This window comes from Podarcis erhardii, assembly GCF_964252035.2.
Source record: "Podarcis erhardii genome assembly, chromosome: 6".
NCBI classification, from domain to species: domain Eukaryota; kingdom Metazoa; phylum Chordata; class Lepidosauria; order Squamata; family Lacertidae; genus Podarcis; species Podarcis erhardii.
In genome coordinates this window covers 92128719-92200807 of record NC_138510.1, presented here as the reverse complement: position 1 = coordinate 92200807, position 72089 = coordinate 92128719, and positions in this window count along the sequence as shown.

Genomic DNA, 72089 nt, shown 5'->3' with positions numbered 1-72089 from the left:
TCGATGTCTGAACAACTTTTTTTAAAAAAAATCCCTAAGCCGCGCGGTCACAATTTCAGCAAAAATCTGACGTTTTGCAATTCACTCAAAAATGGTGCCAAACCTTTGCAAACGATCCCCTGAAATGTTTTTTGATGGAAACAAGTGGGTTTTTATCATCGGAAACAGAATTAGCCCTCGATGTCTGAACAACTTTTTTTTGAAAAATCCCTAAGCCGCGCGGTCACAATTTCTTTAAAATTTCTGACGCTTTGCAATTCACTCAAAAATGGTGCCAAGCTGTTACAAACGATTCCCTGAAAGGTTTTTCGGTGGCAACAGATGCGTTTTTATCATCGGAAACAAAATTAGCCCTCGATGTCTGAACAACTTTTTTTAAAAAAAATCCCTAAGCCGCGCGGTCACAATTTCAGCAAAAATCTGACGTTCTGCAATTCACTCAAAAATGGTGCCAAACTGTTGCAAATCGATCCCCAGAAAGGTTTTTCGGTTGAAACAGATGCGTTTTTATCATCGGAAACAAAATTAGCCCTTGATGTCTGAACAACTTTTTTTTGAAAAATCCCTAAGCCGCGCGGTCACAATTTCTTTAAAATTTCTGACGTTTTGCAATTCACTCAAAAATGGTGCCAAGCTGTTGCAAACGATCCCCTGAAAGGTTTTTCGGTGGAAACAGGTGGGTTTTTATCATCGGAAACAGAATTAGCCCTCGATGTCTGAACAACTTTTTTCTGAAAAATCCCTAAGCCGCGCGGTCACAATTTCAGGAAAAATCTGACGTTCTGCAATTCACTCAAAAATGGTGCCAAACCTTTGCAAACGATCCCCTGAAAGGTTTTTCGGTGGAAACATGTGGGTTTTATCATCGGAAACAGAATTAGCTCTCGACGTCTGAACAACTTTTTTTTGAAAAATCCCTAAGCCGCGCGGTCACAATTTCTTCAAAATTTCTGACGTTCTGCAATTCACTCAAAAATGGTGCCAAACTGTTGCAAACGATCCCTGAAAGGTTTTTCAGTGGAAACAGGTGGGTTTTTATCATCAGAAACTGAATTAGCACTTGACGTCTGAACAAATTTTTTTTGAAAAATCCCTAAGCCGCGCGGTCACAATTTCAGGAAAAATCTGACGTTCTGCAATTCACTCAAAAATGGTGCCAAACCTTTGCAAACGATCCCCTGAAAGGTTTTTTGATGGAAACAAGTGGGTTTTTATCATAGGAAACAGAATTAGCCCTCGATGTCTGAACAACTTTTTTTTGAAAAATCCCTAAGCCGCGCGGTCACAATTTCTTTAAAATTTCTGACGTTTTGCAATTCACTCAAAAATGGTACCAAGCTGTTGCAAACGATCCCCTGAAAGGTTTTTCGGTGGAAACAGATGCGTTTTTATCATCGGAAACAAAATTAGCCCTTGATGTCTGAACAACTTTTTTTTGAAAAATCCCTAAGCCGCGCGGTCACAATTTTTTAAAATTTCTGACGCTTTGCAATTCACTCAAAAATGGTGCCAAGCTGTTACAAACGATCCCCTGAAAGGTTTTTCGGTGGCAACAGATGCGTTTTTATCATCGGAAACAAAATTAGCCCTCGATGTCTGAACAACTTTTTTTAAAAAAAATCCCTAAGCCGCGCGGTCACAATTTCAGCAAAAATCTGACGTTCAGCAATTCACTCAAAAATGGTGCCAAACCTTTGCAAACGATCCCCTGAAATGTTTTTTGATGGAAACAAGTGGGTTTTTATCATCGGAAACAGAATTAGCCCTCGATGTCTGAACAACTTTTTTTTGAAAAATCCCTAAGCCGCGCGGTCACAATTTCTTTAAAATTTCTGACGCTTTGCAATTCACTCAATAATGGTGCCAAGCTGTTACAAACGATTCCCTGAAAGGTTTTTCGGTGGCAACAGATGCGTTTTTATCATCGGAAACAAAATTAGCCCTCGATGTCTGAACAACTTTTTAAAAAAAAAATCCCTAAGCCGCGCGGTCACAATTTCAGCAAAAATCTGACGTTCTGCAATTCACTCAAAAATGGTGCCAAACTGTTGCAAATCGATCCCCAGAAAGGTTTTTCGGTTGAAACAGATGCGTTTTTATCATCGGAAACAAAATTAGCCCTTGATGTCTGAACAACTTTTTTTTGAAAAATCCCTAAGCCGCGCGGTCACAATTTCTTTAAAATTTCTGACGTTTTGCAATTCACTCAAAAATGGTGCCAAGCTGTTGCAAACGATCCCCTGAAAGGTTTTTCGGTGGAAACAGGTGGGTTTTTATCATCGGAAACAGAATTAGCCCTTGACGTCTGAACAACTTTTTTTTGAAAAATCCCTAAGCCGCGCGGTCACAATTTCAGGAAAAATCTGATGTTCTGCAATTCACTCAAAAATGGTGCCAAACCTTTGCAAACGATCCCCTGAAAGGTTTTTCGGTGGAAACAGGTGGGTTTTATCATCGGAAACAGAATTAGCTCTCGACGTCTGAACAACTTTTTTTTGAAAAATCCCTAAGCCGCGTGGTCACAATTTCTTCAAGAGTTCTGACGTTCTGCAATTAACTCAAAAATGGTGCCAAACTGTTGCAAACGATCCTCTGAACGGTTTCTTGGTGGAAACAGATGCGTTTTTATCATTGGAAACAGAATTAGCCCTCGATGTCTGAACAACTTTTTTTTGAAAAATCCCTAAGCCGCGCGGTCGCAATTTCAGCAAAAATCTGACGTTCTGCAATTCACTCAAAAATGGTGCCAAGCTGTTACAAACGATTCCCTGAAAGGTTTTTCGGTGGCAACAGATGCGTTTTTATCATCGGAAACAAAATTAGCCCTCGATGTCTGAACAACTTTTTTTAAAAAAAATCCCTAAGCCGCGCGGTCACAATTTCAGCACAAATCTGACGTTCTGCAATTCACTCAAAAATGGTGCCAAACTGTTGCAAATCGATCCCCAGAAAGGTTTTTTGGTTGAAACAGATGCGTTTTTATCATCGGAAACAGAATTAGCCCTCGACGTCTGAACAACTTTTTTCTGAAAAATCCCTAAGCCGCGCGGTCACAATTTCAGGAAAAATCTGACGTTCTGCAATTCACTCAAAAATGGTGCCAAACCTTTGCAAACGATCCCCTGAAAGGTTTTTCGGTGGAAACAGGTGGGTTTTATCATCGGAAACAGAATTAGCTCTCGACGTCTGAACAACTTTTTTTTGAAAAATCCCTAAGCCGCGCGGTCACAATTTCTTCAAAATTTCTGACGTTCTGCAATTCACTCAAAAATGGTGCCAAACTGTTGCAAACGATCCCTGAAAGGTTTTTCAGTGGAAACAGGTGGGTTTTTATCATCAGAAACTGAATTAGCACTTGACGTCTGAACAAATTTTTTTTGAAAAATCCCTAAGCCGCGCGGTCACAATTTCAGGAAAAATCTGACGTTCTGCAATTCACTCAAAAATGGTGCCAAACCTTTGCAAACGATCCCCTGAAAGGTTTTTCGGTGGAAACAGGTGGGTTTTATCATCGGAAACAGAATTAGCTCTCGACGTCTGAACAACTTTTTTTTGAAAAATCCCTAAGCCGCGCGGTCACAATTTCTTCAAAATTTCTGACGTTCTGCAATTCACTCAAAAATGGTGCCAAACTGTTGCAAACGATCCCTGAAAGGTTTTTCAGTGGAAACAGGTGGGTTTTTATCATCAGAAACTGAATTAGCACTTGACGTCTGAACAAATTTTTTTTGAAAAATCCCTAAGCCGCGCGGTCACAATTTCAGGAAAAATCTGACGTTCTGCAATTCACTCAAAAATGGTGCCAAACCTTTGCAAACGATCCCCTGAAAGGTTTTTTGATGGAAACAAGTGGGTTTTTATCATAGGAAACAGAATTAGCCCACGATGTCTGAACAACTTTTTTTTGAAAAATCCTTAAGCCGCGCGGTCACAATTTCTTTAAAATTTCTGACGTTTTGCAATTCACTCAAAAATGGTGCCAAGCTGTTGCAAACGATCCCCTGAAAGGTTTTTCGGTGGAAACAGATGCGTTTTTATCATCGGAAACAAAATTAGCCCTTGATGTCTGAACAACTTTTTTTTGAAAAATCCCTAAGCCGCGCGGTCACAATTTTTTAAAATTTCTGACGCTTTGCAATTCACTCAAAAATGGTGCCAAGCTGTTACAAACGATCCCCTGAAAGGTTTTTCGGTGGCAACAGATGCGTTTTTATCATCGGAAACAAAATTAGCCCTCGATGTCTGAACAACTTTTTTTAAAAAAAATCCCTAAGCCGCGCGGTCACAATTTCAGCAAAAATCTGACGTTCTGCAATTCACTCAAAAATGGTGCCAAACTGTTGCAAATCGATCCCCAGAAAGGTTTTTCGGTGGAAATAGATGCGTTTTTATCATCGGAAACAAAATTAGCCCTCGACGTCTGAAAAACTTTTTTTTTGAAAAATCCCTAAGCCGCGCGGTCACAATTTCTTCAAAATTTCTGACGTTTTGCAATTCACTCAAAAATGGTGCCAAGCTGTTGCAAATGATCCCCTGAAAGGTTTTTCGGTGGAAACAGGTGGGTTTTTATCATCGGAAATGAAATTAGCCCTCGATGTCTGAACAACTTTTTTTTGAAAAATCCCTAAGCCGCGCGGTCACAATTTCAGCAAAAATCTGACGTTCTGCAATTCACTCAAAAATGGTGCCAAACTGTTGCAAACGATCCCCTGAAAGGTTTTTCGGTGGAAACAGATGCGTTTTTATCATCGGAAACAGAACTAGCACTCGACGTCTGAACAACTTTTTTTTTGAAAAATCCCTAAGCCGTGCGGTCACAATTTCTTCAAAATTTCTGACGTTTTGCAATTCACTCAAAAATGGTGCCAAGCTGTTGCAAACGATCCCCTGAAAGGTTTTTCGGTGGCAACAGATGCGTTTTTATCATCGGAAACAAAATTAGCCCTCGATGTCTGAACAACTTTTTTTTAAAAAAATCCCTAAGCCGCGCGGTCACAATTTCAGCAAAAATCTGACGTTCTGCAATTCACTCAAAAATGGTGCCAAACTGTTGCAAATCGATCCCCAGAAAGGTTTTTCGGTGGAAACAGATGCGTTTTTATCATCGGAAACAAAATTAGCCCTCGACGTCTGAACAACTTTTTTTTTGAAAAATCCCTAAGCCGCGCGGTCACAATTTCTTTAAAATTTCTGACGTTTTGCAATTCACTCAAAAATGGTGCCAAGCTGTTGCAAACGATCCCCTGAAAGGTTTTTCGGTGGAAAGAGATGCGTTTTTATCATCGGAAACAAAATTAGCCCTCGACGTCTGAACAACTTTTTTTTGAAAAAATCCCTAAGCCGCGCGGTCACAATTTCTTTAAAATTTCTGACGTTTTGCAATTCACTCAAAAATGGTGCCAAGCTGTTGCAAACGATCCCCTGAAAGGTTTTTCGGTGGAAACACATGCGTTTTTATCATCGGAAACAAAATTAGCCCTCGATGTCTGAACAACTTTTTTTTGAAAAATCCCTAAGCCGCGCGGTCACAATTTCAGCAAAAATCTGACGTTCTGCAATTCACTCAAAAATGGTGCCAAACTGTTGCAAATCGATCCCCAGAAAGGTTTTTCGGTGGAAACAGATGCGTTTTTATCATCGGAAACAAAATTAGCCCTCGACGTCTGAAAAACTTTTTTTTTGAAAAATCCCTAAGCCGCGCGGTCACAATTTCTTCAAAATTTCTGACGTTTTGCAATTCACTCAAAAATGGTGCAAAGCTGTTGCAAATGATCCCCTGAAAGGTTTTTCGGTGGAAACAGGTGGGTTTTTATCATCGGAAACGAAATTAGCCCTCGATGTCTGAACAACTTTTTTTTGAAAAATCCCTAAGCCGCGCGGTCACAATTTCAGCAAAAATCTGACGTTCTGCAATTCACTCAAAAATGGTGCCAAACTGTTGCAAACGATCCCCTGAAAGGTTTTTCGGTGGAAACAGGTGGGTTTTTATCATCGGAAACAGAATTAGCACTCGACGTCTGAACAACTTTTTTTTTGAAAAATCCCTAAGCCGTTCGGTCACAATTTCTTCAAAATTTCTGACGTTTTGCAATTCACTCAAAAATGGTGCCAAGCTGTTGCAAACGATCCCCTGAAAGGTTTTTCGGTGGCAACAGATGCGTTTTTATCATCGGAAACAAAATTTGCCCTCGATGTCTGAACAACTTTTTTTTGAAAAATCCCTAAGCCGCGCGGTCACAATTTCTTCAAGATTTCTGACGTTCTGCAATAAACTCAAATATGGTGCCAAACTGTTGCAAACGATCCTCTGAAAGGTTTTTGGGTGGAAACAGATGCGTTTTTATCATCAGAAACAAAATTAGCCATCGACGTCTGAACAACTTTTTTTTGAAAAATTACCTAAGCCGCGTCGTCACAATTTCAGCAAAAATCTGACGTTCTGCAATTCACTCAAAAATGGTGCCAAACTGTTGCAAACGATCCCCTGAAAGGTTTTTCGGTGGAAACACGTGGGTTTTATCATCGGAAACAGAATTAGCCCTCGACGTCTGAACAACTTTTTTTTGAAAAATCCCTAAGCCGCGCGGTCATAATTTCAGGAAAAATCTGACGTTCTGCAATTCACTCAAAAATGGTGCCAAACCTTTGCAAACGATCCCCTGAAATGTTTTTTGATGGAAACAAGTGGGTTTTTATCATCGGAAACAGAATTAGCCCTCGATGTCTGAACAACTTTTTTTTGAAAAATCCCTAAGCCGCGCGGTCGCAATTTCAGCAAAAATCTGACGTTCTGCAATTCACTCAAAAATGGTGACAAGCTGTTGCAAACGATCCCCTGAAAGGTTTTTCGGTGGCAACAGATGCGTTTTTATCATCGGAAACAGAATTAGCCCTCGATGTCTGAACAACTTTTTTAAAAAAAAAATCCCTAAGCCGCGCGGTCACAATTTCAGCAAAAATCTGACGTTCTGCAATTCACTCAAAAATGGTGCCAAACTGTTGCAAACGATCCCCTGAAAGGTTTTTCGGTGGAAACAGGTGGGTTTTAATCATCGGAAACAAAATTAGCCCTCGATGTCTGAACAAATTTTTTTTTCAAAAATCCCTAAGCCGCGCGGTCACAATTTCTTCAAGATTTCTGACGTTCTGCAATTCACTCAAAAATGGTGCCAAACTGTTGCAAACGATCCTCTGAAAGGTTTTTTGGTGGAAACAGATGCGTTTTTATCATCAGAAACAAAATTAGCCATCGACGTCTGAACAACTTTTTTTAAAAAAATTACCTAAGCCGCGTCGTCACAATTTCAGCAAAAATCTGACGTTCTGCAATTCACTCAAAAATGGTGCCAAACTGTTGCAAACGATCCCCTGAAAGGTTTTTCGGTAGAAACACGTGGGTTTTATCATCGGAAACAGAATTAGCCCTCGACGTCTGAACAACTTTTTTTTGAAAAATCCCTAAGCCGCGCGGTCACAATTTCTTCAAGAGTTCTGACGTTCTGCAATTAACTCAAAAATGGTGCCAAACTGTTGCAAACGATCCTCTGAACGGTTTCTTGGTGGAAACAGATGCGTTTTTATCATCGGAAACAGAATTAGCCCTCGATGTCTGAACAACTTTTTTTTGAAAAATCCCTAAGCCGCGCGGTCACAATTTCAGCAAAAATCTGACGTTCTGCAATTCACTCAAAAATGGTGCCAAGCTGTTGCAAACGATCCTCTGAAAGGTTTTTTGGTGGAAACAGATGCATTTTTATCATCAGAAACAAAATTAGCCATCGACGTCTGAACAACTTTTTTTTGAAAAATCCCTAAGCCGCGCGGTCACAATTTCAGCAAAAATCTGACGTTCTGCAATTCACTCAAAAATGGTGCCAAGCTGTTGCAAACGATCCTCTGAAAGGTTTTTCGGTGGAAACACGTGGGTTTTATCATCGGAAACAGAATTAGCCCTCGACGTCTGAAAAACTTTTTTTTGAAAAATCCCTAAGCCGCGCGGTCACAATTTCTTCAAGATTTCTGACGTTCTGCAGTTCACTTAAAAATGGTGCCAAACTGTTGCAAACGATCCCTGAAACGTTTTTCGGTGGAAACTGGTGGGTTTTTATTATCAGAAACTGAATTAGCACTTGACGTCTGAACAACTTTTTTTTGAAAAATCCCTAAGCCGCGCGGTCACAATTTCTTTAAAATTTCTGACGTTTTGCAATTCACTCAAAAATGGTGCCAAGCTGTTGCAAACGATCCCCTGAAAGGTTTTTCGGTGGAAACAGGTGGGTTTTTATCATCGGAAACAGAATTAGCACTCGACGTCTGAAAAACTTTTTTTTGAAAAATCCCAAAGCCGCGCGGTCACAATTTCTTCAAAATTTCTGACGTTTTGCAATTCACTCAAAAATGGTGCCAAGCTGTTGCAAACGATCCCCTGAAAGGTTTTTCGGTGGCAACAGATGCGTTTTTATCATTGGAAACGAAATTAGCCCTCGATTTCTGAACAACTTTTTTTTAAAAAAATCCCTAAGCCGCGCGGTCACAATTTCAGCAAAAATCTGACGTTCTGCAATTCACTCAAAAATGGTGCCAAACCTTTGCAAACGATCCCCTGAAAGGTTTTTCGGTGGAAACAGGTGGGTTTTTATCATCGGAAACAGAATTAGCACTCGACGTCTGAACAACTTTTTTTTTGAAAAATCCCTAAGCCGTGCGGTCACAATTTCTTCAAAATTTCGGACGTTTTGCAATTCACTCAAAAATGGTGCCAAGCTGTTGCAAACGATCCCCTGAAAGGTTTTTCGGTGGCAACAGATGCGTTTTTATCATCAGAAACAAAATTAGCCCTCGATTTCTGAACAACTTTTTTTAAAAAAAATCCCTAAGCCGCGCGGTCACAATTTCTTCAAAATTTCTGACGTTTTGCAATTCACTCAAAAATGGTGCCAAGCTGTTGCAAACGATCCCCTGAAAGGTTTTTCGGTGGAAACAGATGCGTTTTTATCATCGGAAACAGAATTAGCACTCGACGTCTGAAAAACTTTTTTTTGAAAAATCCCTAAGCCGCGCGGTCACAATTTCTTCAAAATTTCTGACGTTTTGCAATTCACTCAAAAATGGTGCCAAGCTGTTGCAAACGCTCCCCTGAAAGGTTATTCGGTGGAAACAGATGCGTTTTTATCATTGGAAACAAAATTAGCCCTCGACGTCTGAACAACTTTTTTTTGAAAAATCCCTAAGCCGCGCGGTCACAATTTCTTCAAGATTTATGACGTTCTGCAATTCACTCAAAAATGGTGCCAAACTGTTGCAAATGATCCTCTGAAAGGTTTTTTGGTGGAAACAGATGCGTTTTTATCATTAGAAACAAAATTAGCCATCGACGTCTGAACAACTTTTTTTTTGAAAAATTACCTAAGCCGCTTCGTCACAATTTCTTCAAAATTTCTGACGTTCTGCAATTCACTCAAAAATGGTGCCAAACTGTTGCAAACGATCCCCTGAAAGGTTTTTTGGTGGAAACAGATGCGTTTTTATCATCGGAAACAAAATTAGCCCTCGATGTCTGAACAACTTTTTTGAAAAAAAATCCCTAAGCCGCGCGGTCACAATTTCTTCAAAATTTCTGACGTTTTGCAATTCACTCAAAAATGGTGCCAAGCTGTTGCAAACGATCCCCTGAAAGGTTTTTCGGTGGCAACAGATTCGTTTTTATCATCAGAAACAGAATTTGCACTCGACGTCTGAACAACTTTTTTCTGAAAAATCCCTAAGCCGCGCGGTCAGAATTTCAGGAAAAATCTGACGTTCTGCAATTCACTCAAAAATGGTGCCAAACCTTTGCAAACGATCCCCTGAAAGGTTCTTCGGTGGAAACAGGTGGGTTTTATCATCGGAAACAGAATTAGCCCTCGATGTCTGAACAACTTTTTTTTGAAAAATCCCTAAGCCGCGCGGTCACAATTTCTTCAAGAGTTCTGACATTCTGCAATTAACTCAAAAATGGTGCCAAACTGTTGCAAACGATCCTCTGAAAGGTTTCTTGGTGGAAACAGATGCGTTTTTATCATCGGAAACAAAATTAGCCCTCGATGTCTGAACAACTTTTTTTTGAAAAATCCCTAAGCCGCGCGGTCACAATTTCTTCAAGAGTTCTGACATTCTGCAATTCACTCAAAAATGGTGCCAAGCTGTTGCAAACGATCCCCTGAATGGTTTTTCGGTGGCAACAGATGCGTTTTTATCATCGGAAACAGAATTAGCCCTCGATGTCTGAACAACTTTTTTTTAAAAAAATCCCTAAGCCGCGCGGTCACAATTTCAGCAAAAATCTGACGTTCTGCAATTCACTCAAAAATGGTGCCAAACTGTTGCAAACGATCCCTGAAAGGTTTTTCGGTGGAAACAGGTGGGTTTTTATCATCGGAAACAAAATTAGCCCTCGATGTCTGAACAACTTTTTTTTAAAAAAATCCCTAAGCCGCACGGTCACAATTTCTTCAAGAGTTCTGACGTTGTGCAATTCACTCAAAAATAGTGCCAAGCTGTTACAAACGATCCCCTGAAAGGTTTTTCGGTGGAAACAGGTGGGTTTTAATCATCGGAAACAAAATTAGCCCTCGATGTCTGAACAACTTTTTTTTGAAAAATCCCTAAGCCGCGCGGTCACAATTTCTTAAAAATTTCTGACGTTTTGCAATTCACTCAAAAATGGTGCCAAGCTGTTACAAACGATCCCCTGAAAGGTTTTTCGGTGGCAACAAATGCGTTTTTATCATCGGAAACAGAATTAGCACTCGACGTCTGAAAAACTTTTTTTTGAAAAATCCCTAAGCCGCGCGGTCACAATTTCAGGAAAAATCTGACGTTCTGCAATTCACTCAAAAATGGTGCCAAACTGTTGAAACGATCCTCTGAAAGGTTTTTTGGTGGAAACAGATGCGTTTTTATCATCAGAAACAGAATTAGCCATCGACGTCTGAACAACTTTTTTTTGAAAAAATACCTAAGCCGCGTCGTCACAATTTCTTCAAAATTTCTGACGTTCTGCAATTCACTCAAAAATGGTGCCAAACTGTTGCAAACGATCCCCTGAAAGGTTTTTCGGTGGAAACAGATGCGTTTTTATCATCAGAAACAAAATTAGCCCTCGATGTCTGAACAACTTTTTTTTGAAAAATCCCTAAGGTCACAATTTCAGCAAAATTCTGACGTTCTGCAATTCACTCAAAAATGGTGCCAAACTGTTGCAAACGATCCCCTGTAAGGTTTTTCGGTGGAAACAGGTGGGTTTTTATCATCGGAAACAGAATTAGCCCTCGATGTCTGAACAACATTTTTTTGAAAAATCCCTAAGCCGCGCGGTCACAATTTCAGCAAAATTCTGACGTTCTGCAATTCACTCAAAAATGGTGCCAAGCTGTTGCAAACGATCCCCTGAAAGGATTTTTGACGGAAACAGGTGGGTTTTTATCATCGGAAACAGAATTAGCCCTCGATGTCTGAACAACTTTTTTTTGAAAAATCCCTAAGCCGCGCGGTCACAATTTCAGCAAAATTCTGACGTTCTGCAATTCACTCAAAAATGGTGCCAAACTGTTGCAAACGATCCCCTGAAAGGTTTTTTGATGGAAACAAGTGGGTTTTTATCATCGGAAACAGAATTAGCCCTCGATGTCTGAACAACATTTTTTTGAAAAATCCCTAAGCCGCGCGGTCACAATTTCAGCAAAATTCTGACGTTCTGCAATTCACTCAAAAATGGTGCCAAACTGTTGCAAACGATCCCCTGTAAGGTTTTTCGGTGGAAACAGGTGGGTTTTAATCATCGGAAACAAAATTAGCCCTCGATGTCTAAACAACTTTTTTTTGAAAAATCCCTAAGCCGCGCGGTCACAATTTCAGCAAAAATCTGACGTTCTGCAATTCACTCAAAAATGGTGCCAAGCTGTTGCAAACGATCCCCTGAAAGGATTTTTGACGGAAACAGGTGGGTTTTTATCATCGGAAACAGAATTAGCTCTCGACGTCTGAACAACTTTTTTTTGAAAAATCCCTAAGCCGCGCGGTCACAATTTCTTAAAAATTTCTGACGTTTTGCAATTCACTCAAAAATGGTGCCAAGCTGTTACAAACGATCCCCTGAAAGGTTTTTCGGTGGCAACAGATGCGTTTTTATCATCGGAAACAGAATTAGCACTCGACGTCTGAAAAACTTTTTTTTGAAAAATCCCTAAGCCGCGCGGTCACAATTTCTTCAAGATTTCTGACGTTCTGCAATTCACTCAAAAATGGTGCCAAACTGTTGCAAACGATCCCCTGTAAGGTTTTTCGGTGGAAACAGGTGGGTTTTTATCATCGGAAACAGAATTAGCCCTCGATGTCTGAACAACATTTTTTTGAAAAATCCCTAAGCCGCGCGGTCACAATTTCAGCAAAATTCTGACGTTCTGCAATTCACTCAAAAATGGTGCCAAGCTGTTGCAAACGATCCCCTGAAAGGATTTTTGACGGAAACAGGTGGGTTTTTATCATCGGAAACAGAATTAGCCCTCGATGTCTGAACAACTTTTTTTTGAAAAATCCCTAAGCCGCGCGGTCACAATTTCAGCAAAATTCTGACGTTCTGCAATTCACTCAAAAATGGTGCCAAACTGTTGCAAACGATCCCCTGAAAGGTTTTTTGATGGAAACAAGTGGGTTTTTATCATCGGAAACAGAATTAGCCCTCGATGTCTGAACAACATTTTTTTGAAAAATCCCTAAGCCGCGCGGTCACAATTTCAGCAAAATTCTGACGTTCTGCAATTCACTCAAAAATGGTGCCAAACTGTTGCAAACGATCCCCTGTAAGGTTTTTCGGTGGAAACAGGTGGGTTTTAATCATCGGAAACAAAATTAGCCCTCGATGTCTGAACAACTTTTTTTTGAAAAATCCCTAAGCCGCGCGGTCACAATTTCAGCAAAAATCTGACGTTCTGCAATTCACTCAAAAATGGTGCCAAGCTGTTGCAAACGATCCCCTGAAAGGATTTTTGACGGAAACAGGTGGGTTTTTATCATCGGAAACAGAATTAGCTCTCGACGTCTGAACAACTTTTTTTTGAAAAATCCCTAAGCCGCGCGGTCACAATTTCTTAAAAATTTCTGACGTTTTGCAATTCACTCAAAAATGGTGCCAAGCTGTTACAAACGATCCCCTGAAAGGTTTTTCGGTGGCAACAGATGCGTTTTTATCATCGGAAACAGAATTAGCACTCGACGTCTGAAAAACTTTTTTTTGAAAAATCCCTAAGCCGCGCGGTCACAATTTCTTCAAGATTTCTGACGTTCTGCAATTCACTCAAAAATGGTGCCAAACTGTTGCAAACGATCCCCTGTAAGGTTTTTCGGTGGAAACAGGTGGGTTTTAATCATCGGAAACAAAATTAGACCTCGATGTCTGAACAACTTTTTTTTGAAAAATCCCTAAGCCACGCGGTCACAATTTCAGCAAAAATCTGACGTTCTGCAATTCACTCAAAAATGGTGCCAAGCTGTTGCAAACGATCCCCTGAAAGGATTTTTGACGGAAACAGGTGGGTTTTTATCATCGGAAACAGAATTAGCTCTCGACGTCTGAACAACTTTTTTTTGAAAAATCCCTAAGCCGCGCGGTCACAATTTCTTAAAAATTTCTGACGTTTTGCAATTCACTCAAAAATGGTGCCAAGCTGTTACAAACGATCCCCTGAAAGGTTTTTCGGTGGCAACAGATGCGTTTTTATCATCGGAAACAAAATTAGCACTCGACGTCTGAAAAACTTTTTTTTGAAAAATCCCTAAGCCGCGCGGTCACAATTTCTTCAAGATTTCTGACGTTCTGCAATTCACTCAAAAATGGTGCCAAACTGTTGCAAACGATCCCCTGAAAGGTTTTTCGGTGGAAATAGATGCGTTTTTATCATCGGAAACAAAATTAGCCCTCGATGTCTGAACAACTTTTTTTTGAAAAATCCCTAAGCCGCGCGGTCACAATTTCTTTAAAATTTCTGACGTTTTGCAATTCACTCAAAAATGGTGCCAAGCTGTTGCAAACGATCCCCTGAAAGGTTTTTCGGTGGCAACAGATGCGTTTTTATCATCGGAAACAGAATTAGCACTCGACGTCTGAAAAACTTTTTTTTTGAAAAATCCCTAAGCCGCGCGGTCACAATTTCTTCAAAATTTCTGACGTTTTGCAATTCACTCAAAAATGGTGCCAAGCTGTTGCAAACGCTCCCCTGAAAGGTTATTCGGTGGAAACAGATGCGTTTTTATCATTGGAAACAAAATTAGCCCTCGACGTCTGAACAACTTTTTTTTGAAAAATCCCTAAGCCGCGCGGTCACAATTTCTTCAAGATTTATGACGTTCTGCAATTCACTCAAAAATGGTGCCAAACTGTTGCAAATGATCCTCTGAAAGGTTTTTTTGGTGGAAACAGATGCGTTTTTATCATCAGAAACAAAATTAGCCATCGACGTCTGAACAACTTTTTTTTTGAAAAATTACCTAAGCCGCTTCGTCACAATTTCTTCAAAATTTCTGACGTTCTGCAATTCACTCAAAAATGGTGCCAAACTGTTGCAAACGATCCCCTGAAAGGTTTTTCGGTGGAAACAGATGCGTTTTTATCATCGGAAACAGAATTAGCACTCGACGTCTGAACAACTTTTTTCTGAAAAATCCCTAAGCCGCGCGGTCAGAATTTCAGGAAAAATCTGATGTTCTGCAATTCACTCAAAAATGGTGCCAAACCTTTGCAAACGGCCCCTGAAAGGTTTTTCGGTGGAAACAGGTGGGTTTTATCATCGGAAACAGAATTAGCCCTCGACGTCTGAACAACTTTTTTTTGAAAAATCCCTAAGCCGCGCGGTCACAATTTCTTCAAGAGTTCTGACGTTCTGCAATTAACTCAAAAATGGTGCCAAACTGTTGCAAACGATCCTCTGAACGGTTTCTTGGTGGAAAAAGATGCGTTTTTATCATCGGAAACAGAATTAGCCCTCGATGTCTGAACAACTTTTTTTTGAAAAATCCCTAAGCCGCGCGGTCACAATTTCAGCAAAAATCTGACGTTCTGCAATTCACTCAAAAATGGTGCCAAGCTGTTGCAAACGATCCCCTGAAAGGTTTTTCGGTGGAAACAGGTGGGTTTTATCATCGGAAACAGAATTAGCCCTCGACGTCTGAACAATTTTTTTTGAAAAATCCCTAAGCCGCGCGGTCACAATTTCTTCAAAATTTCTGACGTTCTGCAATTCACTCAAAAATGGTGCCAACCTGTTGCAAACGATCCCCTGAAAGGTTTTTCGGTGGAAACAGGTGGGTTTTAATCATCGGAAACAAAATTAGCCCTCGATGTCTGAACAACTTTTTTTTTGAAAAATCCCTAAGCCGCGCGGTCACAATTTCAGCAAAAATCTGACGTTCTGCAATTCACTCAAAAATGGTGCCAAGCTGTTGCAAACGATCCCCTGAAAGGATTTTTGATGGAAACAGGTGGGTTTTAATCATCGGAAACATAATTAGCCCTCGATGTCTGAACAACTTTTTTTTGAAAAATCCCTAAGCCGCGCGGTCACAATTTCAGCAAAAATCTGACGTTCTGCAATTCACTCAAAAATGGTGCCAAGGTGTTGCAAACGATCCCCTGAAAGGATTTTTGATGGAAACAGGTGGGTTTTTATCATCGGAAACAGAATTAGCTCTCGACGTCTGAACAACTTTTTTCTGAAAAATCACTAAGCCGCCCGGTCACAATTTCAGGAAAAATCTGACGTTCTGCAATTCACTCAAAAATGGTGCCAAACCTTTGCAAACGATCCCCTGAAAGGTTTTTCGGTGGAAACAGGTGGGTTTTATCATCGGAAACAGAATTAGCCCTCGACGTCTGAACAATTTTTTTTGAAAAATCCCTAAGCCGCGCGGTCACAATTTCTTCAAAATTTCTGACGTTCTGCAATTCACTCAAAAATGGTGCCAAGCTGTTGCAAACGATCCCCTGAAAGGATTTTTGATGGAAACAGGTGGGTTTTTATCATCGGAAACAGAATTAGCCCTCGATGTCTGGAGAACTTTTTTTTGAAAAATCCCTAAGCCATGCGGTCACAATTTCAGCAAAAATCTGAGGTTCTGCAATTCACTCAAAAATGGTGCCAAACTGCTGCAAACGATCCCCTGAAAGGTTTTTCGGTGGAAACAGGTGGGTTTTTATCATCAGAAACAGAATTAGCCCTCGACGTCTGAACAACTTTTTTTTGAAAAATCCCTAAGCCGCGCGGTCACAATTTCAGGAAAAATCTGACGTTCTGCAATTCACTCAAAAATGGTGCCAAACCTTTGCAAACGATCCCCTGAAAGGTTTTTTGATGGAAACAAGTGGGTTTTTATCATCGGAAACAAAATTAGCCCTCGACGTCTGAACAACTTTTTTTTAAAAAAATCCCTAAGCTGCGCGGTCACAATTTCTTTAAAATTTCTGACGTTTTGCAATTCACTCAAAAATGGTGCCAAACTGTTGCAAACGATCCCCTGAAAGGTTTTTCGGTGGAAACAGATGCGTTTTTATCATCGGAAACAAAATTAGCCCTCGATGTCTGAACAACTTTTTTTTGAAAAATCCCTAAGCCGCTCGGTCACAATTTCTTCAAGATTTCTGACGTTCTGCTATTCACTCAAAAATGGTGCCAAACTGTTGCAAACGATCCTCTGAAAGGTTTTTTGGTGGAAACAGATGCGTTTTTATCATCAGAAACAAAATTAGCCATCGACGTCTGAACAACTTTTTTTTAAAAAAATCCCTAAGCCGCGCGGTCACAATTTCTTCAAGAGTTCTGATGTTCTGCAATTCACTCAAAAATGGTGCCAAACTGTTGCAAACGATCCCCTGAAAGGTTTTTCGGTGGAAACAGGTGGGTTTTAATGATCGGAAACAAAATTAGCCCTCGATATCTGAACAACTTTTTTATGAAAAATCCCTAAGCTGCGCGGTCACAATTTCAGCAAAAATCTGACGTTCTGCAATTCACTCAAAAATGGTGCCAAGCTGTTGCAAACGATCCCCTGAAAGGAATTTTGATGGAAACAGGTGGGTTTTTATCATCGGAAACAGAATTAGCACTCGACGTCTGAAAAACTTTTTTTTGAAAAATCCCTAAGCCGCGTCGTCACAATTTCAGCAAAATTCTGACGTTCTGCAATTCACTCAAAAATGGTGCCAAGCTGTTGCAAACGATCCCCTGAAAGGATTTTTGACGGAAACAGGTGGGTTTTTATCATCGGAAACAGAATTAGCCCTCGATGTCTGAACAACTTTTTTTTGAAAAATCCCTAAGCCGCGCGGTCACAATTTCAGCAAAATTCTGACGTTCTGCAATTCACTCAAAAATGGTGCCAAACTGTTGCAAACGATCCCCTGAAAGGTTTTTTGATGGAAACAAGTGGGTTTTTATCATCGGAAACAGAATTAGCCCTCGATGTCTGAACAACATTTTTTTGAAAAATCCCTAAGCCGCGCGGTCACAATTTCAGCAAAATTCTGACGTTCTGCAATTCACTCAAAAATGGTGCCAAACTGTTGCAAACGATCCCCTGTAAGGTTTTTCGGTGGAAACAGGTGGGTTTTAATCATCGGAAACAAAATTAGCCCTCGATGTCTGAACAACTTTTTTTTGAAAAATCCCTAAGCCGCGCGGTCACAATTTCAGCAAAAATCTGACGTTCTGCAATTCACTCAAAAATGGTGCCAAGCTGTTGCAAACGATCCCCTGAAAGGATTTTTGACGGAAACAGGTGGGTTTTTATCATCGGAAACAGAATTAGCTCTCGACGTCTGAACAACTTTTTTTTGAAAAATCCCTAAGCCGCGCGGTCACAATTTCTTAAAAATTTCTGACGTTTTGCAATTCACTCAAAAATGGTGCCAAGCTGTTACAAACGATCCCCTGAAAGGTTTTTCGGTGGCAACAGATGCGTTTTTATCATCGGAAACAGAATTAGCACTCGACGTCTGAAAAACTTTTTTTTGAAAAATCCCTAAGCCGCGCGGTCACAATTTCTTCAAGATTTCTGACGTTCTGCAATTCACTCAAAAATGGTGCCAAACTGTTGCAAACGATCCCCTGTAAGGTTTTTCGGTGGAAACAGGTGGGTTTTAATCATCGGAAACAAAATTAGACCTCGATGTCTGAACAACTTTTTTTTGAAAAATCCCTAAGCCACGCGGTCACAATTTCAGCAAAAATCTGACGTTCTGCAATTCACTCAAAAATGGTGCCAAGCTGTTGCAAACGATCCCCTGAAAGGATTTTTGACGGAAACAGGTGGGTTTTTATCATCGGAAACAGAATTAGCTCTCGACGTCTGAACAACTTTTTTTTGAAAAATCCCTAAGCCGCGCGGTCACAATTTCTTAAAAATTTCTGACGTTTTGCAATTCACTCAAAAATGGTGCCAAGCTGTTACAAACGATCCCCTGAAAGGTTTTTCGGTGGCAACAGATGCGTTTTTATCATCGGAAACAAAATTAGCACTCGACGTCTGAAAAACTTTTTTTTGAAAAATCCCTAAGCCGCGCGGTCACAATTTCTTCAAGATTTCTGACGTTCTGCAATTCACTCAAAAATGGTGCCAAACTGTTGCAAACGATCCCCTGAAAGGTTTTTCGGTGGAAATAGATGCGTTTTTATCATCGGAAACAAAATTAGCCCTCGATGTCTGAACAACTTTTTTTTGAAAAATCCCTAAGCCGCGCGGTCACAATTTCTTTAAAATTTCTGACGTTTTGCAATTCACTCAAAAATGGTGCCAAGCTGTTGCAAACGATCCCCTGAAAGGTTTTTCGGTGGCAACAGATGCGTTTTTATCATCGGAAACAGAATTAGCACTCGACGTCTGAAAAACTTTTTTTTTGAAAAATCCCTAAGCCGCGCGGTCACAATTTCTTCAAAATTTCTGACGTTTTGCAATTCACTCAAAAATGGTGCCAAGCTGTTGCAAACGCTCCCCTGAAAGGTTATTCGGTGGAAACAGATGCGTTTTTATCATTGGAAACAAAATTAGCCCTCGACGTCTGAACAACTTTTTTTTGAAAAATCCCTAAGCCGCGCGGTCACAATTTCTTCAAGATTTATGACGTTCTGCAATTCACTCAAAAATGGTGCCAAACTGTTGCAAATGATCCTCTGAAAGGTTTTTTTGGTGGAAACAGATGCGTTTTTATCATCAGAAACAAAATTAGCCATCGACGTCTGAACAACTTTTTTTTTGAAAAATTACCTAAGCCGCTTCGTCACAATTTCTTCAAAATTTCTGACGTTCTGCAATTCACTCAAAAATGGTGCCAAACTGTTGCAAACGATCCCCTGAAAGGTTTTTCGGTGGAAACAGATGCGTTTTTATCATCGGAAACAGAATTAGCACTCGACGTCTGAACAACTTTTTTCTGAAAAATCCCTAAGCCGCGCGGTCAGAATTTCAGGAAAAATCTGATGTTCTGCAATTCACTCAAAAATGGTGCCAAACCTTTGCAAACGGCCCCTGAAAGGTTTTTCGGTGGAAACAGGTGGGTTTTATCATCGGAAACAGAATTAGCCCTCGACGTCTGAACAACTTTTTTTTGAAAAATCCCTAAGCCGCGCGGTCACAATTTCTTCAAGAGTTCTGACGTTCTGCAATTAACTCAAAAATGGTGCCAAACTGTTGCAAACGATCCTCTGAACGGTTTCTTGGTGGAAAAAGATGCGTTTTTATCATCGGAAACAGAATTAGCCCTCGATGTCTGAACAACTTTTTTTTGAAAAATCCCTAAGCCGCGCGGTCACAATTTCAGCAAAAATCTGACGTTCTGCAATTCACTCAAAAATGGTGCCAAGCTGTTGCAAACGATCCCCTGAAAGGTTTTTCGGTGGAAACAGGTGGGTTTTATCATCGGAAACAGAATTAGCCCTCGACGTCTGAACAATTTTTTTTGAAAAATCCCTAAGCCGCGCGGTCACAATTTCTTCAAAATTTCTGACGTTCTGCAATTCACTCAAAAATGGTGCCAACCTGTTGCAAACGATCCCCTGAAAGGTTTTTCGGTGGAAACAGGTGGGTTTTAATCATCGGAAACAAAATTAGCCCTCGATGTCTGAACAACTTTTTTTTTGAAAAATCCCTAAGCCGCGCGGTCACAATTTCAGCAAAAATCTGACGTTCTGCAATTCACTCAAAAATGGTGCCAAGCTGTTGCAAACGATCCCCTGAAAGGATTTTTGATGGAAACAGGTGGGTTTTAATCATCGGAAACATAATTAGCCCTCGATGTCTGAACAACTTTTTTTTGAAAAATCCCTAAGCCGCGCGGTCACAATTTCAGCAAAAATCTGACGTTCTGCAATTCACTCAAAAATGGTGCCAAGGTGTTGCAAACGATCCCCTGAAAGGATTTTTGATGGAAACAGGTGGGTTTTTATCATCGGAAACAGAATTAGCTCTCGACGTCTGAACAACTTTTTTCTGAAAAATCACTAAGCCGCCCGGTCACAATTTCAGGAAAAATCTGACGTTCTGCAATTCACTCAAAAATGGTGCCAAACCTTTGCAAACGATCCCCTGAAAGGTTTTTCGGTGGAAACAGGTGGGTTTTATCATCGGAAACAGAATTAGCCCTCGACGTCTGAACAATTTTTTTTGAAAAATCCCTAAGCCGCGCGGTCACAATTTCTTCAAAATTTCTGACGTTCTGCAATTCACTCAAAAATGGTGCCAAGCTGTTGCAAACGATCCCCTGAAAGGATTTTTGATGGAAACAGGTGGGTTTTTATCATCGGAAACAGAATTAGCCCTCGATGTCTGGAGAACTTTTTTTTGAAAAATCCCTAAGCCATGCGGTCACAATTTCAGCAAAAATCTGACGTTCTGCAATTCACTCAAAAATGGTGCCAAACTGCTGCAAACGATCCCCTGAAAGGTTTTTCGGTGGAAACAGGTGGGTTTTTATCATCAGAAACAGAATTAGCCCTCGACGTCTGAACAACTTTTTTTTGAAAAATCCCTAAGCCGCGCGGTCACAATTTCAGGAAAAATCTGACGTTCTGCAATTCACTCAAAAATGGTGCCAAACCTTTGCAAACGATCCCCTGAAAGGTTTTTTGATGGAAACAAGTGGGTTTTTATCATCGGAAACAAAATTAGCCCTCGACGTCTGAACAACTTTTTTTAAAAAAAATCCCTAAGCTGCGCGGTCACAATTTCTTTAAAATTTCTGACGTTTTGCAATTCACTCAAAAATGGTGCCAAACTGTTGCAAACGATCCCCTGAAAGGTTTTTCGGTGGAAACAGATGCGTTTTTATCATCGGAAACAAAATTAGCCCTCGATGTCTGAACAACTTTTTTTTGAAAAATCCCTAAGCCGCTCGGTCACAATTTCTTCAAGATTTCTGACGTTCTGCTATTCACTCAAAAATGGTGCCAAACTGTTGCAAACGATCCTCTGAAAGGTTTTTTGGTGGAAACAGATGCGTTTTTATCATCAGAAACAAAATTAGCCATCGACGTCTGAACAACTTTTTTTTAAAAAAATCCCTAAGCCGCGCGGTCACAATTTCTTCAAGAGTTCTGATGTTCTGCAATTCACTCAAAAATGGTGCCAAACTGTTGCAAACGATCCCCTGAAAGGTTTTTCGGTGGAAACAGGTGGGTTTTAATGATCGGAAACAAAATTAGCCCTCGATATCTGAACAACTTTTTTATGAAAAATCCCTAAGCTGCGCGGTCACAATTTCAGCAAAAATCTGACGTTCTGCAATTCACTCAAAAATGGTGCCAAGCTGTTGCAAACGATCCCCTGAAAGGAATTTTGATGGAAACAGGTGGGTTTTTATCATCGGAAACAGAATTAGCACTCGACGTCTGAAAAACTTTTTTTTGAAAAATCCCTAAGCCGCGTCGTCACAATTTCTTCAAAATTTCTGACGTTCTGCAATTCACTCAAATATGGTGCCAAACTGTTGCAAACGATCCCCTGAAAGGTTTTTCGGTGGAAACAGGTGGGTTTTTATCATCGGAAATAGAATTAGCACTCGACGTCTGAACAACTTTTTTTTAAAAAAATCCCTAAGCCGCACGGTCACAATTTCTTCAAAATTTCTGACGTTTTGCAATTCACTCAAAAATGGTGCCAAGCTGTTGCAAACGATCCCCTGAAAGGTTTTTCGGTGGCAACAAGTGGGTTTTTATCATCGGAAACAGAATTAGCCCTCGATGTCTGAACAACTTTTTTTTGAAAAATCCCTAAGCCGCGCGGTCACAATTTCTTCAAAATTTTTGACGTTCTGCAATTCACTCAAAAATGGTGCCAAACCTTTGCAAACAATCCCCTGAAAGGTTTTTTGACGGAAACAAGTGGGTTTTTATCATCGGAAACAGAATTAGCCCTCAATGTCTGAACAACTTTTTTTTGAAAAATCCCTAAGCCGCGCGGTCACAATTTCTTCAAGAGTTCTGACATTCTGCAATTAACTCAAAAATGGTGCCAAACTGTTGCAAACGATCCTCTGAAAGGTTTCTTGGTGGAAACAGATGCGTTTTTATCATCGGAAACAAAATTAGCCCTCGATGTCTGAACAACTTTTTTTTGAAAAATCCCTAAGCCGCGCGGTCACAATTTCTTCAAGAGTTCTGACATTCTGCAATTCACTCAAAAATGGTGCCAAGCTGTTGCAAACGATCCCCTGAATGGTTTTTCGGTGGCAACAGATGCGTTTTTATCATCGGAAACAGAATTAGCCCTCGATGTCTGAACAACTTTTTTTTAAAAAAATCCCTAAGCCGCGCGGTCACAATTTCTTCAAGAGTTCTGATGTTCTGCAATTCACTCAAAAATGGTGCCAAACTGTTGCAAACGATCCCCTGAAAGGTTTTTCGGTGGAAACAGGTGGGTTTTAATGATCGGAAACAAAATTAGCCCTCGATATCTGAACAACTTTTTTATGAAAAATCCCTAAGCTGCGCGGTCACAATTTCAGCAAAAATCTGACGTTCTGCAATTCACTCAAAAATGGTGCCAAGCTGTTGCAAACGATCCCCTGAAAGGAATTTTGATGGAAACAGGTGGGTTTTTATCATCGGAAACAGAATTAGCACTCGACGTCTGAAAAACTTTTTTTTGAAAAATCCCTAAGCCGCGCGGTCACAATTTCTTCAAGATTTCTGACGTTCTGCAATTCACTCAAAAATGGTGCCAAGCTGTTACAAACGATCCCCTGAAAGGTTTTTCGGTGGCAACAGATGCGTTTTTATCATCGGAAACAAAATTAGCCCTCGATGTCTGAACAACTTTTTTTAAAAAAAATCCCTAAGCCGCACGGTCACAATTTCTTCAAAATTTCTGACGTTGTGCAATTCACTCAAAAATAGTGCCAAGCTGTTACAAACGATCCCCTGAAAGGTTTTTCGGTGGAAACAGGTGGGTTTTAATCATCGGAAACAAAATTAGCCCTCGATGTCTGAACAACTTTTTTTTGAAAAATCCCTAAGCCGCGCGGTCACAATTTCAGCAAAAATCTGACGTTCTGCAATTCACTCAAAAATGGTGCCAAACTGCTGCAAACGATCCCCTGTAAGGTTTTTCGGTGGAAACAGGTGGGTTTTAATCATCGGAAACAAAATTAGCCCTCGATGTCTGAACAACTTTTTTTTGAAAAATCCCTAAGCCGCGCGGTCACAATTTCAGCAAAAATCTGACGTTTTGCAATTCACTCAAAAATGGTGCCAAGCTGTTGCAAACGATCCCCTGAAAGGAATTTTGATGGAAACAGGTGGGTTTTTATCATCGGAAACAGAATTAGCACTCGACGTCTGAAAAACTTTTTTTTGAAAAATCCCTAAGCCGCGCGGTCACAATTTCTTCAAGATTTCTGACGTTCTGCAATTCACTCAAAAATGGTGCCAAGCTGTTACAAACGATCCCCTGAAAGGTTTTTCAGTGGCAACAGATGCGTTTTTATCATCGGAAACAAAATTAGCCCTCGATGTCTGAACAACTTTTTAAAAAAAAAATCCCTAAGCCGCACGGTCACAATTTCTTCAAAATTTCTGACGTTGTGCAATTCACTCAAAAATAGTGCCAAGCTGTTACAAACGATCCCCTGAAAGGTTTTTCGGTGGAAACAGGTGGGTTTTAATCATCGGAAACAAAATTAGCCCTCGATGTCTGAACAACTTTTTTTTGAAAAATCCCTAAGCCGCGCGGTCACAATTTCTTAAAAATTTCTGACGTTTTGCAATTCACTCAAAAATGGTGCCAAGCTGTTACAAACGATCCCCTGAAAGGTTTTTCGGTGGCAAGAAATGCGTTTTTATCATTGGAAAAAGAATTAGCACTCGACGTCTGAAAAACTTTTTTTTGAAAAATCCCTAAACCGCGCTGTCACAATTTCAGGAAAAATCTGACGTTCTGCAATTCACTCAAAAATGGTGCCAAACTGTTGCAAACGATCCTCTGAAAGGTTTTTTGGTGGAAACAGATGCGTTTTTATCATCAGAAACAAAATTAGCCATCGACGTCTGAACAACTTTTTTTTGAAAAAATACCTAAGCCGCGTCGTCACAATTTCTTCAAAATTTCTGACGTTCTGCAATTCACTCAAAAATGGTGCCAAACTGTTGCAAACGATCCCCTGAAAGGTTTTTCGGTGGAAACAGATGCGTTTTTATCATCAGAAACAAAATTAGCCCTCGATGTCTGAACAACTTTTTTTTGAAAAATCCCTAAGCCGCGCGGTCACAATTTCAGGAAAAATCTGACGTTCTGCAATTCACTCAAAAATCGTGCCAAACCTTTGCAAACGATCCCCTGAAAGGTTTTTTGATGGAAACAAGTGGGTTTTTATCATCGGAAACAGAATTAGCCCTCGATGTCTGAACAACATTTTTTTGAAAAATCCCTAAGCCGCACGGTCGCAATTTCAGCAAAAATCTGACGTTCTGCAATTCACTCAAAAATGGTGCCAAACTGTTGCAAACGATCCCCTGTAAGGTTTTTCGGTGGAAACAGGTGGGTTTTAATCATCGGAAACAAAATTAGCCCTCGATGTCTGAACAACTTTTTTTTGAAAAATCCCTAAGCCGCGCGGTCACAATTTCAGCAAAAATCTGACGTTCTGCAATTCACTCAAAAATGGTGCCAAACTGTTGCAAACGATCCCCTGTAAGGTTTTTCGGTGGAAACAGGTGGGTTTTTATCATCGGAAACAGAATTAGCTCTCGACATCTGAACAACTTTTTTTCTGAAAAATCCCTAAGCCGCGCGGTCACAATTTCTTAAAAATTTCTGACGTTTTGCAATTCACTCAAAAATGGTGCCAAGCTGTTACAAACGATCCCCTGAAAGGTTTTTCGGTGGCAACAGATGCGTTTTTATCATCGGAAACAGAATTAGCACTCGACGTCTGAAAAACTTTTTTTTGAAAAATCCCTAAGCCGCGCGGTCACAATTTCTTCAAGATTTCTGACGTTCTGCAATTCACTCAAAAATGGTGCCAAACTGTTGCAAACGATCCCCTGAAAGGTTTTTCGGTGAAAACAGATCCGTTTTTATCATCGGAAACAAAATTAGCCCTCGATGTCTGAACAACTTTTGTTTGAAAAATCCCTAAGACACGCGGTCACAATTTCTTTAAAATTTCTGACGCTTTGCAATTCACTCAAAAATGGTGCCAAGCTGTTACAAACGATCCTCTGAAAGGTTTTTTGGTGGAAACAGATGCGTTTTTATCATCAGAAACAAAATTAGCCATCGACGTCTGAACAACTTTTTTTTGAAAAAATCCCTAAGCCGCGTCGTCACAATTTCTTCAAAATTTCTGACGTTCTGCAATTCACTCAAAAATGGTGCCAAGCTGTTACAAACGATCCCCTGAAAGGTTTTTCGGTGGCAACAGATGCGTTTTTATCATTGGAAACAAAATTAGCCCTCGATGTCTGAACAACTTTTTTAAAAAAAAATCCCTAAGCCGCGCGGTCACAATTTCAGCAAAAATCTGACGTTCTGCAATTCACTCAAAAATGGTGCCAAACTGTTGCAAACGATCCCCTGAAAGGTTTTTCTGTGGAAACAGGTGGTTTTTATCATCGGAAACAGAATTAGCACTCGACGTCTGAACAACTTTTTTTTTGAAAAATCCCTAAGCCGCGCGGTCACAATTTCAGGAAAAATCTGACGTTCTGTAATTCACTCAAAAATGGTGCCAAACCTTTGCAAACGATCCCCTGAAAGGTTTTTTGATGGAAACAAGTGGGTTTTTATCATCGGAAACAGAATTAGCCCTCGATGTCTGAACAACTTTTTTTTGAAAAATCCCTAAGCTGCGCGGTCACAATTTCTTTAAAATTTCTGACGTTTTGCAATTCACTCAAAAATGGTGCCAAGCTGTTGCAAACGATCCGCTGAAAGGTTTTTCTGTGGAAACAGGTGGGTTTTATCATCGGAAACAGAATTAGCCCTCGACGTCTGAACAACTTTTTTTTGAAAAATCCCTAAGCCGCGCTGTCACAATTTCTTCAAAATTTCTGACGTTCTGCAATTCACTCAAAAATGGTGCCAAACTGTTGCAAACGATCCCTGAAAGGTTTTTCGGTGGAAACAGATGCGTTTTTATCATCGGAAACAGAATTAGCCCTCGACGTCTGAACAACTTTTTTTTGAAAAATCCCTAAGCCGCGCGGTCACAATTTCTTTAAAATTTCTGACGCTTTGCAATTCACTCAAAAATGGTGCCAAGCTGTTACAAACGATCCCCTGAAAGGTTTTTCGGTGGCAACAGATGCGTTTTTATCATCGGAAACAAAATTAGCCCTCGATGTCTGAACAACCTTTTTTTAAAAAAATCCCTAAGCCGCGCAGTAACAATTTCAGCAAAAATCTGACGTTCTGCAATTCACTCAAAAATGGTGCCAAACTGTTGCAAACGATCCCCTGAAAGGTTTTTCGGTGGAAACAGGTGGGTTTTTATCATCGGAAACAGAATTAGCACTCGACGTCTGAACAACTTTTTTTTTGAAAAATCCCTAAGCCGCGCGGTCACAATTTCTTCAAAATTTCTGACGTTTTGCAATTCACCCAAAAATGGTGCCAAGCTGTTGCAAACGATCCCCTGAAAGGTTTTTCGGTGGCAACAGATGCGTTTTTATCATCGGAAACAAAATTAGCCCTCGATGTCTGAACAACTTTTTTTTAAAAAAATCCCTAAGCCGCACGGTCACAATTTCAGCAAAAATCGGACGTTCTGCAATTCACTCAAAAATGGTGCCAAACCTTTGCAAACGATCCCCTGAAAGGATTTTTGATGGAAACAGGTGGGTTTTTATCATCGGAAACAGAATTACCTCTCGACGTCTGAACAAATTTTTTTGAAAAATCCCTCAGGCGCGCGGTCACAATTTCTTCAAAATTTTTGACGTTCTGCAATTCACTCAAAAATGGTGCCAAACTGTTGCAAACGATCCCCTGAAAGGTTTTTCGGTGGAAACAGGTGGGTTTTTATCATCGGAAACAGAATTAGCCCTCGATGTCTGAACAACTTTTTTTTAAAAAATCCCTAAGCCGCGCGGTCACAATTTCTTCAAGATTTCTGACGTTCTGCAATTCACTCAAAAATGGTGCCAAACCTTTGCAAACGATCCTCTGAAAGGTTTTTTGGTGGAAACAGATGCGTTTTTATCATCAGAAACAAAATTAGCCATCGACGTCTGAACAACTTTTTTTTGAAAAAATACCTAAGCTGCGTCGTCACAATTTCTTCAAAATTTCTGACGTTCTGCAATTCACTCAAAAATGGTGCCAAACTGTTGCTAACGATCCCCTGAAAGGTTTTTCGGTGGAAACAGATGCGTTTTTATCATCGGAAACAAAATTAGCCCTCGATGTCTGAACAACTTTTTTTTGAAAAATCCCTAAGCCGCGCAGTCACAATTTCTTCAAAATTTCTGACGTTTTGCAATTCACTCAAAAATGGTGCCAAGCTGTTGCAAACGATCCCCTGAAAGGTTTTTCGGTTGCAACAGATGCGTTTTTATCTTCGGAAACAAAATTAGCCCTCGATGTCTGAAGAACTTTTTTTGAAAAATCCCTAAGACCCGCGGTCACCATTTCAGGAAAAATCTGACGTTCTGCAATTCACTCAAAAATGGTGCCAAACTGTTGCAAACAATCCCCTGAAAGGTTTTTTGATGGGAAAAGGTGGGTTTTTATCATCGGAAACAGAATTAGCACTCGATGTCTGAACAACTTTTTTTTGAAAAATCCTTAAGCCGCGCGGTCACAATTTCTTCAAGATTTCTGACGTTCTGAAATTCACTCAAAAATGGTGCCAAACTGTTGCAAAAGATCCCCTGACAGGTTTTTCGGTGGAAACAGGTGGGTTTTAATCATCGGAAACAAAATTAGCCCTCGATGTCTGAACAACTTTTTTTTGAAAAATCCCTAAGCCGCGCGGTCACAATTTCAGGAAAAATCTGACGTTCTGCAATTCACTCAAAAATGGTGCCAAACCTTTGCAAACAATCCCCTGAAAGGTTTTTCGGTGGAAACAGGTGGGTTTTATCATCGGAAACAGATTGTGTGTATCTGAAGAAGTGTACATGCACACGAAAGCTCATACCTAGAACTAACTCAGTTGGTCTTTAAGGTGCTACTGGAAGAAATTTTTTTATTTTGTTTTGACCATGGCAGACCAACACGGCTACCTATCTGTAACTGAATCGGAAACAGAATTAGCCCTCGACGTCTGAACAATTTTTTTTGAAAAATCCCTAAGCCGCGCGGTCACAATTTCTTTAAAATTTCTGACGTTCTGCAATTCACTCAAAAATGGTGCCAAACCTTTGCAAACGATCCCCTGAAAGGTTTTTTGATGGAAACAGGTGGGTTTTTATCATCGGAAACAGAATTAGCACTCGATGTCTGAACAACTTTTTTTTTAAAAAATCCCTAAGCCGCGCGGTCACAATTTCTTCAAGATTTCTGACGTTCTGCAATTCACTCAAAAATGGTGCCAAACTGTTGCAAACGATCCCTGAAAGGTTTTTCGGTGGAAACAGATGCGTTTTTATCATCGGAAACAGAATTAGCCCTCGACGTCTGAACAACTTTTTTTTGAAAAATCCCTAAGCCGCGCGGTCACAATTTCTTTAAAATTTCTGACGCTTTGCAATTCACTCAAAAATGGTGCCAAGCTGTTACAAACGATCCCCTGAAAGGTTTTTCGGTGGCAACAGATGCGTTTTTATCATCGGAAACAAAATTAGCCCTCGATGTCTGAACAACCTTTTTTTAAAAAAATCCCTAAGCCGCGCAGTCACAATTTCAGCAAAAATCTGACGTTCTGCAATTCACTCAAAAATGGTGCCAAACTGTTGCAAACGATCCCCTGAAAGGTTTTTCGGTGGAAACAGGTGGGTTTTTATCATCGGAAACAGAATTAGCACTCGACGTCTGAACAACTTTTTTTTTGAAAAATCCCTAAGCCGCGCGGTCACAATTTCTTCAAAATTTCTGACGTTTTGCAATTCACCCAAAAATGGTGCCAAGCTGTTGCAAACGATCACCTGAAAGGTTTTTCGGTGGCAACAGATGCGTTTTTATCATCGGAAACAAAATTAGCCCTCGATGTCTGAACAACTTTTTTTAAAAAAAATCCCTAAGCCGCACGGTCACAATTTCAGCAAAAATCTGACGTTCTGCAATTCACTCAAAAATGGTGCCAAACCTTTGCAAACGATCCCCTGAAAGGATTTTTGATGGAAACAGGTGGGTTTTTATCATCGGAAACAGAATTACCTCTCGACGTCTGAACAAATTTTTTTGAAAAATCCCTCAGGCGCGCGGTCACAATTTCTTCAAAATTTTTGACGTTCTGCAATTCACTCAAAAATGGTGCCAAACTGTTGCAAACGATCCCCTGAAAGGTTTTTCGGTGGAAACAGGTGGGTTTTTATCATCGGAAACAGAATTAGCCCTCGATGTCTGAACAACTTTTTTTTAAAAAATCCCTAAGCCGCGCGGTCACAATTTCTTCAAGATTTCTGACGTTCTGCAATTCACTCAAAAATGGTGCCAAACCTTTGCAAACGATCCTCTGAAAGGTTTTTTGGTGGAAACAGATGCGTTTTTATCATCAGAAACAAAATTAGCCATCGACGTCTGAACAACTTTTTTTTGAAAAAATACCTAAGCTGCGTCGTCACAATTTCTTCAAAATTTCTGACGTTCTGCAATTCACTCAAAAATGGTGCCAAACTGTTGCTAACGATCCCCTGAAAGGTTTTTCGGTGGAAACAGATGCGTTTTTATCATCGGAAACAAAATTAGCCCTCGATGTCTGAACAACTTTTTTTTGAAAAATCCCTAAGCCGCGCAGTCACAATTTCTTCAAAATTTCTGACGTTTTGCAATTCACTCAAAAATGGTGCCAAGCTGTTGCAAACGATCCCCTGAAAGGTTTTTCGGTGGCAACAGATGCGTTTTTATCTTCGGAAACAAAATTAGCCCTCGATGTCTGAAGAACTTTTTTTGAAAAATCCCTAAGACCCGCGGTCACCATTTCAGGAAAAATCTGACGTTCTGCAATTCACTCAAAAATGGTGCCAAACTGTTGCAAACAATCCCCTGAAAGGTTTTTTGATGGGAAAAGGTGGGTTTTTATCATCGGAAACAGAATTAGCACTCGATGTCTGAACAACTTTTTTTTGAAAAATCCTTAAGCCGCGCGGTCACAATTTCTTCAAGATTTCTGACGTTCTGAAATTCACTCAAAAATGGTGCCAAACTGTTGCAAAAGATCCCCTGACAGGTTTTTCGGTGGAAACAGGTGGGTTTTAATCATCGGAAACAAAATTAGCCCTCGATGTCTGAACAACTTTTTTTTGAAAAATCCCTAAGCCGCGCGGTCACAATTTCAGGAAAAATCTGACGTTCTGCAATTCACTCAAAAATGGTGCCAAACCTTTGCAAACAATCCCCTGAAAGGATTTTTGATGGAAACAGGTGGGTTTTTATCATCGGAAACAGAATTAGCACTCGATGTCTGAACAACTTTTTTTTGAAAAATCCCTAAGCCGCGCGGTCACAATTTCTTCAAGATTTCTGACGTTCTGCAATTCACTCAAAAATGGTGCCAAACTGTTGCAAACGATCCTCTGAAAGGTTTTTTGGTGGAAACAGATGCGATTTTATCATCGGAAGCAGAATTAGCCCTCGATGTCTGAACAACTTTTTTTTGAAAAATCCCTAAGCCGCGCGGTCACAATTTCAGCAAAAATCTGACGTTCTGCAATTCACTCAAAAATGGTGCCAAGCTGTTGCAAACGATCCCTTGAAAGGATTTTTGATGGAAACAGGTGGGTTTTTATCATCGGAAACAGAATTACCTCTCGACGTCTGAACAACTTTTTTCTGAAAAATCCCTAAGCCGCGCGGTCACAATTTCAGGAAAAATCTGACGTTCTGCAATTCACTCAAAAATGGTGCCAAACCTTTGCAAACGATCCCCTGAAAGGTTTTTCGGTGGAAACAGGTGGGTTTTATCATCGGAAACAGAATTAGCCCTCGACGTCTGAACAATTTTTTTTGAAAAATCCCTCAGGCGCGCGGTCACAATTTCTTCAAAATTTCTGACGTTCTGCAATTCACTCAAAAATGGTGCCAAACTGTTGCAAACGATCCCCTGAAAGGTTTTTCGGTGGAAACAGGTGGGTTTTTATCATCGGAAACAGAATTAGCCCTCGATGTCTGAACAACTTTTTTTTAAAAAATCCCTAAGCCGCGCGGTCACAATTTCTTCAAGATTTCTGACGTTCTGCAATTCACTCAAAAATGGTGCCAAACCTTTGCAAACGATCCTCTGAAAGGTTTTTTGGTGGAAACAGGTGCGTTTTTATCATCGGAAACAAAATTAGCCCTCGATGTCTGAACAACCTTTTTTTAAAAAAATCCCTAAGCCGCGCAGTCACAATTTCAGCAAAAATCTGACGTTCTGCAATTCACTCAAAAATGGTGCCAAACTGTTGCAAACGATCCCCTGAAAGGTTTTTCGGTGGAAACAGGTGGGTTTTTATCATCGGAAACAGAATTAGCACTCGACGTCTGAACAACTTTTTTTTTGAAAAATCCCTAAGCCGCGCGGTCACAATTTCTTCAAAATTTCTGACGTTTTGCAATTCACCCAAAAATGGTGCCAAGCTGTTGCAAACGATCCCCTGAAAGGTTTTTCGGTGGCAACAGATGCGTTTTTATCATCGGAAACAAAATTAGCAATCGATGTCTGAACAACTTTTTTTTAAAAAAATCCCTAAGCCGCACGGTCACAATTTCAGCAAAAATCTGACGTTCTGCAATTCACTCAAAAATGGTGCCAAACCTTTGCAAACGATCCCCTGAAAGGATTTTTGATGGAAACAGGTGGGTTTTTATCATCGGAAACAGAATTAGCACTCGATGTCTGAACAACTTTTTTTTGAAAAATCCCTAAGCCGCGCGGTCACAATTTCTTCAAGATTTCTGACGTTCTGCAATTCACTCAAAAATGGTGCCAAACTGTTGCAAACGATCCTCTGAAAGGTTTTTTGGTGGAAACAGATGCGTTTTTATCATCCGAAGCAGAATTAGCCCTCGATGTCTGAACAACTTTTTTTTGAAAAATCCCTAAGCCGCGCGGTCACAATTTCAGCAAAAATCTGACGTTCTGCAATTCACTCAAAAATGGTGCCAAGCTGTTGCAAACGATCCCTTGAAAGGATTTTTGATGGAAACAGGTGGGTTTTTATCATCGGAAACAGAATTACCTCTCGACGTCTGAACAACTTTTTTCTGAAAAATCCCTAAGCCGCGCGGTCACAATTTCAGGAAAAATCTGACGTTCTGCAATTCACTCAAAAATGGTGCCAAACCTTTGCAAACGATCCCCTGAAAGGTTTTTCGGTGGAAACAGGTGGGTTTTATCATCGGAAACAGAATTAGCCCTCGACGTCTGAACAATTTTTTTTGAAAAATCCCTCAGGCGCGCGGTCACAATTTCTTCAAAATTTCTGACGTTCTGCAATTCACTCAAAAATGGTGCCAAACTGTTGCAAACGATCCCCTGAAAGGTTTTTCGGTGGAAACAGGTGGGTTTTTATCATCGGAAACAGAATTAGCCCTCGATGTCTGAACAACTTTTTTTTAAAAAATCCCTAAGCCGCGCGGTCACAATTTCTTCAAGATTTCTGACGTTCTGCAATTCACTCAAAAATGGTGCCAAACCTTTGCAAACGATCCTCTGAAAGGTTTTTTGGTGGAAACAGATGCGTTTTTATCATCAGAAACAAAATTAGCCATCGACGTCTGAACAACTTTTTTTTGAAAAAATACCTAAGCTGCGTCGTCACAATTTCTTCAAAATTTCTGACGTTCTGCAATTCACTCAAAAATGGTGCCAAACTGTTGCTAACGATCCCCTGAAAGGTTTTTCGGTGGAAACAGATGCGTTTTTATCATCGGAAACAAAATTAGCCCTCGATGTCTGAACAACTTTTTTTTGAAAAATCCCTAAGCCGCGCAGTCACAATTTCTTCAAAATTTCTGACGTTTTGCAATTCACTCAAAAATGGTGCCAAACTGTTGCAAACGATCCCCTGAAAGGTTTTTCGGTGGAAACAGGTGGGTTTTAATCATCGGAAACAAAATTAGCCCTCGATGTCTGAACAACTTTTTTTTGAAAAATCCCTAAGCCGCGCGGTCACAATTTCAGGAAAAATCTGACGTTCTGCAATTCACTCAAAAATGGTGCCAAACCTTTGCAAACGATCCCCTGAAAGGTTTTTCGGTGGAAACAGGTGGGTTTTATCATCGGAAACAGATTGTGTGTATCTGAAGAAGTGTACATACACACGAAAGCTCATACCTAGAACTAACTCAGTTGGTCTTTAAGGTGCTACTGGAAGAAATTTTTTTATTTTGTTTTGACCATGGCAGACCAACACGGCTACCTATCTGTAACTGAATCGGAAACAGAATTAGCCCTCGACGTCTGAACAATTTTTTTTGAAAAATCCCTAAGCCGCGCGGTCACAATTTCTTCAAGATTTCTGACGTTCTGCAATTCACTCAAAAATGGTGCCAAACTGTTGCAAACGATCCTCTGAAAGGTTTTTTGGTGGAAACAGATGCGTTTTTTATCATCGGAAACAAAATTAGCCCTCGATGTCTGAACAACTTTTTTTTGAAAAATCCCTAAGCCGCGCGGTCACAATTTCTTTAAAATTTCTGACGCTTTGCAATTCACTCAAAAATGGTGCCAAGCTGTTACAAACGATCCCCTGAAAGGTTTTTCGGTGCAACAGATGCGTTTTTATCATCGGAAACAAAATTAGCCCTCGATATCTGAACAACTTTTTTTAAAAAAAATCCCTAAACCGCGCGGTCACAATTTCAGCAAAAATCTGACGTTCTGCAATTCACTCAAAAATGGTGCCAAACTGCTGCAAACGATCCCCTGAAAGGTTTTTCGGTGGAAACAGATGCGTTTTTATCATCGGAAACAGAATTAGCACTCGACGTCTGAAAAACTTTTTTTTTGAAAAATCCCTAAGCCGCGCGGTCACAATTTCTTCCAAATTTCTGACGTTTTGCAATTCACTCAAAAATGGTGCCAAGCTGTTGCAAACGATCCTCTGAAAGGTTTTTTGGAGGAAACAGATGCATTTTTATCATCGGAAACAAAATTAGCTCTCGATGTCTGAACAACTTTTTTTAAAAAAAATCCCTAAGCCGCGCGGTCACAATTTCAGCAAAAATCTGACGTTCTGCAATTCACTCAAAAATGGTGCCAAACCTTTGCAAACGATCCCGTGAAAGGTTTTTTGATGGAAACAGGTGGGTTTTTATCATCGGAAACAGAATTAACACTCGATGTCTGAACAACTTTTTTTTGAAAAATCCCTAAGCCGCGCGGTCACAATTTCAGCAAAAATCTGACGTTCTGCAATTCACTCAAAAATGGTGCCAAGCTGTTGCAAACGATCCCGAGAAAGGTTTTTTGGTGGAAACAGGTGGGTTTTTATCATCGGAAACAGAATTAACACTCGATGTCTGAACAACTTTTTTTTGAAAAATCCCTAAGCCGCGCAGTCACAATTTCAGGAAAAATCTGACGTTCTGCAATTCACTCAAAAATGGTGCCAAACTGTTGCAAGCGATCCCCTGAAAGGTTTTCCGGTGGAAATAGGTGGGTTTTTATCATCGGAAACAGAATTAGCCCTCGATGTCTGAACAACTTTTTTTTGAAAAATCCCTAAGCCGCGCGGTCAAAATTTCTTCAAGATTTCTGACGTTCTGCAATTCACTCAAAAATGGTGCCAAACCTTTGCAAACGATCCTCTGAAAGGTTTTTTGGTGGAAACAGATGCGTTTTTATCATCGGAAACAAAATTAGCCCTCGATGTCTGAACAACTTTTTTTTGAAAAATCCCTAAGCCGCGCGGTCACAATTTCTTTAGAATTTCTGACGCTTTGCAATTCACTCAAAAATGGTGCCAAGCTGTTGCAAACGATCCCCTGAAAGGTTTTTTGATGGAAACAGGTGGGTTTTTATCATCGGAAACAGAATTAGCACTCGATGTCTGAACAACTTTTTTTGAAAAATCCCTAAGCCGCGCGGTCACAATTTCTTCAAGATTTCTGACGTTCTGCAATTCACTCAAAAATGGTGCCAAACAGTTGCAAAAGATCCCCTGACAGGTTTTTCGGTGGCAACAGATGCGTTTTTATCATCGGAAACAAAATTAGCCCTCGATGTCTGAACAACTTTTTTTAAAAAAATTCCCTAAGCCGCGTGGTCACAATTTCAGGAAAAATCTGACATTCTGCAATTCACTCAAAAATGGTGCCAAACTGTTGCAAACGATCCCCTGAAAGGTTTTTCGGTGGAAACAGGTAGGTTTTAATCATCGGAAACAAAATTAGCCCTCGATGTCTGAACAACTTTTTTTTGAAAAATCCCTAAGCCGCGCGGTCACAATTTCAGGAAAAATCTGACGTTCTGCAATTCACTCAAAAATGGTGCCAAACTGTTGCAAACGATCCCCTGAAAGGTTTTTCGGTGGAAACAGGTGGGTTTTATCATCGGAAACAGAATTAGCCCTCGACGTCTGAACAACTTTTTTTTGAAAAATCCCTAAGCCGCGCGGTCACAATTTCTTCAAGATTTCGGACGTTCTGCAATTCACTCAAAAATGGTGCCAAACTGTTGCAAACGATCCTCTGAAAGGTTTTTTGGTGGAAACAGATGCTTTTTTATCATCGGAAACAAAATTAGCCCTCTATGTCTTAACAACTTTTTTTTTTAAAATCCCTAAGCCGCGCGGTCACAATTTCTTTAAAATTTCTGACGCTTTGCAATTCACTCAAAAATGGTGCCAAGCTGTTACAAACGATCCCCTGGAAGGTTTTTCGGTGGCAACAGATGCGTTTTTATCATCGGAAACAAAATTAGCCCTCGATGTCTGAACAACTTTTTTTAAAAAAAATCCCTAAGCCGCGCGGTCACAATTTCTTCAAGATTTCTGACGTTCTGCAATTCACTCAAAAATGGTGCCAAACTGTTGCAAACGATCCTCTGAAAGGTTTTTTGGTAGAAACAGATGCGTTTTTATCATCGGAAGCAAAATTAGCCCTCGATGTCTGAACAACTTTTTTTTGAAAAATCCCTAAGCCGCGCGGTCACAATTTCAGCAAAAATCTGACGTTCTGCAATTCACTCAAAAATGGTGCCAAGCTGTTGCAAACGATCCCCTGAAAGGATTTTTGATGGAAACAGGTGGGTTTTTATCATCGGAAACAGAATTAGCTCTCGACGTCTGACCAACTTTTTTCTGAAAAATCCCTAAGCCGCGCGGTCACAATTTCTTCAAGATTTCTGACGTTCTGCAATTCACTCAAAAATGGTGCCAAACCTTTGCAAACGATCCTCTGAAAGGTTTTTTGGTGGAAACAGATGCGTTTTTATCATCAGAAACAAAATTAGCCATCGACGTCTGAACAACTTTTTTTTGAAAAAATAGCTAAGCTGCGTCGTCACAATTTCTTCAAAATTTCTGACGTTCTGCAATTCACTCAAAAATGGTGCCAAACTGTTGCTAACGATCCCCTGAAAGGTTTTTCGGTGGAAACAGATGCGTTTTTATCATCGGAAACAAAATTAGCCCTCGATGTCTGAACAACTTTTTTTAAAAAAAATCCCTAAGCCGCTTGGTCACAATTTCAGCAAAAATCTGACGTTCTGCAATTCACTCAAAAATGGTGCCAAACCTTTGCAAACGATCCCCTGAAAGGTTTTTCGGTGGAAACAGGTGGGTTTTATAATCAGAAAAAGAATTAGCACTCGACGTCTGAACAACTTTTTTTGAAAAATCCCTAAGACCCGCGGTCACCATTTCAGGAAAAATCTGACGTTCTGCAATTCACTCAAAAATGGTGCCAAACTGTTGCAAACGATCCCCTGAAAGGTTTTTTGATGGAAACAGGTGGGTTTTTATCATCGGAAACAGAATTAGCACTCGATGTCTGAACAACTTTTTTTTGAAAAATCCCTAAGCCGCGAGGTCACAATTTCTTCAAAATTTCTGACGTTTTGCAATTCACTCAAAAATGGTGACAAGCTGTTGCAAACGATCCCCTGAAAGGTTTTTTGATGGAAACAGGTGGGTTTTTATCATCGGAAACAGAATTAGCACTCGATGTCTGAACAACTTTTTTTTGAAAAATCCCTAAGCCGCGCGGTCACAATTTCTTCAAAATTTCTGACGTTTTGCAATTCACTCAAAAATGGTGACAAGCTGTTGCAAACGATCCTCTGAAAGGTTTTTTGGTGGAAACAGATGCGTTTTTATCATCGGAAACAAAATTAGCCCTCGATGTCTGAACAACTTTTTTTAAAAAAAATCCCTAAGCCGCGCGGTCACAATTTCAGCAAAAATCTGACGTTCTGCAATTCACTCAAAAATGGTGCCAAACTGTTGCAAACGATCCCCTGAAAGGTTTTTCGGTGGAAGCAGGTGGGTTTTAATCATCGGAAACAAAATTAGCCCTCGATGTCTGAACAACCTTTTTTTGAAAAATCCCTAAGCCGCGCGGTCACAATTTCAGGAAAAATCTGACGTTCTGCAATTCACTCAAAAATGGTACCAAACCTTTGCAAACGATCCCCTGAAAGGTTTTTCGGTGGAAACAGGTGGGTTTTATCATCGGAAACAGAATTAGCCCTCGACGTCTGAACAATTTTTTTTGAAAAATCCCTAAGCCGCGCGGTCACAATTTCTTCAAGATTTCTGACGTTCTGCAATTCACTCAAAAATGGTGCCAAACCTTTGCAAACGATCCCCTGAAAGGTTTTTTGATGGAAACAGGTGGGTTTTTATCATCGGAAACAGAATTAGCACTCGATGTCTGAACAACTTTTTTTTGAAAAATCCCTAAGCCGGGCGGTCACAATTTCTTCAAGATTTCGGACGTTCTGCAATTCACTCAAAAATGGTGCCAAACTGTTGCAAACAATCCTCTGAAAGGTTTTTTGGTGGAAACAGATGCGTTTTTATCATCGGAAGCAAAATTAGCCCTCGATGTCTGAACAACTTTTTTTTGAAAAATCCCTAAGCCGCGCGGTCACAATTTCAGCAAAAATCTGACGTTCTGCAATTCACTCAAAAATGGTGCCAAGCTGTTGCAAACGATCCCCTGAAAGGATTTTTGATGGAAACAGGTGGGTTTTTATCATCGGAAACAGAATTAGCTCTCGACGTCTGAACAACTTTTTTCTGAAAAATCCCTAAGCCGCGCGGTCACAATTTCAGGAAAAATCTGACGTTCTGCAATTCACTCAAAAATGGTGCCAAACTGTTGCAAACGATCCCCTGAAAGGTTTTTCGGTGGAAACAGGTGGGTTTTTATCATCAGAAACAGAATTAGCCCTCGATGTCTGAACAACTTTTTTTTGAAAAATCCCTAAGCCGCGCGGTCACAATTTCTTCAAGATTTCTGACGTTCTGCAATTCACTCAAAAATGGTGCCAAACCTTTGCAAGCGATCCTCTGAAAGGTTTTTCAGTGGAAACAGATGCGTTTTTATCATCAGAAACAAAATTAGCCATCGACGTCTGAACAACTTTTTTTTGAAAAAATACCTAAGCTGCGTGTCGTCACAATTTCTTCAAAATTTCTGACGTTCTGCAATTCACTCAAAAATGGTGCCAAACTGTTGCTAACGATCCCCTGAAAGGTTTTTCGGTGGAAACAGATCCGTTTTTATCATCGGAAACAAAATTAGCCCTCGATGTCTGAACAACTTTTTTTTGAAAAATCCCTACGCCGCGCGGTCACAATTTCTTTAAAATTTCTGACGTTTTGCAATTCACTAAAAAATGTTGCCAAGCTGTTACAAACGATCCCCTGAAAGGTTTTTCGGTGGCAACAGATGCGTTTTTATCATCAGAAACAAAATTAGCCCTCGATGTCTGAACAACTTTTTTTAAAAAAAATCCCTAAGCCGCGCGGTCACAATTTCAGCAAAAATCTGACGTTCTGCAATTCACTCAAAAATGGTGCCAAACTGTTGCAAACAATCCCCTGAAAGGATTTTTGATGGAAACAGGTGGGTTTTTATCATCGGAAACAGAATTAGCTCTCAACGTCTGAACAACTTATTTCTGAAAAATCCCTAAGCTGCGCGGTCACAATTTCAGGAAAAATCTGACGTTCTGCAATTCACTCAAAAATAGTGCCAAACCTTTGCAAACGATCCCCTGAAAGGTTTTTCGGTGGAAACAGGTGGGTTTTATCATCGGAAACAGAATTAGCCCTCGACGTCTGAACAATTTTTTTTGAAAAATCCCTAAGCCGCGCGGTCACAATTTCTTCAAGATTTCTGACGTTCTGCAATTCACTCAAAAATGGTGCCAAACCTTTGCAAACGATCCCCTGAAAGGTTTTTTGATGGAAACAGGTGGGTTTTTATCATCGGAAACAGAATTAGCCCTCGACGTCTGAACAAATTTTTTTGAAAAATCCCTGAGGCGCGCGGTCACAATTTCTTCAAAATTTCTGACGTTCTGCAATTCACTCAAAAATGGTGCCAAACTGTTGCAAACGATCCCCTGAAAGGTTTTTTGCTGGAAACAGCTGGGTTTTTATCATCGGAAACAGAATTAGCCCTCGATGTCTGAACAACTTTTTTTTTGAAAAATCCCTAAGCCGCGCGGTCACAATTTCAGGAAAAATCTGACAATCGGCAGTTCACTCAAAAATGGTGCCAAACCTTTGCAAACGATCCCCTGAAAGGTTTTTTGATGGAAACAAGTGGGTTTTTATCATCAGAAACAGAATTAGCACTCGATGTCTGAACAACTTTTTTTTGAAAAATCCGTAAGCCGCGCGGTCACAATTTCTTCAAAATTTCTGACGTTCTGCAATTCACTCAAAAATGGTGCCAAACTGTTGCAAACGATCCCCAGAAAGGTTTTTCGGTGGAAACAGGTGGGTTTTAATCATCGGAAACAAAATTAGCCCTCGATGTCTGAACAACTTTTTTTAAAAAAAATCCCTAAGCCGCGCGGTCACAATTTCTTCAAAATTTCTGACGTTCTGCAATTCACTCAAAAATGGTGCCAAACTGCTGCAAACGATCCCCTGAAAGGTTTTTCGGTGGAAACAGGTGGGTTTATATCATCGGAAACAGAATTAGCACTCGACGTCTGAACAACTTTTTTTTTGAAAAATCCCTAAGCCGCGCGGTCACAATTTCTTCAAAATTTCTGACGTTTTGCAATTCACTCAAAAATGGTGCCAAGCTGTTGCAAACGATCCCCTGAAAGGATTTTTGATGGAAACAGGTGGGTTTTTATCATCGGAAACAGAATTAGCTCTCGACGTCTGACCAACTTTTTTCTGAAAAATCCCTAAGCCGCGCGGTCACAATTTCTTCAAGATTTCTGACGTTCTGCAATTCACTCAAAAATGGTGCCAAACCTTTGCAAACGATCCTCTGAAAGGTTTTTTGGTGGAAACAGATGCGTTTTTATCATCAGAAACAAAATTAGCCATCGACGTCTGAACAACTTTTTTTTGAAAAAATAGCTAAGCTGCGTCGTCACAATTTCTTCAAAATTTCTGACGTTCTGCAATTCACTCAAAAATGGTGCCAAACTGTTGCTAACGATCCCCTGAAAGGTTTTTCGGTGGAAACAGATGCGTTTTTATCATCGGAAACAAAATTAGCCCTCGATGTCTGAAGAACTTTTTTTTAAAAAAATCCCTAAGCCGCTTGGTCACAATTTCAGCAAAAATCTGACGTTCTGCAATTCACTCAAAAATGGTGCCAAACCTTTGCAAACGATCCCCTGAAAGGTTTTTCGGTGGAAACAGGTGGGTTTTATAATCAGAAAAAGAATTAGCACTCGACGTCTGAACAACTTTTTTTGAAAAATCCCTAAGACCCGCGGTCACCATTTCAGGAAAAATCTGACGTTCTGCAATTCACTCAAAAATGGTGCCAAACTGTTGCAAACGATCCCCTGAAAGGTTTTTTGATGGAAACAGGTGGGTTTTTATCATCGGAAACAGAATTAGCACTCGATGTCTGAACAACTTTTTTTTGAAAAATCCCTAAGCCGCGAGGTCACAATTTCTTCAAAATTTCTGACGTTTTGCAATTCACTCAAAAATGGTGACAAGGTGTTGCAAACGATCCCCTGAAAGGTTTTTTGATGGAAACAGGTGGGTTTTTATCATCGGAAACAGAATTAGCACTCGATGTCTGAACAACTTTTTTTTGAAAAATCCCTAAGCCGCGCGGTCACAATTTCTTCAAAATTTCTGACGTTTTGCAATTCACTCAAAAATGGTGACAAGCTGTTGCAAACGATCCTCTGAAAGGTTTTTTGGTGGAAACAGATGCGTTTTTATCATCGGAAACAAAATTAGCCCTCGATGTCTGAACAACTTTTTTTAAAAAAAATCCCTAAGCCGCGCGGTCACAATTTCAGCAAAAATCTGACGTTCTGCAATTCACTCAAAAATGGTGCCAAACTGTTGCAAACGATCCCCTGAAAGGTTTTTCGGTGGAAGCAGGTGGGTTTTAATCATCGGAAACAAAATTAGCCCTCGATGTCTGAACAACCTTTTTTTGAAAAATCCCTAAGCCGCGCGGTCACAATTTCAGGAAAAATCTGACGTTCTGCAATTCACTCAAAAATGGTGCCAAACTGTTGCAAACGATCCCCTGAAAGGTTTTTTGATGGAAACAGGTGGGTTTTTATCATCGGAAACAGAATTAGCACTCGATGTCTGAACAACTTTTTTTTGAAAAATCCCTAAGCCGCGAGGTCACAATTTCTTCAAAATTTCTGACGTTTTGCAATTCACTCAAAAATGGTGACAAGCTGTTGCAAACGATCCCCTGAAAGGTTTTTTGGTGGAAACAGGTGCGTTTTTATCATCGGAAACAGAATTAGCCCTCGACGTCTGAACAATTTTTTTTGAAAAATCCCTAAGCCGCGCGGTCACAATTTCTTCAAGATTTCTGACGTTCTGCAATTCACTCAAAAATGGTGCCAAACCTTTGCAAACGATCCCCTGAAAGGTTTTTTGATGGAAACAGGTGGGTTTTTATCATCGGAAACAGAATTAGCACTCGATGTCTGAACAACTTTTTTTTGAAAAATCCCTAAGCCGGGCGGTCACAATTTCTTCAAGATTTCGGACGTTCTGCAATTCACTCAAAAATGGTGCCAAACTGTTGCAAACGATCCTCTGAAAGGTTTTTTGGTGGAAACAGATGCGTTTTTATCATCGGAAGCAAAATTAGCCCTCGATGTCTGAACAACTTTTTTTTGAAAAATCCCTAAGCCGCGCGGTCACAATTTCAGCAAAAATCTGACGTTCTGCAATTCACTCAAAAATGGTGCCAAGCTGTTGCAAACGATCCCCTGAAAGGATTTTTGATGGAAACAGGTGGGTTTTTATCATCGGAAACAGAATTAGCTCTCGACGTCTGAACAACTTTTTTCTGAAAAATCCCTAAGCCGCGCGGTCACAATTTCAGGAAAAATCTGACGTTCTGCAATTCACTCAAAAATGGTGCCAAACTGTTGCAAACGATCCCCTGAAAGGTTTTTCGGTGGAAACAGGTGGGTTTTTATCATCAGAAACAGAATTAGCCCTCGATGTCTGAACAACTTTTTTTTGAAAAATCCCTAAGCCGCGCGGTCACAATTTCTTCAAGATTTCTGACGTTCTGCAATTCACTCAAAAATGGTGCCAAACCTTTGCAAGCGATCCTCTGAAAGGTTTTTCAGTGGAAACAGATGCGTTTTTATCATCAGAAACAAAATTAGCCATCGACGTCTGAACAACTTTTTTTTGAAAAAATACCTAAGCTGCGTCGTCACAATTTCTTCAAAATTTCTGACGTTCTGCAATTCACTCAAAAATGGTGCCAAACTGTTGCTAACGATCCCCTGAAAGGTTTTTCGGTGGAAACAGATCCGTTTTTATCATCGGAAACAAAATTAGCCCTCGATGTCTGAACAACTTTTTTTTGAAAAATCCCTACGCCGCGCGGTCACAATTTCTTTAAAATTTCTGACGTTTTGCAATTCACTAAAAAATGTTGCCAAGCTGTTACAAACGATCCCCTGAAAGGTTTTTCGGTGGCAACAGATGCGTTTTTATCATCAGAAACAAAATTAGCCCTCGATGTCTGAACAACTTTTTTTAAAAAAAATCCCTAAGCCGCGCGGTCACAATTTCAGCAAAAATCTGACGTTCTGCAATTCACTCAAAAATGGTGCCAAACTGTTGCAAACAATCCCCTGAAAGGATTTTTGATGGAAACAGGTCGGTTTTTATCATCGGAAACAGAATTAGCTCTCGACGTCTGAACAACTTATTTCTGAAAAATCCCTAAGCTGCGCGGTCACAATTTCAGGAAAAATCTGACGTTCTGCAATTCACTCAAAAATGGTGCCAAACCTTTGCAAACGATCCCCTGAAAGGTTTTTCGGTGGAAACAGGTGGGTTTTATCATCGGAAACAGAATTAGCCCTCGACGTCTGAACAATTTTTTTTGAAAAATCCCTAAGCCGCGCGGTCACAATTTCTTCAAGATTTCTGACGTTCTGCAATTCACTCAAAAATGGTGCCAAACCTTTGCAAACGATCCCCTGAAAGGTTTTTTGATGGAAACAGGTGGGTTTTTATCATCGGAAACAGAATTAGCCCTCGACGTCTGAACAAATTTTTTTGAAAAATCCCTAAGGCGCGCGGTCACAATTTCTTCAAAATTTCTGACGTTCTGCAATTCACTCAAAAATGGTGCCAAACTGTTGCAAACGATCCCCTGAAAGGTTTTTTGCTGGAAACAGCTGGGTTTTTATCATCGGAAACAGAATTAGCCCTCGATGTTTGAACAACTTTTTTTTTGAAAAATCCCTAAGCCGCGCGGTCACAATTTCTTCAAGATTTCTGACGTTCTGCAATTCACTCAAAAATGGTGCCAAACTGTTGCAAACGATCCCCAGAAAGGTTTTTCGGTGGAAACAGGTGGGTTTTAATCATCGGAAACAAAATTAGCCCTCGATGTCTGAACAACTTTTTTTAAAAAAAATCCCTAAGCCGCGCGGTCACAATTTCTTCAAAATTTCTGACGTTCTGCAATTCACTCAAAAATGGTGCCAAACTGCTGCAAACGATCCCCTGAAAGGTTTTTCGGTGGAAACAGGTGGGTTTATATCATCGGAAACAGAATTAGCACTCGACGTCTGAACAACTTTTTTTTTGAAAAATCCCTAAGCCGCGCGGTCACAATTTCTTCAAAATTTCTGACGTTTTGCAATTCACTCAAAAATGGTGCCAAGCTGTTGCAAACGATCCCCTGAAAGGATTTTTGATGGAAACAGGTGGGTTTTTATCATCGGAAACAGAATTACCTCTCGACGTCTGAACAACTTTTTTCTGAAAAATCCCTAAGCCGCGCGGTCACAATTTCAGGAAAAATCTGACAATCGGCAGTTCACTCAAAAATGGTGCCAAACCTTTGCAAACGATCCCCTGAAAGGTTTTTTGATGGAAACAAGTGGGTTTTTATCATCAGAAACAGAATTAGCACTCGATGTCTGAACAACTTTTTTTTGAAAAATCCGTAAGCCGCGCGGTCACAATTTCTTCAAAATTTCTGACGTTCTGCAATTCACTCAAAAATGGTGCCAAACTGTTGCAAACGATCCCCAGAAAGGTTTTTCGGTGGAAACAGGTGGGTTTTAATCATCGGAAACAAAATTAGCCCTCGATGTCTGAACAACTTTTTTAAAAAAAAATCCCTAAGCCGCGCGGTCACAATTTCTTCAAAATTTCTGACGTTCTGCAATTCACTCAAAAATGGTGCCAAACTGCTGCAAACGATCCCCTGAAAGGTTTTTCGGTGGAAACAGATGCGTTTTTATCATCAGAAACTGAATTAGCACTCGACGTCTGAACAACTTTTTTTTTGAAAAATCCCTAAGCCGCGCGGTCACAATTTCAGCAAAAATCTGACGTTCTGCAATTCACTCAAAAATGGTGCCAAGCTGTTGCAAACGATCCCCTGAAAGGTTTTTCGGTGGAAACAGGTGGGTTTTAATCATCGGAAACAAAATTAGCCCTCGATGTCTGAACAACTTTTTTTTGAAAAATCCCTAAGCCGCGCGGTCACAATTTCAGGAAAAATCTGACGTTCTGCAATTCACTCAAAAATGGTGCCAAACCTTGGCAAACGATCCCCTGAAAGGTTTTTCGGTGGAAACAGGTGGGTTTTATCATCGGAAACAGAATTAGCCCTCGACGTCTGAACAATTTTTTTTGAAAAATCCCTAAGCCGCGCGGTCACAATTTCTTCAAGATTTCTGACGTTCTGCAATTCACTCAAAAATGGTGCCAAACCTTTGCAAACGATCCCCTGAAAGGTTTTTTGATGGAAACAGGTGGGTTTTTATCATCGGAAACAGAATTAGCACTCGATGTCTGAACAACTTTTTTTTGAAAAATCCCTAAGCCGCGCGGTCACAATTTCTTCAAAATTTCTGACGTTCTGCAATTCACTCAAAAATGGTGACAAGCTGTTGCAAACGATCCTCTGAAAGGTTTTTTGGTGGAAACAGATGCGTTTTTATCATCGGAAACAAAATTAGCCCTCGATGTCTGAACAACTTTTTTTAAAAAAAATCCCTAAGCCGCGCGGTCACAATTTCAGCAAAAATCTGACGTTCTGCAATTCACTCAAAAATGGTGCCAAACTGTTGCAAACGATCCCCTGAAAGGTTTTTCGGTGGAAGCAGGTGGGTTTTAATCATCGGAAACAAAATTAGCCCTCGATGTCTGAACAACTTTTTTTTGAAAAATCCCTAAGCCGCGCGGTCACAATTTCAGGAAAAATCTGACGTTCTGCAATTCACTCAAAAATGGTGCCAAACTGTTGCAAACGATCCCCTGAAAGGTTTTTCGGTGGAAACAGGTGGGTTTTTATCATCAGAAACAGAATTAGCCCTCGATGTCTGAACAACTTTTTTTTGAAAAATCCCTAAGCCGCGCGGTCACAATTTCTTCAAGATTTCTGACGTTCTGCAATTCACTCAAAAATGGTGCCAAACCTTTGCAAGCGATCCTCTGAAAGGTTTTTCAGTGGAAACAGATGCGTTTTTATCATCAGAAACAAAATTAGCCATCGACGTCTGAACAACTTTTTTTTGAAAAAATACCTAAGCTGCGTCGTCACAATTTCTTCAAAATTTCTGACGTTCTGCAATTCACTCAAAAATGGTGCCAAGCTGTTGCAAACAATCCCCTGAAAGGATTTTTGATGGAAACAGGTGGGTTTTTATCATCGGAAACAGAATTAGCTCTCGACGTCTGAACAACTTATTTCTGAAAAATCCCTAAGCTGCGCGGTCACAATTTCAGGAAAAATCTGACGTTCTGCAATTCACTCAAAAATGGTGCCAAACCTTTGCAAACGATCCCCTGAAAGGTTTTTCGGTGGAAACAGGTGGGTTTTATCATCGGAAACAGAATTAGCCCTCGACGTCTGAACAATTTTTTTTGAAAAATCCCTAAGCCGCGCGGTCACAATTTCTTCAAGATTTCTGACGTTCTGCAATTCACTCAAAAATGGTGCCAAACCTTTGCAAACGATCCCCTGAAAGGTTTTTTGATGGAAACAGGTGGGTTTTTATCATCGGAAACAGAATTAGCCCTCGACGTCTGAACAAATTTTTTTGAAAAATCCCTAAGGCGCGCGGTCACAATTTCTTCAAAATTTCTGACGTTCTGCAATTCACTCAAAAATGGTGCCAAAGTGTTGCAAACGATCCCCTGAAAGGTTTTTTGCTGGAAACAGCTGGGTTTTTATCATCGGAAACAGAATTAGCCCTCGATGTCTGAACAACTTTTTTTTTGAAAAATCCCTAAGCCGCGCGGTCACAATTTCTTCAAGATTTCTGACGTTCTGCAATTCACTCAAAAATGGTGCCAAACTGTTGCAAACGATCCCCAGAAAGGTTTTTCGGTGGAAACAGGTGGGTTTTAATCATCGGAAACAAAATTAGCCCTCGATGTCTGAACAACTTTTTTTAAAAAATATCCCTAAGCCGCGCGGTCACAATTTCTTCAAAATTTCTGACGTTCTGCAATTCACTCAAAAATGGTGCCAAACTGCTGCAAACGATCCCCTGAAAGGTTTTTCGGTGGAAACAGGTGGGTTTATATCATCGGAAACAGAATTAGCACTCGACGTCTGAACAACTTTTTTTTTGAAAAATCCCTAAGCCGCGCGGTCACAATTTCTTCAAAATTTCTGACGTTTTGCAATTCACTCAAAAATGGTGCCAAGCTGTTGCAAACGATCCCCTGAAAGGATTTTTGATGGAAACAGGTGGGTTTTTATCATCGGAAACAGAATTACCTCTCGACGTCTGAACAACTTTTTTCTGAAAAATCCCTAAGCCGCGCGGTCACAATTTCAGGAAAAATCTGACAATCGGCAGTTCACTCAAAAATGGTGCCAAACCTTTGCAAACGATCCCCTGAAAGGTTTTTTGATGGAAACAGGTGGGTTTTTATCATCAGAAACAGAATTAGCACTCGATGTCTGAACAACTTTTTTTTGAAAAATCCGTAAGCCGCGCGGTCACAATTTCTTCAAGATTTCTGACGTTCTGCAATTCACTCAAAAATGGTGCCAAACTGTTGCAAACGATCCTCTGAAAGGTTTTTTGGTGGAAACAGATGCGTTTTTATCATCGGAAGCAAAATTAGCCCTCGATGTCTGAAAAACTTTTTTTTGAAAAATCCCTAAGCCGCGCGGTCACAATTTCAGCAAAAATCTGACGTTCTGCAATTCACTCAAAAATGGTGCCAAGCTGTTGCAAACGATCCCCTGAAAGGATTTTTGATGGAAACAGGTGGGTTTTTATCATCGGAAACAGAATTAGCTCTCGACGTCTGAACAACTTTTTTCTGAAAAATCCCTAAGCCGCGCGGTCACAATTTCAGCAAAAATCTGACGTTCTGCAATTCACTCAAAAATGGTGCCAAACTGCTGCAAACGATCCCCTGAAAGGTTTTTTGATGGAAACAGCTGGGTTTTTATCATCGGAAACAGAATTAGCACTCGATGTCTGAACAACTTTTTTTTTGAAAAATCCCTAAGCCGCGCGGTCACAATTTCTTCAAGATTTCTGACGTTCTGCAATTCACTCAAAAATGGTGCCAAACTGTTGCAAACGATCCCCTGACAGGTTTTTCGGTGGCAACAGATGCGTTTTTATCATCGGAAACAAAATTAGCCCTCGATGTCTGAACAACTTTTTTTAAAAAAAATCCCTAAGCCGCGCGGTCACAATTTCAGCAAAAATCTGACGTTCTGCAATTCACTCAAAAATGGTGCCAAGCTGTTGCAAACGATCCCCTGAAAGGATTTTTGATGGAAACAGGTGGGTTTTTATCATCGGAAACAGAATTAGCTCTCGACGTCTGAACAACTTTTTTCTGAAAAATCCCTAAGCCGCGCGGTCACAATTTCTTCAAGATTTCTGACGTTCTGCAATTCACTCAAAAATGGTGCCAAACCTTTGCAAACGATCCCCTGAAAGGTTTTTTGATGGAAACAGGTGGGTTTTTATCATCGGAAACAGAATTAGCCCTCGACGTCTGAACAAATTTTTTTGAAAAATCCCTAAGGAGCGCGGTCACAATTTCTTCAAGATTTCTGACGTTCTGCAATTCACTCAAAAATGGTGCCAAACCTTTGCAAACGATCCCCTGAAAGGTTTTTTGATGGAAACAGGTGGGTTTTTATCATCGGAAACAGAATTAGCCCTCGACGTCTGAACAAATTTTTTTGAAAAATCCCTAAGGAGCGCGGTCACAATTTCTTCAAAATTTCTGACGTTCTGCAATTCACTCAAAAATGGTGCCAAACTGTTGCAAACGATCCCCTGAAAGGTTTTTTGCTGGAAACAGCTGGGTTTTTATCATCGGAAACAGAATTAGCCCTCGATGTCTGAACAACTTTTTTTTTGAAAAATCCCTAAGCCGCGCGGTCACAATTTCTTCAAGATTTCTGACGTTCTGCAATTCACTCAGAAATGGTGCCAAACTGTTGCAAACGATCCCCAGAAAGGTTTTTCGGTGGAAACAGGTGGGTTTTAATCATCGGAAACAAAATTAGCCCTCGATGTCTGAACAACTTTTTTTAAAAAAAATCCCTAAGCCGCGCGGTCACAATTTCTTCAAAATTTCTGACGTTCTGCAATTCACTCAAAAATGGTGCCAAACTGCTGCAAACGATCCCCTGAAAGGTTTTTCGGTGGAAACAGGTGGGTTTATATCATCGGAAACAGAATTAGCACTCGACGTCTGAACAACTTTTTTCTGAAAAATCCCTAAGCCGCGCGGTCACAATTTCTTCAAGATTTCTGACGTTCTGCAATTCACTCAAAAATGGTGCCAAACCTTTGCAAACGATCCCCTGAAAGGTTTTTTGATGGAAACAGGTGGGTTTTTATCATCGGAAACAGAATTAGCCCTCGACGTCTGAACAAATTTTTTTGAAAAATCCCTAAGGAGCGCGGTCACAATTTCTTCAAGATTTCTGACGTTCTGCAATTCACTCAAAAATGGTGCCAAACCTTTGCAAACGATCCCCTGAAAGGTTTTTTGATGGAAACAGGTGGGTTTTTATCATCGGAAACAGAATTAGCCCTCGACGTCTGAACAAATTTTTTTGAAAAATCCCTAAGGAGCGCGGTCACAATTTCTTCAAAATTTCTGACGTTCTGCAATTCACTCAAAAATGGTGCCAAACTGTTGCAAACGATCCCCTGAAAGGTTTTTTGCTGGAAACAGCTGGGTTTTTATCATCGGAAACAGAATTAGCCCTCGATGTCTGAACAACTTTTTTTTTGAAAAATCCCTAAGCCGCGCGGTCACAATTTCTTCAAGATTTCTGACGTTCTGCAATTCACTCAGAAATGGTGCCAAACTGTTGCAAACGATCCCCAGAAAGGTTTTTCGGTGGAAACAGGTGGGTTTTAATCATCGGAAACAAAATTAGCCCTCGATGTCTGAACAACTTTTTTTAAAAAAAATCCCTAAGCCGCGCGGTCACAATTTCTTCAAAATTTCTGACGTTCTGCAATTCACTCAAAAATGGTGCCAAACTGCTGCAAACGATCCCCTGAAAGGTTTTTCGGTGGAAACAGGTGGGTTTATATCATCGGAAACAGAATTAGCACTCGACGTCTGAACAACTTTTTTTTTGAAAAATCCCTAAGCCGCGCGGTCACAATTTCTTCAAAATTTCTGACGTTTTGCAATTCACTCAAAAATGGTGCCAAGCTGTTGCAAACGATCCCCTGAAAGGATTTTTGATGGAAACAGGTGGGTTTTTATCATCGGAAACAGAATTACCTCTCGACGTCTGAACAACTTTTTTCTGAAAAATCCCTAAGCCGCGCGGTCACAATTTCAGGAAAAATCTGACAATCGGCAGTTCACTCAAAAATGGTGCCAAACCTTTGCAAACGATCCCCTGAAAGGTTTTTTGATGGAAACAAGTGGGTTTTTATCATCAGAAACAGAATTAGCACTCGATGTCTGAACAACTTTTTTTTGAAAAATCCGTAAGCCACGCGGTCACAATTTCTTCAAGATTTCTGACGTTCTGCAATTCACTCAAAAATGGTGCCAAACTGTTGCAAACGATCCTCTGAAAGGTTTTTTGGTGGAAACAGATGCGTTTTTATCATCGGAAGCAAAATTAGCCCTCGATGTCTGAAAAACTTTTTTTTGAAAAATCCCTAAGCCGCGCGGTCACAATTTCAGCAAAAATCTGACGTTCTGCAATTCACTCAAAAATGGTGCCAAGCTGTTGCAAACGATCCCCTGAAAGGTTTTTCGGTGGAAACAGGTGGGTTTTAATCATCGGAAACAAAATTAGCCCTCGATGTCTGAACAACTTTTTTTTGAAAAATCCCTAAGCCGCGCGGTCACAATTTCAGGAAAAATCTGACGTTCTGCAATTCACTCAAAAATGGTGCCAAACCTTGGCAAACGATCCCCTGAAAGGTTTTTCGGTGGAAACAGGTGGGTTTTATCATCGGAAACAGAATTAGCCCTCGACGTCTGAACAATTTTTTTTGAAAAATCCCTAAGCCGCGCGGTCACAATTTCTTCAAGATTTCTGACGTTCTGCAATTCACTCAAAAATGGTGCCAAACCTTTGCAAACGATCCCCTGAAAGGTTTTTTGATGGAAACAGGTGGGTTTTTATCATCGGAAACAGAATTAGCACTCGATGTCTGAACAACTTTTTTTTGAAAAATCCCTAAGCCGCGCGGTCACAATTTCTTCAAAATTTCTGACGTTTTGCAATTCACTCAAAAATGGTGACAAGCTGTTGCAAACGATCCTCTGAAAGGTTTTTTGGTGGAAACAGATGCGTTTTTATCATCGGAAACAAAATTAGCCCTCGATGTCTGAACAACTTTTTTTTAAAAAAATCCCTAAGCCGCGCGGTCACAATTTCAGCAAAAATCTGACGTTCTGCAATTCACTCAAAAATGGTGCCAAACTGTTGCAAACGATCCCCTGAAAGGTTTTTCGGTGGAAGCAGGTGGGTTTTAATCATCGGAAACAAAATTAGCCCTCGATGTCTGAACAACTTTTTTTTGAAAAATCCCTAAGCCGCGCGGTCACAATTTCAGGAAAAATCTGACGTTCTGCAATTCACTCAAAAATGGTGCCAAACTGTTGCAAACGATCCCCTGAAAGGTTTTTCGGTGGAAACAGGTGGGTTTTTATCATCAGAAACAGAATTAGCCCTCGATGTCTGAACAACTTTTTTTTGAAAAATCCCTAAGCCGCGCGGTCACAATTTCTTCAAGATTTCTGACGTTCTGCAATTCACTCAAAAATGGTGCCAAACCTTTGCAAGCGATCCTCTGAAAGGTTTTTCAGTGGAAACAGATGCGTTTTTATCATCAGAAACAAAATTAGCCATCGACGTCTGAACAACTTTTTTTTGAAAAAATACCTAAGCTGCGTCGTCACAATTTCTTCAAAATTTCTGACGTTCTGCAATTCACTCAAAAATGGTGCCAAACTGTTGCTAACGATCCCCTGAAAGGTTTTTCGGTGGAAACAGATGCGTTTTTATCATCGGAAACAAAATTAGCCCTCGATGTCTGAACAACTTTTTTTTGAAAAATCCCTAAGCCGCGCGGTCACAATTTCAGCAAAAATCTGACGTTCTGCAATTCACTCAAAAATGGTGCCAAGCTGTTGCAAACAATCCCCTGAAAGGGTTTTTGATGGAAACAGGTGGGTTTTTATCATCGGAAACAGAATTAGCTCTCGACGTCTGAACAACTTATTTCTGAAAAATCCCTAAGCTGCGCGGTCACAATTTCAGGAAAAATCTGACGTTCTGCAATTCACTCAAAAATGGTGCCAAACCTTTGCAAACGATCCCCTGAAAGGTTTTTCGGTGGAAACAGGTGGGTTTTATCATCGGAAACAGAATTAGCCCTCGACGTCTGAACAATTTTTTTTGAAAAATCCCTAAGCCGCGCGGTCACAATTTCTTCAAGATTTCTGACGTTCTGCAATTCACTCAAAAATGGTGCCAAACCTTTGCAAACGATCCCCTGAAAGGTTTTTTGATGGAAACAGGTGGGTTTTTATCATCGGAAACAGAATTAGCCCTCGACGTCTGAACAAATTTTTTTGAAAAATCCCTAAGGCGCGCGGTCACAATTTCTTCAAAATTTCTGACGTTCTGCAATTCACTCAAAAATGGTGCCAAACTGTTGCAAACGATCCCCTGAAAGGTTTTTTGCTGGAAACAGCTGGGTTTTTATCATCGGAAACAGAATTAGCCCTCGATGTCTGAACAACTTTTTTTTTGAAAAATCCCTAAGCCGCGCGGTCACAATTTCTTCAAGATTTCTAAGGTTTTGCAATTCACTCAAAAATGGTGCCAAACTGTTGCAAACGATCCCCAGAAAGGTTTTTCGGTGGAAACACGTGGGTTTTAATCATCGGAAACAAAATTAGCCCTCGATGTCTGAACAACTTTTTTTTAAAAAAATCCCTAAGCCGCGCGGTCACAATTTCTTCAAAATTTCTGACGTTCTGCAATTCACTCAAAAATGGTGCCAAACTGCTGCAAACGATCCCCTGAAAGGTTTTTTGATGGAAACAGGTGGGTTTTTATCATCGGAAACAGAATTAGCCCTCGACGTCTGAACAATTTTTTTTGAAAAATCCCTAAGGCGCGCGGTCACAATTTCTTCAAGATTTCTGACGTTCTGCAAGTCACTCAAAAATGGTGCCAAACCTTTGCAAACGATCCCCTGAAAGGTTTTTTGATGGAAACAAGTGGGTTTTTATCATCGGAAACAGAATTAGCCCTCGATGTCTGAACAACTTTTTTTTTGAAAAATCCCTAAGCCGCGCGGTCACAATTTCTTCAAGATTTCTAAGGTTTTGCAATTCACTCAAAAATGGTGCCAAACTGTTGCAAACGATCCCCAGAAAGGTTTTTCGGTGGAAACAGGTGGGTTTTAATCATCGGAAACAAAATTAGCCCTCGATGTCTGAACAACTTTTTTTTAAAAAAATCCCTAAGCCGCGCGGTCACAATTTCTTCAAAATTTCTGACGTTCTGCAATTCACTCAAAAATGGTGCCAAACTGCTGCAAACGATCCCCTGAAAGGTTTTTTGATGGAAACAGGTGGGTTTTTATCATCGGAAACAGAATTAGCCCTCGACGTCTGAACAATTTTTTTTGAAAAATCCCTAAGGCGCGCGGTCACAATTTCTTCAAGATTTCTGACGTTCTGCAAGTCACTCAAAAATGGTGCCAAACCTTTGCAAACGATCCCCTGAAAGGTTTTTTGATGGAAACAAGTGGGTTTTTATCATCGGAAACAGAATTAGCCCTCGATGTCTGAACAACTTTTTTTTTGAAAAATCCCTAAGCCGCGCGGTCACAATTTCTTCAAGATTTCTGACGTTCTGCAATTCACTCAAAAATGGTGCCAAACTGTTGCAAACGATCCCCAGAAAGGTTTTTCGGTGGAAACAGGTGGGTTTTAATCATCGGAAACAAAATTAGCCCTCGATGTCTGAACAACTTTTTTTTAAAAAAATCCCTAAGCCGCGCGGTCACAATTTCTTCAAAATTTCTGACGTTCTGCAATTCACTCAAAAATGGTGCCAAACTGCTGCAAACGATCCCCTGAAAGGTTTTTCGGTGGAAACAGGTGGGTTTTTATCATCGGAAACAGAATTAGCACTCGACGTCTGAACAACTTTTTTTTTGAAAAATCCCTAAGCCGCGCGGTCACAATTTCTTCAAAATTTCTGACGTTTTGCAATTCACTCAAAAATGGTGCCAAGCTGTTGCAAACGATCCCCTGAAAGGATTTTTGATGGAAACAGGTGGGTTTTTATCTTCGGAAACAGAATTACCTCTCGACGTCTGAACAACTTTTTTCTGAAAAATCCCTAAGCCGCGCAGTCACAATTTCAGGAAAAATCTGACAATCGGCAGTTCACTCAAAAATGGTGCCAAACCTTTGCAAACGATCCCCTGAAAGGTTTTTTGATGGAAACAGGTGGGTTTTTATCATCAGAAACAGAATTAGCACTCGATGTCTGAACAACTTTTTTTTGAAAAATCCGTAAGCCGCGCGGTCACAATTTCTTCAAGATTTCTGACGTTCTGCAATTCACTCAAAAATGGTGCCAAACTGTTGCAAACGATCCTCTGAAAGGTTTTTTGGTGGAAACAGATGCGTTTTTATCATCGGAAGCAAAATTAGCCCTCGATGTCTGAAAAACTTTTTTTTGAAAAATCCCTAAGCCGCGCGGTCACAATTTCAGCAAAAATCTGACGTTCTGCAATTCACTCAAAAATGGTGCCAAGCTGTTGCAAACGATCCCCTGAAAGGATTTTTGATGGAAACAGGTGGGTTTTTATCATCGGAAACAGAATTAGCTCTCGACGTCTGAACAACTTTTTTCTGAAAAATCCCTAAGCCGCGCGGTCACAATTTCAGCAAAAATCTGACGTTCTGCAATTCACTCAAAAATGGTGCCAAACTGCTGCAAACGATCCCCTGAAAGGTTTTTTGATGGAAACAGCTGGGTTTTTATCATCGGAAACAGAATTAGCACTCGATGTCTGAACAACTTTTTTTTTGAAAAATCCCTAAGCCGCGCGGTCACAATTTCTTCAAGATTTCTGACGTTCTGCAATTCACTCAAAAATGGTGCCAAACTGTTGCAAACGATCCCCTGACAGGTTTTTCGGTGGCAACAGATGCGTTTTAATCATCGGAAACAAAATTAGCCCTCGATGTCTGAACAACTTTTTTTAAAAAAAATCCCTAAGCCGCGCGGTCACAATTTCAGCAAAAATCTGACGTTCTGCAATTCACTCAAAAATGGTGCCAAGCTGTTGCAAACGATCCCCTGAAAGGATTTTTGATGGAAACAGGTGGGTTTTTATCATCGGAAACAGAATTAGCTCTCGACGTCTGAACAACTTTTTTCTGAAAAATCCCTAAGCCGCGCGGTCACAATTTCAGGAAAAATCTGACGTTCTGCAATTCACTCAAAAATGGTGCCAAACTGTTGCAAACGATCCCCTGAAAGGTTTTTCGGTGGAAACAGGTGGGTTTTTATCATCAGAAACAGAATTAGCCCTCGATGTCTGAACAACTTTTTTTTGAAAAATCCCTAAGCCGCGCGGTCACAATTTCTTCAAGATTTCTGACGTTCTGCAATTCACTCAAAAATGGTGCCAAACCTTTGCAAGCGATCCTCTGAAAGGTTTTTCAGTGGAAACAGATGCGTTTTTATCATCAGAAACAAAATTAGCCATCGACGTCTGAACAACTTTTTTTTGAAAAAATACCTAAGCTGCGTCGTCACAATTTCTTCAAAATTTCTGACGTTCTGCAATTCACTCAAAAATGGTGCCAAACTGTTGCTAACGATCCCCTGAAAGGTTTTTCGGTGGAAACAGCTGGGTTTTTATCATCGGAAACAGAATTAGCTCTCGATGTCTGAACAACTTTTTTTTTGAAAAATCCCTAAGCCGCGCGGTCACAATTTCTTCAAGATTTCTGACGTTCTGCAATTCACTCAAAAATGGTGCCAAACTGTTGCAAACGATCCCCTGACAGGTTTTTCGGTGGCAACAGATGCGTTTTTATCATCGGAAACAAAATTAGCCCTCGATGTCTGAACAACTTTTTTTAAAAAAAATCCCTAAGCTGCGTCGTCACAATTTCTTCAAAATTTGTGACGTTCTGCAATTCACTCAAAAATGGTGCCAAACTGTTGCAAACGATCCCCTGAAAGGTTTTTCGGTGGAAACAGGTGGGTTTTTATCATCGGAAACAGAATTAGCCCTCGATGTCTGAACAACTTTTTTTTGAAAAATCCCTAAGCCGCGCGGTCACAATTTCTTCAAGATTTCTGACGTTCTGCAATTCACTCAAAAATGGTGCCAAGCTGTTGCAAACAATCCCCTGAAAGGATTTTTGATGGAAACAGGTGGGTTTTTATCATCGGAAACAGAATTAGCTCTCGACGTCTGAACAACTTATTTCTGAAAAATCCCTAAGCTGCGCGGTCACAATTTCAGGAAAAATCTGACGTTCTGCAATTCACTCAAAAATGGTGCCAAACCTTTGCAAACGATCCCCTGAAAGGTTTTTCGGTGGAAACAGGTGGGTTTTAATCATCGGAAACAAAATTAGCCCTCGATGTCTGAACAACTTTTTTTTGAAAAATCCCTAAGCCGCGCGGTCACAATTTCAGGAAAAATCTGACGTTCTGCAATTCACTCAAAAATGGTGCCAAACCTTGGCAAACGATCCCCTGAAAGGTTTTTCGGTGGAAACAGGTGGGTTTTATCATCGGAAACAGAATTAGCCCTCGACGTCTGAACAATTTTTTTTGAAAAATCCCTAAGCCGCGCGGTCACAATTTCTTCAAGATTTCTGACGTTCTGCAATTCACTCAAAAATGGTGCCAAACCTTTGCAAACGATCCCCTGAAAGGTTTTTTGATGGAAACAGGTGGGTTTTTATCATCGGAAACAGAATTAGCACTCGATGTCTGAACAACTTTTTTTTGAAAAATCCCTAAGCCGCGCGGTCACAATTTCTTCAAAATTTCTGACGTTTTGCAATTCACTCAAAAATGGTGACAAGCTGTTGCAAACGATCCTCTGAAAGGTTTTTTGGTGGAAACAGATGCGTTTTTATCATCGGAAACAAAATTAGCCCTCGATGTCTGAACAACTTTTTTTTAAAAAAATCCCTAAGCCGCGCGGTCACAATTTCAGCAAAAATCTGACGTTCTGCAATTCACTCAAAAATGGTGCCAAACTGTTGCAAACGATCCCCTGAAAGGTTTTTCGGTGGAAACAGATGCGTTTTTATCATCAGAAACAAAATTAGCCATCGACGTCTGAACAACTTTTTTTTGAAAAAATACCTAAGCTGCGTCGTCACAATTTCTTCAAAATTTCTGACGTTCTGCAATTCACTCAAAAATGGTGCCAAACTGTTGCTAACGATCCCCTGAAAGGTTTTTCGGTGGAAACAGATGCGTTTTTATCATCGGAAACAAAATTAGCCCTCGATGTCTGAACAACTTTTTTTTGAAAAATCCCTAAGCCGCGCGGTCACAATTTCAGCAAAAATCTGACGTTCTGCAATTCACTCAAAAATGGTGCCAAGCTGTTGCAAACAATCCCCTGAAAGGGTTTTTGATGGAAACAGGTGGGTTTTTATCATCGGAAACAGAATTAGCTCTCGACGTCTGAACAACTTATTTCTGAAAAATCCCTAAGCTGCGCGGTCACAATTTCAGGAAAAATCTGACGTTCTGCAATTCACTCAAAAATGGTGCCAAACCTTTGCAAACGATCCCCTGAAAGGTTTTTCGGTGGAAACAGGTGGGTTTTATCATCGGAAACAGAATTAGCCCTCGACGTCTGAACAATTTTTTTTGAAAAATCCCTAAGCCGCGCGGTCACAATTTCTTCAAGATTTCTGACGTTCTGCAATTCACTCAAAAATGGTGCCAAACCTTTGCAAACGATCCCCTGAAAGGTTTTTTGATGGAAACAGGTGGGTTTTTATCATCGGAAACAGAATTAGCCCTCGACGTCTGAACAAATTTTTTTGAAAAATCCCTAAGGCGCGCGGTCACAATTTCTTCAAAATTTCTGACGTTCTGCAATTCACTCAAAAATGGTGCCAAACTGTTGCAAACGATCCCCTGAAAGGTTTTTTGCTGGAAACAGCTGGGTTTTTATCATCGGAAACAGAATTAGCCCTCGATGTCTGAACAACTTTTTTTTTGAAAAATCCCTAAGCCGCGCGGTCACAATTTCTTCAAGATTTCTAAGGTTTTGCAATTCACTCAAAAATGGTGCCAAACTGTTGCAAACGATCCCCAGAAAGGTTTTTCGGTGGAAACACGTGGGTTTTAATCATCGGAAACAAAATTAGCCCTCGATGTCTGAACAACTTTTTTTTAAAAAAATCCCTAAGCCGCGCGGTCACAATTTCTTCAAAATTTCTGACGTTCTGCAATTCACTCAAAAATGGTGCCAAACTGCTGCAAACGATCCCCTGAAAGGTTTTTTGATGGAAACAGGTGGGTTTTTATCATCGGAAACAGAATTAGCCCTCGACGTCTGAACAATTTTTTTTGAAAAATCCCTAAGGCGCGCGGTCACAATTTCTTCAAGATTTCTGACGTTCTGCAAGTCACTCAAAAATGGTGCCAAACCTTTGCAAACGATCCCCTGAAAGGTTTTTTGATGGAAACAAGTGGGTTTTTATCATCGGAAACAGAATTAGCCCTCGATGTCTGAACAACTTTTTTTTTGAAAAATCCCTAAGCCGCGCGGTCACAATTTCTTCAAGATTTCTAAGGTTTTGCAATTCACTCAAAAATGGTGCCAAACTGTTGCAAACGATCCCCAGAAAGGTTTTTCGGTGGAAACAGGTGGGTTTTAATCATCGGAAACAAAATTAGCCCTCGATGTCTGAACAACTTTTTTTTAAAAAAATCCCTAAGCCGCGCGGTCACAATTTCTTCAAAATTTCTGACGTTCTGCAATTCACTCAAAAATGGTGCCAAACTGCTGCAAACGATCCCCTGAAAGGTTTTTTGATGGAAACAGGTGGGTTTTTATCATCGGAAACAGAATTAGCCCTCGACGTCTGAACAATTTTTTTTGAAAAATCCCTAAGGCGCGCGGTCACAATTTCTTCAAGATTTCTGACGTTCTGCAAGTCACTCAAAAATGGTGCCAAACCTTTGCAAACGATCCCCTGAAAGGTTTTTTGATGGAAACAAGTGGGTTTTTATCATCGGAAACAGAATTAGCCCTCGATGTCTGAACAACTTTTTTTTTGAAAAATCCCTAAGCCGCGCGGTCACAATTTCTTCAAGATTTCTGACGTTCTGCAATTCACTCAAAAATGGTGCCAAACTGTTGCAAACGATCCCCAGAAAGGTTTTTCGGTGGAAACAGGTGGGTTTTAATCATCGGAAACAAAATTAGCCCTCGATGTCTGAACAACTTTTTTTTAAAAAAATCCCTAAGCCGCGCGGTCACAATTTCTTCAAAATTTCTGACGTTCTGCAATTCACTCAAAAATGGTGCCAAACTGCTGCAAACGATCCCCTGAAAGGTTTTTCGGTGGAAACAGGTGGGTTTTTATCATCGGAAACAGAATTAGCACTCGACGTCTGAACAACTTTTTTTTTGAAAAATCCCTAAGCCGCGCGGTCACAATTTCTTCAAAATTTCTGACGTTTTGCAATTCACTCAAAAATGGTGCCAAGCTGTTGCAAACGATCCCCTGAAAGGATTTTTGATGGAAACAGGTGGGTTTTTATCTTCGGAAACAGAATTACCTCTCGACGTCTGAACAACTTTTTTTTTGAAAAATCCCTAAGCCGCGCGGTCACAATTTCTTCAAGATTTCTGACGTTCTGCAATTCACTCAAAAATGGTGCCAAACTGTTGCAAACGATCCTCTGAAAGGTTTTTTGGTGGAAACAGATGCGTTTTTATCATCGGAAGCAAAATTAGCCCTCGATGTCTGAAAAACTTTTTTTTGAAAAATCCCTAAGCCGCGCGGTCACAATTTCAGCAAAAATCTGACGTTCTGCAATTCACTCAAAAATGGTGCCAAGCTGTTGCAAACGATCCCCTGAAAGGATTTTTGATGGAAACAGGTGGGTTTTTATCATCGGAAACAGAATTAGCTCTCGACGTCTGAACAACTTTTTTCTGAAAAATCCCTAAGCCGCGCGGTCACAATTTCAGCAAAAATCTGACGTTCTGCAATTCACTCAAAAATGGTGCCAAACTGCTGCAAACGATCCCCTGAAAGGTTTTTTGATGGAAACAGCTGGGTTTTTATCATCGGAAACAGAATTAGCACTCGATGTCTGAACAACTTTTTTTTTGAAAAATCCCTAAGCCGCGCGGTCACAATTTCTTCAAGATTTCTGACGTTCTGCAATTCACTCAAAAATGGTGCCAAACTGTTGCAAACGATCCCCTGACAGGTTTTTCGGTGGCAACAGATGCGTTTTTATCATCGGAAACAAAATTAGCCCTCGATGTCTGAACAACTTTTTTTAAAAAAAATCCCTAAGCCGCGCGGTCACAATTTCAGCAAAAATCTGACGTTCTGCAATTCACTCAAAAATGGTGCCAAGCTGTTGCAAACGATCCCCTGAAAGGATTTTTGATGGAAACAGGTGGGTTTTTATCATCGGAAACAGAATTAGCTCTCGACGTCTGAACAACTTTTTTCTGAAAAATCCCTAAGCCGCGCGGTCACAATTTCAGGAAAAATCTGACGTTCTGCAATTCACTCAAAAATGGTGCCAAACTGTTGCAAACGATCCCCTGAAAGGTTTTTCGGTGGAAACAGGTGGGTTTTTATCATCAGAAACAGAATTAGCCCTCGATGTCTGAACAACTTTTTTTTGAAAAATCCCTAAGCCGCGCGGTCACAATTTCTTCAAGATTTCTGACGTTCTGCAATTCACTCAAAAATGGTGCCAAACCTTTGCAAGCGATCCTCTGAAAGGTTTTTCAGTGGAAACAGATGCGTTTTTATCATCAGAAACAAAATTAGCCATCGACGTCTGAACAACTTTTTTTTGAAAAAATACCTAAGCTGCGTCGTCACAATTTCTTCAAAATTTCTGACGTTCTGCAATTCACTCAAAAATGGTGCCAAACTGTTGCTAACGATCCCCTGAAAGGTTTTTCGGTGGAAACAGCTGGGTTTTTATCATCGGAAACAGAATTAGCTCTCGATGTCTGAACAACTTTTTTTTTGAAAAATCCCTAAGCCGCGCGGTCACAATTTCTTCAAGATTTCTGACGTTCTGCAATTCACTCAAAAATGGTGCCAAACTGTTGCAAACGATCCCCTGACAGGTTTTTCGGTGGCAACAGATGCGTTTTTATCATCGGAAACAAAATTAGCCCTCGATGTCTGAACAACTTTTTTTAAAAAAAATCCCTAAGCTGCGTCGTCACAATTTCTTCAAAATTTGTGACGTTCTGCAATTCACTCAAAAATGGTGCCAAACTGTTGCAAACGATCCCCTGAAAGGTTTTTCGGTGGAAACAGGTGGGTTTTTATCATCGGAAACAGAATTAGCCCTCGATGTCTGAACAACTTTTTTTTGAAAAATCCCTAAGCCGCGCGGTCACAATTTCTTCAAGATTTCTGACGTTCTGCAATTCACTCAAAAATGGTGCCAAGCTGTTGCAAACAATCCCCTGAAAGGATTTTTGATGGAAACAGGTGGGTTTTTATCATCGGAAACAGAATTAGCTCTCGACGTCTGAACAACTTATTTCTGAAAAATCCCTAAGCTGCGCGGTCACAATTTCAGGAAAAATCTGACGTTCTGCAATTCACTCAAAAATGGTGCCAAACCTTTGAAAACGATCCCCTGAAAGGTTTTTCGGTGGAAACAGGTGGGTTTTATCATCGGAAACAGAATTAGCCCTCGACGTCTGAACAATTTTTTTTGAAAAATCCCTAAGCCGTGCGGTCACAATTTCTTCAAGATTTCTGACGTTCTGCAATTCACTCAAAAATGGTGCCAAACCTTTGCAAACGATCCCCTGAAAGGTTTTTTGATGGAAACAGGTGGGTTTTTATCATCGGAAACAGAATTAGCCCTCGACGTCTGAACAAATTTTTTTGAAAAATCCCTAAGGCGCGCCGTCACAATTTCTTCAAAATTTCTGACGTTCTGCAATTCACTCAAAAATGGTGCCAAACTGTTGCAAACGATCCCCTGAAAGGTTTTTTGCTGGAAACAGCTGGGTTTTTATCATCGGAAACAGAATTAGCCCTCGATGTCTGAACAACTTTTTTTTTGAAAAATCCCTAAGCCGCGCGGTCGCAATTTCTTCAAGATTTCTGACGTTCTGCAATTCACTCAAAAATGGTGCCAAACTGTTGCAAACGATCCCCAGAAAGGTTTTTCGGTGGAAACAGGTGGGTTTTAATCATCGGAAACAAAATTAGCCCTCGATGTCTGAACAACTTTTTAAAAAAAAAATCCCTAAGCCGCACGGTCACAATTTCTTCAAAATTTCTGACGTTCTGCAATTCACTCAAAAATGGTGCCAAACTGCTGCAAACGATCCCCTGAAAGGTTTTTCGGTGGAAACAGGTGGGTTTATATCATCGGAAACAGAATTAGCACTCGACGTCTGAACAACTTTTTTTTTGAAAAATCCCTAAGCCGCGCGGTCACAATTTCTTCAAAATTTCTGACGTTTTGCAATTCACTCAAAAATGGTGCCAAGCTGTTGCAAACGATCCCCTGAAAGGATTTTTGATGGAAACAGGTGGGTTTTTATCATCGGAAAGAGAATTACCTCTCGACGTCTGAACAACTTTTTTCTGAAAAATCCCTAAGCCGCGCGGTCACAATTTCAGGAAAAATCTGACAATCGGCAGTTCACTCAAAAATGGTGCCAAACCTTTGCAAACGATCCCCTGAAAGGTTTTTTGATGGAAACAAGTGGGTTTTTATCATCAGAAACAGAATTAGCACTCGATGTCTGAACAACTTTTTTTTGAAAAATCCGTAAGCCGCGCGGTCACAATTTCTTCAAGATTTCTGACGTTCTGCAATTCACTCAAAAATGGTGCCAAACTGTTGCAAACGATCCTCTGAAAGGTTTTTTGGTGGAAACAGATGCGTTTTTATCATCGGAAGCAAAATTAGCCCTCGATGTCTGAAAAACTTTTTTTTGAAAAATCCCTAAGCCGCGCGGTCACAATTTCAGCAAAAATCTGACGTTCTGCAATTCACTCAAAAATGGTGCCAAGCTGTTGCAAACGATCCCCTGAAAGGATTTTTGATGGAAACAGGTGGGTTTTTATCATCGGAAACAGAATTAGCTCTCGACGTCTGAACAACTTTTTTCTGAAAAATCCCTAAGCCGCGCGGTCACAATTTCAGCAAAAATCTGACGTTCTGCAATTCACTCAAAAATGGTGCCAAACCTTGGCAAACGATCCCCTGAAAGGTTTTTCGGTGGAAACAGGTGGGTTTTATCATCGGAAACAGAATTAGCCCTCGACGTCTGAACATTTTTTTTTTGAAAAATCCCTAAGCCGCGCGGTCACAATTTCTTCAAGATTTCTGACGTTTTGCAATTCACTCAAAAATGGTGCCAAACCTTTGCAAACGATCCCCTGAAAGGTTTTTTGATGGAAACAGGTGGGTTTTTATCATCGGAAACAGAATTAGCACTCGATGTCTGAACAACTTTTTTTTGAAAAATCCCTAAGCCGCGAGGTCACAATTTCTTCAAAATTTCTGACGTTTTGCAATTCACTCAAAAATGGTGACAAGCTGTTGCAAACGATCCTCTGAAAGGTTTTTTGGTGGAAACAGATGCGTTTTTATCATCGGAAACAAAATTAGCCCTCGATGTCTGAACAACTTTTTTTTAAAAAAATCCCTAAGCCGCGCGGTCACAATTTCAGCAAAAATCTGACGTTCTGCAATTCACTCAAAAATGGTGCCAAACTGTTGCAAACGATCCCCTGAAAGGTTTTTCGGTGGAAGCAGGTGGGTTTTAATCATCGGAAACAAAATTAGCCCTCGATGTCTGAACAACTTTTTTTTGAAAAATCCCTAAGCCGCGCGGTCACAATTTCAGGAAAAATCTGACGTTCTGCAATTCACTCAAAAATGGTGCCAAACTGTTGCAAACGATCCCCTGAAAGGTTTTTTGATGGAAACAGCTGGGTTTTTATCATCGGAAACAGAATTAGCCCTCGATGTCTGAACAACTTTTTTTTGAAAAATCCCTAAGCCGCGCGGTCACAATTTCTTCAAGATTTCTGACGTTCTGCAATTCACTCAAAAATGGTGCCAAACCTTTGCAAACGATCCTCTGAAAGGTTTTTCAGTGGAAACAGATGCGTTTTTATCATCAGAAACAAAATTAGCCATCGACGTCTGAACAACTTTTTTTTGAAAAAATACCTAAGCTGCGTCGTCACAATTTCTTCAAAATTTCTGACGTTCTGCAATTCACTCAAAAATGGTGCCAAACTGTTGCTAACGATCCCCTGAAAGGTTTTTCGGTGGAAACAGCTGGGTTTTTATCATCGGAAACAGAATTAGCTCTCGATGTCTGAACAACTTTTTTTTTGAAAAATCCCTAAGCCGCGCGGTCACAATTTCTTCAAGATTTCTGACGTTCTGCAATTCACTCAAAAATGGTGCCAAACTGTTGCAAACGATCCCCTGACAGGTTTTTCGGTGGCAACAGATGCGTTTTTATCATCGGAAACAAAATTAGCCCTCGATGTCTGAACAACTTTTTTTAAAAAAAATTCCTAAGCTGCGTCGTCACAATTTCTTCAAAATTTGTGACGTTCTGCAATTCACTCAAAAATGGTGCCAAACTGTTGCAAACGATCCCCTGAAAGGTTTTTCGGTGGAAACAGGTGGGTTTTTATCATCGGAAACAGAATTAGCCCTCGATGTCTGAACAACTTTTTTTTGAAAAATCCCTAAGCCGCGCGGTCACAATTTCTTCAAGATTTCTGACGTTCTGCAATTCACTCAAAAATGGTGCCAAACCTTTGCAAACGATCCTCTGAAAGGTTTTTCAGTGGCAACAGATGCGTTTTTATCATCAGAAACAAAATTAGCCATCGACTAATTTCGGTGGAAACAGGTGGGTTTTATCATCGGAAACAGAATTAGCCCTCGACGTCTGAACAGGTTTAACGATCCCCTGAAAGGTTTTTCGGTGGAAACAGATGCGTTTTTATCATCGGAAACAAAATTAGCCCTCGATGTCTGAACAACTTTTTTTTGAAAAATCCCTAAGCCGCGCGGTCACAATTTCAGCAAAAATCTGACGTTCTGCAATTCACTCAAAAATGGTGCCAAGCTGTTGCAAACAATCCCCTGAAAGGATTTTTGATGGAAACAGGTGGGTTTTTATCATCGGAAACAGAATTAGCTCTCGACGTCTGAACAACTTATTTCTGAAAAATCCCTAAGCTGCGCGGTCACAATTTCAGGAAAAATCTGACGTTCTGCAATTCACTCAAAAATGGTGCCAAACCTTTGCAAACGATCCCCTGAAAGGTTTTTCGGTGGAAACAGGTGGGTTTTATCATCGGAAACAGAATTAGCCCTCGACGTCTGAACAATTTTTTTTGAAAAATCCCTAAGCCGTGCGGTCACAATTTCTTCAAGATTTCTGACGTTCTGCAATTCACTCAAAAATGGTGCCAAACCTTTGCAAACGATCCCCTGAAAGGTTTTTTGATGGAAACAGGTGGGTTTTTATCATCGGAAACAGAATTAGCCCTCGACGTCTGAACAAATTTTTTTGAAAAATCCCTAAGGCGCGCGGTCACAATTTCTTCAAAATTTCTGACGTTCTGCAATTCACTCCAAAATGGTGCCAAACTGTTGCAAACGATCCCCTGAAAGGATTTTTGATGGAAACAGGTGGGTTTTTATCATCGGAAACAGAATTAGCACTCGATGTCTGAACAACTTTTTTTTGAAAAATCCCTAAGCCGCGCGGTCACAATTTCTTCAAGATTTCTGACGTTCTGCAATTCACTCAAAAATGGTGCCAAACCTTTGCAAACGATCCCCTGAAAGGTTTTTTGATGGAAACAGGTGGGTTTTTATCATCGGAAACAGAATTAGCACTCGATGTCTGAACAACTTTTTTTTGAAAAATCCCTAAGCCGCGCGGTCACAATTTCTTCAAAATTTCTGACGTTTTGCAATTCACTCAAAAATGGTGACAAGCTGTTGCAAACGATCCTCTGAAAGGTTTTTTGGTGGAAACAGATGCGTTTTTATCATCGGAAACAAAATTAGCCCTCGATGTCTGAACAACTTTTTTTAAAAAAAATCCCTAAGCCGCGCGGTCACAATTTCAGCAAAAATCTGACGTTCTGCAATTCACTCAAAAATGGTGCCAAACTGTTGCAAACGATCCCCTGAAAGGTTTTTCGGTGGAAGCAGGTGGGTTTTAATCATCGGAAACAGAATTAGCACTCGACGTCTGAACAACTTTTTTTTTGAAAAATCCCTAAGCCGCGCGGTCACAATTTCTTCAAAATTTCTGACGTTCTGCAATTCACTCAAAAATGGTGCCAAACTGCTGCAAACGATCCCCTGAAAGGTTTTTCGGTGGAAACAGGTGGGTTTTTATCATCGGAAACAGAATTAGCACTCGACGTCTGAACAACTTTTTTTTTGAAAAATCCCTAAGCCGCGCGGTCACAATTTCTTCAAAATTTCTGACGTTTTGCAATTCACTCAAAAATGGTGACAAGCTGTTGCAAACGATCCTCTGAAAGGTTTTTTGGTGGAAACAGATGCGTTTTTATCATCGGAAACAAAATTAGCCCTCGATGTCTGAACAACTTTTTTTTTAAAAAATCCCTAAGCCGCGCGGTCACAATTTCAGCAAAAATCTGACGTTCTGCAATTCACTCAAAAATGGTGCCAAACTGTTGCAAACGATCCCCTGAAAGGTTTTTCGGTGGAAGCAGGTGGGTTTTAATCATCGGAAACAAAATTAGCCCTCGATGTCTGAACAACTTTTTTTTGAAAAATCCCTAAGCCGCGCGGTCACAATTTCAGGAAAAATCTGACGTTCTGCAATTCACTCAAAAATGGTGCCAAACTGTTGCAAACGATCCCCTGAAAGGTTTTTCGGTGGAAACAGGTGGGTTTTTATCATCAGAAACAGAATTAGCCCTCGATGTCTGAACAACTTTTTTTTGAAAAATCCCTAAGCCGCGCGGTCACAATTTCTTCAAGATTTCTGACGTTCTGCAATTCACTCAAAAATGGTGCCAAACCTTTGCAAGCGATCCTCTGAAAGGTTTTTCAGTGGAAACAGATGCGTTTTTATCATCAGAAACAAAATTAGCCATCGACGTCTGAACAACTTTTTTTTGAAAAAATACCTAAGCTGCGTCGTCACAATTTCTTCAAAATTTCTGACGTTCTGCAATTCACTCAAAAATGGTGCCAAACTGTTGCTAACGATCCCCTGAAAGGTTTTTCGGTGGAAACAGATGCGTTTTTATCATCGGAAACAAAATTAGCCCTCGATGTCTGAACAACTTTTTTTTGAAAAATCCCTAAGCCGCGCGGTCACAATTTCAGGAAAAATCTGACGTTCTGCAATTCACTCAAAAATGGTGCCAAGCTGTTGCAAACAATCCCCTGAAAGGATTTTTGATGGAAACAGGTGGGTTTTTATCATCGGAAACAGAATTAGCTCTCGACGTCTGAACAACTTATTTCTGAAAAATCCCTAAGCTGCGCGGTCACAATTTCAGGAAAAATCTGACGTTCTGCAATTCACTCAAAAATGGTGCCAAACCTTTGCAAACGATCCCCTGAAAGGTTTTTCGGTGGAAACAGGTGGGTTTTATCATCGGAAACAGAATTAGCCCTCGACGTCTGAACAATTTTTTTTGAAAAATCCCTAAGCCGCGCGGTCACAATTTCTTCAAGATTTCTGACGTTCTGCAATTCACTCAAAAATGGTGCCAAACCTTTGCAAACGATCCCCTGAAAGGTTTTTTGATGGAAACAGGTGGGTTTTTATCATCGGAAACAGAATTAGCCCTCGACGTCTGAACAAATTTTTTTGAAAAATCCCTAAGCCGCGCGGTCACAATTTCTTCAAGATTTCTGACGTTCTGCAATTCACTCAAAAATGGTGCCAAACTGTTGCAAACGATCCCCAGAAAGGTTTTTCGGTGGAAACAGGTGGGTTTTAATCATCGGAAACAAAATTAGCCCTCGATGTCTGAACAACTTTTTTTAAAAAAAATCCCTAAGCCGCGCGGTCACAATTTCTTCAAAATTTCTGACGTTCTGCAATTCACTCAAAAATGGTGCCAAACTGCTGCAAACGATCCCCTGAAAGGTTTTTCGGTGGAAACAGGTGGGTTTATATCATCGGAAACAGAATTAGCACTCGACGTCTGAACAACTTTTTTTTGAAAAATCCCTAAGCCGCGCGGTCACAATTTCTTCAAAATTTCTGACGTTTTGCAATTCACTCAAAAATGGTGCCAAGCTGTTGCAAACGATCCCCTGAAAGGATTTTTGAAGGAAACAGGTGGGTTTTTATCATCGGAAACAGAATTACCTCTCGACGTCTGAACAACTTTTTTCTGAAAAATCCCTAAGCCGCGCGGTCACAATTTCAGGAAAAATCTGACAATCGGCAGTTCACTCAAAAATGGTGCCAAACCTTTGCAAACGATCCCCTGAAAGGTTTTTTGATGGAAACAGGTGGGTTTTTATCATCAGAAACAGAATTAGCACTCGATGTCTGAACAACTTTTTTTTGAAAAATCCGTAAGCCGCGCGGTCACAATTTCTTCAAGATTTCTGACGTTCTGCAATTCACTCAAAAATGGTGCCAAACTGTTGCAAACGATCCTCTGAAAGGTTTTTTGGTGGAAACAGATGCGTTTTTATCATCGGAAGCAAAATTAGCCCTCGATGTCTGAAAAACTTTTTTTTGAAAAATCCCTAAGCCGCGCGGTCACAATTTCAGCAAAAATCTGACGTTCTGCAATTCACTCAAAAATGGTGCCAAGCTGTTGCAAACGATCCCCTGAAAGGATTTTTGATGGAAACAGGTGGGTTTTTATCATCGGAAACAGAATTAGCTCTCGACGTCTGAACAACTTTTTTCTGAAAAATCCCTAAGCCGCGCAGTCACAATTTCAGCAAAAATCTGACGTTCTGCAATTCACTCAAAAATGGTGCCAAACTGCTGCAAACGATCCCCTGAAAGGTTTTTTGATGGAAACAGCTGGGTTTTTATCATCGGAAACAGAATTAGCACTCGATGTCTGAACAACTTTTTTTTTGAAAAATCCCTAAGCCGCGCGGTCACAATTTCTTCAAGATTTCTGACGTTCTGCAATTCACTCAAAAATGGTGCCAAACCTTTGCAAACGATCCCCTGAAAGGTTTTTTGATGGAAACAGGTGGGTTTTTATCATCAGAAACAGAATTAGCCCTCGATGTCTGAACAACTTTTTTTTGAAAAATCCCTAAGCCGCGCGGTCACAATTTCAGGAAAAATCTGACGTTCTGCAATTCACTCAAAAATGGTGCCAAACCTTGGCAAACGATCCCCTGAAAGGTTTTTCGGTGGAAACAGGTGGGTTTTATCATCGGAAACAGAATTAGCCCTCGACGTCTGAACAATTTTTTTTGAAAAATCCCTAAGCCGCGCGGTCACAATTTCTTCAAGATTTCTGACGTTCTGCAATTCACTCAAAAATGGTGCCAAACCTTTGCAAACGATCCCCTGAAAGGTTTTTTGATGGAAACAGGTGGGTTTTTATCATCGGAAACAGAATTAGCACCCGATGTCTGAACAACTTTTTTTTGAAAAATCCCTAAGCCGCGCGGTCACAATTTCTTCAAAATTTCTGACGTTTTGCAATTCACTCAAAAATGGTGACAAGCTGTTGCAAACGATCCTCTGAAAGGTTTTTTGGTGGAAACAGATGCGTTTTTATCATCGGAAACAAAATTAGCCCTCGATGTCTGAACAACTTTTTTTAAAAAAAATCCCTAAGCCGCGCGGTCACAATTTCAGCAAAAATCTGACGTTCTGCAATTCACTCAAAAATGGTGCCAAACTGTTGCAAACGATCCCCTGAAAGGTTTTTCGGTGGAAGCAGGTGGGTTTTTATCATCAGAAACAGAATTAGCACTCGATGTCTGAACAACTTTTTTTTGAAAAATCCCTAAGCCGCGCGGTCACAATTTCAGGAAAAATCTGACAATCGGCAGTTCACTCAAAAATGGTGCCAAACCTTTGCAAACGATCCCCTGAAAGGTTTTTTGATGGAAACAGGTGGGTTTTTATCATCAGAAACAGAATTAGCACTCGATGTCTGAACAACTTTTTTTTGAAAAATCCGTAAGCCGCGCGGTCACAATTTCTTCAAGATTTCTGACGTTCTGCAATTCACTCAAAAATGGTGCCAAACTGTTGCAAACGATCCTCTGAAAGGTTTTTTGGTGGAAACAGATGCGTTTTTATCATCGGAAGCAAAATTAGCCCTCGATGTCTGAAAAACTTTTTTTTGAAAAATCCCTAAGCCGCGCGGTCACAATTTCAGCAAAAATCTGACGTTCTGCAATTCACTCAAAAATGGTGCCAAGCTGTTGCAAACGATCCCCTGAAAGGATTTTTGATGGAAACAGGTGGGTTTTTATCATCGGAAACAGAATTAGCTCTCGACGTCTGAACAACTTTTTTCTGAAAAATCCCTAAGCCGCGCGGTCACAATTTCAGCAAAAATCTGACGTTCTGCAATTCACTCAAAAATGGTGCCAAACTGTTGCAAACGATCCCCTGACAGGTTTTTCGGTGGCAACAGATGCGTTTTTATCATCGGAAACAAAATTAGCCCTCGATGTCTGAACAACTTTTTTTTGAAAAATCCCTAAGCCGCGCGGTCACAATTTCAGGAAAAATCTGACGTTCTGCAATTCACTCAAAAATGGTGCCAAAACTTTGCAAACGATCCCCTGAAAGGTTTTTCGGTGGAAACAGGTGGGTTTTATCATCGGAAACAGAATTAGCCCTCGACGTCTGAACAAATTTTTTTGAAAAATCCCTAAGCCGCGCGGTCACAATTTCTTCAAGATTTCTGACGTTCTGCAATTCACTCAAAAATGGTGCCAAACTGTTGCAAACGATCCCCTGACAGGTTTTTCGGTGGCAACAGATGCGTTTTTATCATCGGAAACAAAATTAGCCCTCGATGTCTGAACAACTTTTTTTTGAAAAATCCCTAAGCCGCGCGGTCACAATTTCAGGAAAAATC